We start from the raw sequence: 72,089 nt of genomic DNA on the forward strand, positions 1-72,089 counted from the left end.
CTTCTCTCTGTTTTGAGATAGGATCTCACTATGTAACTCAGGCTGGTCTTGAACTCACAGAGATTGGCCTGCCTCCTGAGCAATGAAATTAAAGGCCTACCCTCCCCCTTTCTCTTTGCTTTAGAGTGTGCCTTGTAGTGTAGGCTGCCTTTGAACTCAAGGCTTCCCTGCCTCAGTTTCTTTAGGGCTAGGTAGCAGGTTTGTAACACTTTCCCTAACTTTCAAAACTATTTGTTGATTTGTTCTAGAAGATGATTGGGATTTGGGCAGTACACTGTGTACTTCCAAGAAAAGATTGCTATTTAGAAAATCTCTCCTTCACACTCCTCCTTCTTAAGACTATTAAACTGCCAAACAAATTCATTTATAGATTGTATCAAAAAAATCCCTTCGCCATATAATAATCGAAACACAAAACATACAGAATAAAGAACAAATATTAAGAGCTGCAAGGGAAAAGGGTCAAGTAACATATAAAGGGAAACCTATCAGAATTACACCTGACTTCTCAATGGAAACCATAAAAACCAGAAGGTCTTGGATAGTTGTGCTGCAGAAACTAAGAGACCAAGGATGCAAGCCCAGACTACTATATCCAGCAAAGCTTGCATTCACCATCGATGGAGAAAACAAGATATTCCAGGACAAAAACAGATTTAAACAATACATAGCCACAAATCCAGCCCTACAGAAAATAATAGAAGGAAAATCACAAACCAAGGAAGCCAACAACACCCATAATAACACAAGCATTTGACAACCCTCCACCAGCCCAACTCAAAGAAGGGAAACACACAAACACTACCACTAGCAAATATAACCTGAGTCAACAACTACTGATCCTTAATAACACTTAATATCAATGGACTCAACTCCCCTATAAAAAGGCACAGGTTAAGAGAATGGATACGAAATCAGGATCCAACATTCTGCTGCATAGAAGAAACACACCTCAAACACAAAGACAGACACTACCTCAGATTAAAGGGTTGGGAAAAGGTTTTCCAATCAAATGGACCAAAGAAACAAGTGGATGTGGCTATACTAATATCTAACAAAATTGATTTCAAACTAAAATCAATCAGAAGAGATGGAGATGGACATTTTATTCTCATAACAGGAACAATTCATCAGGAAGAAGTCTCAATCCTGAATATCTAAGCCCCTAATATAAAAGCACCCACATATGTAAAAGAAATATTACTAGAACTCAAAGCATACATCAAACCCCACACACTAATAGTGGGTGATTTCGACACTACTCTCTCACCAATGGATAGGTCAACCAGACAGAAAATTAATAGAGAAATAAGGGAACTAACAGATGTAATGAACCAAATGGATTTAACACATCTATAGAACATTCCACCCAAACAGAAAAGAATATACCTTTTTCTCAGCATCTCATGGAACCTTCTCAAAAATTGATCACATAATTGGTAACAAAGTAAACATCCATGGATATAAAGAAATTGTAGTAATCACCTGTGTAGTATCAGATCACCATGGAATAAAGTTAGAATTCAACAACAATTCTACCCCCAGAAAATCTACAAACTCATGGAAACTGAACAGTCAACTACTGAACCATCCCTGGGTCAAGGAAGAAATAAAGAGAGAAATTAAAGTCTTCCTTGAATTCAACGAAAATAAAGACACAACATACACAAACCTATGGGACACTATGAAAGCAGTGCTAAGAGGAAAGTTCATAGCACTAAATGCCCACATAAAGGAAATGGAGAAAGCACACATTAGAGACTTAACAGAACACCTGAAAGCTCTAGAAAAAAAAAGAAGCAGACTCACCCAGGAGGAGTAGAAGACTGGAAATAATCAAACTGAGGGCTGAAATCAACAAAATTGAAACACAGAAAACAATCCAAAGAATCAATGAAACAAAAAGCTGGTTCCTGGAGAAAATCAACAAGATTGATAAACCCCTATTCAAACTAATCAAATGGCAGAGAGAGAACACGCAAATTAACAAGACCAGAAATGAAAAGGGGGACATAACCACAGACACAGAGGAAATTCAGAGAATCATTAGATCTTACTACAAAAGCCTGTATGCCACAAAATTGGAAAATGTAAAAGAAATGGACACTTTTTTAGATAAAAACCATATACCAAAATTATATCAATGCCCGGTGAGCAGCTTAAATAGACCTGTAAGTTGTGAGGAAATAGAAGCTGTCATCAGAAACCTCCCTATCAAAAAAAAAAGCCCTGGCCCAGATGGTTTCAATGCAGAATTCTATCAGATCTTCCAAGTAGAGTTAATACCTATACTCCTTAATGTGTTTCACAAAATAGAAACAGAGGAGTCATTGTCTAACTCCTCTTATGAAGGTACAGTCACCCTGATACCAAAACCACACAAAGACTTAACCAAGAAGAGAATTACAGACCAATCTCACTCATGAACATCGATGCAAAAATTATCAATAAAATACCGGCAAACAGAATCCAAGATTACATCTAATAAATTATACATTATGATCAAGTAGACTTCATCCCAGAGAGGCAGGGCTGGTTCAACATACGAAAATCTATCAGCGTAATCCATCATATAAATAAACTGAATGAAAAAAAAACCATATGATCATTTTATTGGATGCTGAAAAAGCATTTGACAAAAATCAACACCCCTTTATGATAAAGGTCTTGGAGAGATTAGGGATACAAGGTTCATTCCTAAATATAATAAAAGCAATATACAGCAAGCCGACAGCTAACATCAAACTGAATGGAGAGAAACTCAAAGCCATCCCACTAAAATCAGGAACAAGACAAGGTTGTCCACTCTCTCCATACCTCTTCAATATAGTGCTTGAAATTCTAGCAATAGCAATAAGACAGCATAAAGAGATCAAGGGGATTCGAATTGGAAAGGAAGGAGTCAAACTTTCAGTATTTGCAGATGATATGATAGTGTACATAAGCGACCCCAAAAACTCTACCAGCCAACTCCTACAGCTGATAAACACCTTTAGTACTGTGGCAGGATACAAGATCAACTCCAAAAAACCAGTTGTCCTCCTATAAACAAAGAACAAAGATACAGAGAGGGAAATCAGAGAAACATCACCTTTCACGATAGCCACAAATAGCTTAAAATATCTTGGGGTAACTCTAACCAAAGAAGTGAAAGATCTATTTGACAAGAACTTTAAGGTTTTAAAGAAAGAAATTGAAGAGGATACCAGAAAATGGAAAAATCTCCCCTGCTTTTGGATTGGGAGGATCAACATAGTAAAAATGGCAATTCTACCAAAAGCAATCTATAGATTCAATGCAATCCCCATCAAAATCCCCCAAAAATTCGTTACAGACTTTGAGAGAACAATAATCAAGTTTATATGGCAAAACAAAAAAACCCAGGATAGCCAAAACAATCCTATATAGTAAAAGTACTTCTGGAGGCATTACCATCCCTGGCTGACCCTCTGGGTGAATAGCCTCAGTGCATGAACAGGAACTGTTCCTGGGCCAAGGACCTCGCAGAAATAGGGCAGGCTTGGGGGAGGCAGGGATGTGTGGGGTCATGTAAAGAGTAAAACATGTTTACATGTTTTAATCAAATATGTAGATAACTTGTAATATTAGAAGTGCATTTTGAAGGGAGTCAAGAGCGACCTACTTTATACGAGTGAAATTATCTAAATAAACCATAGAAAATGATGCTAAAATAGGTAAAGGAAGTTTCTTTTGTTGCCTTCTTACAATGTGGGATATTAACTTATTTATTGAAAATAGTCAAGGGACCATATTTTAAATTAGAATACTGCTTTAAATGAGTTAAGGCCTATTTCTAATTTTATCATTTGTGATACTTTCATTGTATGGAACCCCAAGACCTTTTTCAGGTTTTATGATTACATTAAGGCTATGGATGGGATTTTGTCTTAATTCTGGCAGTGGTTTTATGTTTGATGTGTCAAATTTGAAGAATGGTGTCTGGACTGGGTGTGGTGCTACACACCTTTAATCCTAGTACTTGGGTGACAGAGCCAGGCATGATCTACATAGTGAATTCTAAAACTGCCAAGGTTACCCTGTGAAACCCTTAAAAAAGATTTGCTTTACGGAAAATAGTATTTTGTGAACTCTGCAGGTGATAAGCAGTCCAAAACCACATTGGATTTGAATAAATTAAAGAAGAATATCAATTTACATGCATTTTAGGTCTTGTAGTATACTAGTAATTTGTTTGTTTGAGATAGGGTCTCTATTATGTAGCTATACCTGTCATAGAGCTCACTATATAGACAAGGAGCCTGGGTTTGAACTCACAGAGAACCACTTGCCTCTACCTCCTTAGTGCTGTGGCTGAAGACAAATGCCAGCACACCCTGCTAAATTAGTGATTCTTGAAATTAAACCTAAAAAATAGTCATCAGCTTATCTGTCCATGTGATGTTATGGAGCAGCTGGAATGGGTCTCAGATCTCTTACCCATCCCAGCTGAACAGATGTTCCTTTACATTGTCCACATGAATGGAATGTGTTCACTAACTTGTGGTTGTGAAAGTAGCTTAGATTGTCCTAGATACTGAAATGGATGGCAGAATATTTTATATGAAAGTAGTTATGAAAGTATTTTAGAGTATCACAGAACCAGGAATAAATGGTAGAACATTTGATAATTTTTAATGCAAAAACAGAAATTGAGTTAAAAAGTTGAAAGTGGTTGCAAATGTTTTGATGGAAGTATGCATTCTTATATAATTTTTGTCTGTTGCCTCTCTCATCTCCAGTGTGGTTTTAACACTCACCTAGACTTCTATAAGGTAATGGAGGGACAGTGGCCTTTTATCATTTTGAAATTCAGGTCCCGAAAGGATAGGAAGGAGGAATTTTACTTTATAAACTTATTCTTATTTTCAGTTTCTTTCTTCTTAAATCTTCTGTCTGCCCACCCACTCATCCATCGATCCATCAATCCATCGATCCATCGATCCATCCATCCATCCATCCATCCATCCATCCATCCATCCATCTGTCCATCTATCATATCTATCTCTGTGTTTGTTTATCTGTGGGGTATGTTGTATGTTCTGGAGCATATGTGGACTCTAATGGATAACCTGTAGGAACTGGTGGGGCCTGATTGAACTCAAGTGGTAGGCTTGGTGGAAATAACCCCAATAAATTCGCTGAGTAAAAATCTGTCTTCCAGTTTTTATGTGTTGCTAAACATTTGGCATAGCAATGTCACCTTCCCTGTGTTCCATGACGGAACTCTCTGCCTACCTCCCATATTTCCAAGTTCTGAAAGAACTAAAGTAATAGGTCCTCTAATACAGGTCTTTTTATCCTTTTCTCACTTGTACTCATATTTACCTGAGAAGTTTTATATTATACTGAGTATATAGATATATGAAATAGCTGTACAAATTAAAGATTTAATGGTATACAATATTAAATAAATTTATCTTAAAATAAAAGCATTTGTTTTATCTTTTCAATATTGAAGCATGTTTGCATACTAATGAGATGGATGGAGAATTTATTTGATAATACACAACTTAAAATCTTGAGTATTTTATTAATGTTGCTCATTAACTCGATTTTATAATCGGTGCTGAGAATACTACTTAGTATAAATATTTAATGCAGAAATATCAGAGGTATATGTAAATTGGTAAGAAAATATTTAAAGTTTTGGTACTCCATTATTAAGCAGTTATGCTCTTTTAAAATTTGTTATTGTGTCTACATGGTGTGTGTGTGTGTGTGTGTGTGTGTGTGTGTGTGTTTATGTGTGTGTGTGCATGTGTGTTGTGCATTGTGCACGTGATGGAGTGCATGTGGAGGTCAGAGTAAAATTCCTTGTAGTCTTTTCTGTCCTTCCATCTTAATGTGTAGTTCAGTGACTGAACTTAAGTCACTGTGCTTTTCTGACTGCAAGCAGAGACTGTTCGTTTCACAGCCACTCAGAACCAAATAGTCACACAGAACCTATATTAATTATAAAACTGTTCAGCCAATGACTCTGACATATTTATAGCTAGCTCTTACATTTTGATATAACCAATTTCTATTAATCTGTATATTACCACCAGGCTGTGGTTTACTGGAAAGATTCCTGGTCATTCTCCTTTGGCAGCTATATGGTGTCTCTTTGACTCTGCCTTCTCTCTCTATCTCTGTTCTGATTTCCTGCCTGGCTTTGCTCTGCTAAGCCATTGGTCCAAGCAGCTTTATTCAGCAACCAATAAAAGCCACAAATATACAGAAGAACATCCCACGTCATCTCCCTTTTTCTGTCTAAATAAAAAAGGTTTTAATTTAACATTATAAAATTGCATATACAAAACAGTTATCAAGCAAGAATTATAGTCATAATAGTTAGTCCTTTTACATTTGGCAAATTAAGTGAAATACTCTATCATCTATCCTATCCTTGTTAATCTGAAGTTTTATATGTAATTTATCTTTTATGATAACTAAAAAAAACTGTTACTATATGTCTTCAGCTCTTCAAAGACCTCAGAAGGATATAATATTACCTAAGTAAACAGGAAGTGCATTATAAGAAACTGCCAAAGTTCTAGATTTGACAGAGACATCTTGCTGCCTGGACAGTCACCCAACGTTCTTCCATATCATTGCGATATCCATCTTCAGCCTACAGTCCCATAGTATCTTCATTGTCCTGCAAAATGTCTGACAGCAGACGCTTTCATGAAGGAGGAGCCCTGAGGGACTGTCTCACTTTCTTTAGGCAAGTTTACCAGTCATTTTTTGTGCACCCTGCAAGTCTAGTTCATACAGCATACTATCAAATTGTCCAGGCAAAAGCAGTTTCTTGCCCAAATGGCTAGCCTTGCCACATTGAAGGCAAATTCCATAATGAGTTTCTTCAATACCCCTCAATCTCTGTGAAGGAGATTGGTGCTGCCAGAAAAAGACCTGTCTTGCTGTCAAGAAAACTCTAAGTTCTTAAAATCTTTAAAATGCCATAGTCTGTAGGTCTTTGAAAGGGTTGAAGACTACCTATCCCTTTGAATTATCTCTGTACATCTAGAAAACCTAACTAACATATGTACAAGTTTGACTGTTATGTCTATTAATTTGTAATTTTAATTATAAATTAGCTGTATAAATTTTAATACCTTAAACAAGAATAGATATATACATACAATAAAATTGATCTTAAATTTGTATCAATAAACCAAAGTTCATACCAATGTAAATTATTCATCTCTTTGTCATATCCCTCTTATTTTTCTTCTTAGAAATTAACTGTGACCATCAAACACTTATAATTGTCTCTCCTTAAATGAAAACAAACATTTATAACCAATCATTTTGGGAATTTGGGCATAGTTCTAGAGACTACTTCCTGCTGATTATTGGGTGAAATATTCTTAGGATTCATTGAGAACTTTTGGACATACTTCCTGCTGATTGTTGAATTATGTATTCTTAGGATTCGTGGAGACCTTTCAGGAGGCTCTGTTCCATCAAACCACATTAGCCTGGAAGGAATCTATAGTTTCTCATCTTCTGTGGAAACAAAATTAGAAACTCTTTTCCAAAGTAACATATCCTTAGACTCAAATTTTGAAGTCAAGATACTTTTATGTTGGTTTAACTTAGCAGCCCCCAGAATCAAATCTCTCTCTGCAGTCAAAAATTCAAAAAAAAAAACACAAAAATATACATAATCCAGATTCTCTGTATATAGTCCATCTTTACATGACTTATTTTTCTTTAACCCTTTAATCTATAAGTGTCTTTACTCTTTGACATCACTTTTACTGTTTTTTTGAAAAAAAATTGTTTTTTAAAACTCTTTTTAATTTATTCATTTATTATTTTTAAAAAAACAATCTTTTTTTCATTGTACATACCAATCGAAGTTCCCACTCCCTCCCCTCCTCCCATTGCCTCCATACACCCTTCCACCCCACCCCCTCCACTCCTCAGAGAAGGTAAGGCACATTGCTTTGGGGAATTTCCAAGGTCCTCCCTGCTATATCTAGGCTGAGCAAGGTATCCATCCAAAGAGAATAGGTTCCAAGAAAGCCAATACATGCAGCAGGGATAAATCCTGGTGCCACTGCCAGTGGCCCCTCAGTCTGCCCCAGCTATGCAACTGTCAACTACATTCAGAGGGACTAGTTTGATCCTATGCTTATTCCTTCCCAATATGGCTGGAGTTGGTGAGCTCCCATTAGCTCAGGTAGACTGTTTCAGTGGGTATCCATCATAGTCTTGACCTCTTTGCTCACATTTTCATTCCTCTTTTTCTTCTCTCTCCAAAGCTTGCATACATTTTTTTTAAAAAAAAACTGTGACCCCTTTAGAGGTCTTTTATGTCTGAATCTATTCAATTGTGGATCTGAAATCCTTTTCTGACCAGGAGTACTTTTTGTTTAATGCAAAGAAAGCATGGCTATAACCAGCTCTGCAGCCCTGAGTGTTTGCTCCACCCATTCCAACATGGTGGAGGCATGCTCACTGCCTCTGCGAGCCATGTTCATCACCCCCAGCTAAAGGGCCCAACAGATGTATGTCACCATTAAGCAATTTGTAGCAAGCTGCTCACAGACCCCATTTACATGCAGGACCTCCTGAAATAGCAAGAGCTCATTCTGCCAGCACAAACCAGGAAGCTGGATCTTAAAGAGTCTGTGCAATTTTTTGCTGCTAACAATGGGTTAGGAAAACTTCTCTTAATGGTGCTGTGCCTCTGCTTGTGGCCAGCGAACAGAGTCTATCTGGGGAAAAAAAGGTGGCTACCAAGAAGCTGTGCTTAACTCTGTTCTTTTGTGTTTAGAATTCCTTCCCAAGCTTTCTTAGTTTTAATGTTGATATAGTTGCCCCACATTGGTTTCCCAATTTGTAACAAGAGAGTGCTCATTTGTTTCCTGGCTACCCAGACCTGAATAATCACACAGAAACTACATTAATTACAACAATGTTTGGGCAATAACTCAGGCATATTTCTAGCTACTTCTTATATCTTGAAGAATGGATAAAGAAAATGTGGTACATTAACACAGAGGTAAAAAACAATGACATCTTGAAATTTGCAGGCAAATGGATGGAACTAGAAAAAACATCTTGAATGATATTCCCAAGAGCCAAAGAAAAAACAGAAAAAACAAAGAAAGACAAAATGGTATGGACACCACAGTACTATAATTAAGTGAGTGCATGAGATGGAGAGATTCAGTGGTTAGTGAGGAGTGCATAGTCAGGTGTCTTAGCTTCTGTGGACCATGGGTGGCACCCACACCCACATGAAATAAGAGGAGAATTTGTCTGAGTTTTGTTCTACCCTTCATCATGTGAATCCCAGGGAAGGAACTCAGGCCTGTAGGTTGTCAACAGGTATCTGTAGTCTCTGATCACGTTGTCCATGGACTTGAATGAGCTATATATCTATATTGGTGTTCTGAATACAAATGTCCTTCATTCATATAGAGTGGATTCTTTTCCCCCTGGTTTGACAGCACCAGTTGTGGACCCACAAGATTACTTCCTCGACACATTAACTGTGACTCAGTGTCAGTCTCAGAAGTCAGATCTGTTTCTGGGGAGCATCACAAGAATAAAGCAGTCATCTGGAAGAAACTCTTTCTCAATATACAGTGAGCTCTGCTATAGTAAAACAGCAGAATAAACCATCCCACTCCCTTCTTAGCCTTATACAGATGTGCTCTCCAGCAGAGGCAAGTGGCTTTTGCTTCAGGCTCCATCCACTTTGGCTAGTTTGAAGCTTCCTTCCAACACTTAGTTGGAGCACCAAGAGAGACTCCTAACCACAGCTTTAGCTCCAGGAGGATCTTCTCAATTCTGCATTTCATCAGATCTCCCTAATCTGCACTGTCACTCCAGGATGAGATGTGAGAGATCTGCTCAAGCCATGACAACAAGTGATGCTGGAGCAGGATCTTGAACCTGTGAAAGCCTTGCATGGATGTCTGATATTCTAAGACAGTTCACATTCCTACATCATCAATTTGTCCCTTCTGGTCTCCTTAAATTTCTCTTATTGCTTGAGGGTGATTCAGTCTAACTAATACATCACACATGGCTAGATGCATATAAGTCAATTGTAGGGGCTGGAGAGATGGTGCCATAATTTTCAGTATTTCTTTCTGTCCCAAAGGAGCAACAGTGCAGATAAAAAGCCTCCAGGTTCAGGTGGAATCTGATGCTCTCTTCTGGCCGCTGGTGGAATTGAGTGCATGTGATGCACCGCCCTTCAGCAGGTAAAACATACATACATATATATCTACTAAATAATCTGAAAAATTAAACCAAAGCATAGTTAATACACAGCACCAAAACAGAAAAAAAAAAGCCCAATATATCTTAGAAATCATTCTGGCTGTTGTGTGGTTATCCCTGATACTGTATTTCAAAGAAACCAGAGACAAATACTTCCAGTTAATGTAATTTCTTTTTAAAAATATTTTATTGATTCTGATTTGGTTTCACATCATGCATCCAATCCCACTCTTCCCCATACCCATTCCCTCACATCTGTGCTCTGCTCTTGCTGCCTCCTCACCAAACAGAACAAAGTTTAAAAGAAAAACCCAAAACTCAAAATTAAAAACAAATATAATCTTGGTGAGGATTCTGTAGTGTGGCCGAGTGAGTCACACAGTGTACCCTTTAGTCCATACTTTTAAGTTTTCCAGACCTTTGGCTTCTACTACACTATAAATAATGTATCCTCACTGGGACTCATCTTGGATATCCTATTGAAGCTTGTGTCATGGAGATCCTGCAGCTTTGGGTCTGCAGATCCGGGCCCTCATTGCTCCAGCAGTTCCTAGATGAAGAGGATGTTGGGGTGGGATAAGTCGTAGACCTGGCTCTGGGTCTGCGTTGTAGCTGGGTTAGCTAACCTGCCAGGCTTCCCTCATCTTCACCACCCACGCAAGCTTTCCAGCACTGCCTCAGTTAGGTCTCCCAATAGAGCAAGCAGAATGCAGAGAGGCCAGGTATCCTGCTCTCACGCCCTCCCATCGAGCTCTCACACACTCAGACCACAAAGCGCCAGCTCCCCTGCACTGCTGCTAACAGGGTCAGCTCTACTGTGCTGCTCAGTCCAGGTGCAGGACCCTGCATCCCGATTATTATAGTTGGGGAGAGGCAGGTCCAGTTCGCTCTAGTGTTGCAACCTGTGAAGAGTGGGCTTAATCTGTGCATCCGTGTCCTGTCTTCAGTGGTCACAGGGGCCACTGACATCAACACGGACAGAGGCACTGGCAGGGCAATAGATGCAGACATGGCCTTTACAGCAACCCAGGCCCAGAGGACACATATGGCCACTGGTGACAGCATAGGCCACTCAGATCTGTGTGACCCCAGCAGAAGTGTAGCCCTCAGAGACTAACATGGTCCTAGGTGGTGGCTTAGATCTTTACTTCTGTGTGTCTCTTGATTGGAAACATAAGCCATGGATATCAACACAGACGCTGGCTGCATTTGTAATATGGACCCAGACATAGTCCTAGGCTTCATCTTAGGCATAGATGTTACCATGGCCATGGTTGTCAATACACATCACTCAGATCAGCATGGACCTAGCAGCAGACCCCAGGTGGGCCTAGGTGATGGCTTACATTCCAGGCTTCTGCACTGTCTTTGATGGCAGCATGAGCCTGGGATATAAATGCTCAGACCCTGGCTTCAGCAGAGCCATAGACTGAGATTTGGTTCTCAGCAACAGTCCTGGCACAAATGTCATTATGGTCCTGAGTGGCAGCTCAGCACTCAAGGCACACATGGCCCCTGTGGGAGTATATTCTTGTGACAGTAACATAGTGGCCTAGACTGAAGGTAGCTGCAGAGCCCTCAGTGGTAACTGAGGTCACAGATGCCAGCATTGCTGCCCACAACTCTATCAGGGCCATAGCCTTTGACAGCAGCCCAGGCAGAGACAGCACCATGGCCCAGGCAGCAAGTGGGATACAAAGTTTTTGCACATGACCTTAGTAGATGTTTGTGTATCCTGAGAGGCATTAGAACAGTACTGTGGTGTTTCTCATCAATTTGTTCCACATGTTCATTTCGTGAAACAGAATACTATAGTTTGGTGATAGCTAAATATATGACAATAAGGATGCAGTGTTTTGTGTGTGTGTGTGTGTGTGTGTGTGTGTGTACACACACACACATATATCCATCATGAAATGGGTATACACGAAGTTGGCAACACCATCTACAAACAAACACAGTCCACCTGTGTAGCCCTGGCTTTCTGAGAATTAATTATATAGCCTAAGCTTGGCACCCAAGAGTTCTGGGGTCACAGGACATTCTGGGGCTACAGGAATGAAACACTACACATGACCAAAGAAACTGGTCTTCAGAGTAAAAAAAATTGGAAATCTGTCTGTCTGGAATAACTGGACATCAACACAATCTTTCATGACAGGAGAATCTCCACCACATAGGGAGAGCTGAGGACTCAGTCAGCTTGCCGAGGCAGTGACATTAAACTGTCAGAAAAAGTCCTCACCAACATCTCTACCCTCCATGTTGCTGTGCCCCTCAGAGGGGACACTAGATGTTGAATGTCAGGGTTCTCGGTAATTCTTGTCTCAGAATTTCTGTATCTCAAGCTTATTTTTGATTCTTTCTTTTCTGCAGAGTACTGAGTCAACAGACCCACGGATCTGTTTGGGGCGAGATCACCTGGAGGGGAGTTGGTATTTGCCTCACTGGTGAGTTCACAGCTGGAAAGGAATGTCTTCTGAGAAGGAGGCCATGATCCTAGGGTGGAGCATGTCATGTGGTCATGTGTGGCTTCTTCGGCCTCCTCAGTTTTCCCACAAGAGCGACTGTCAGAAAAGGAAAGGCAACCAGACCCAGAGCAGCCTGGCTGGACCACAGGCTAGACAAAATCAGGGCCTAGAGCAATACTGACCAAAAAAATTGGTCTGAAGAGCGAAGAGTGGGAAATAACTTTTTTATTAATAAAAATATATTTATTTTACTCAATAATGTAAACACTAAATAACCTAACAAAATACCAAAACAACAGGAACAAAAGGAAGATAAAATGAATTCAAAACATCAAACCATAGCAAAGAAAACCCAGAGCAAAAAAAACCCACCAAAAAAACAAACAAAAAAATTAAGCTTAGCAGCTTGCTTAATTAAACTATTAGCTTAGTCTTGCTGCAGATTTTGTAGTGCAGTCCTACAGCCTGTGGCTGGCCTTGGAAACATGGTAGGAAGGCAGGTACCAATTGTGCAAGGCCTTTTCAAAGCTAGAATAGCCACGCCTTCTCAGGGCCTTGCAGGGTGTCCTCTGAGGAGGAGGAGGCCTTGATGCCAGGGTGGAGAACGCCATGGACACAAGTTGTCTGTGGCTTCTTTGACCTCCTCACTTCTCTCAAGAGCAGCTGTGTAAGAAGGAAAGACAGTCAGTCCCAGAAGCAGCCTGGCACACCACAGGCTAGAAAAAATCAGAGCCTATTCACAGAGAGGAGCCAAAGTCAAAAGCCTCCCACCCCCCTATGAATGCCATTGCATGGGTTGGGAAGCAAAGGTGGCTCACTTGCCTGTGAGACTTAGTGCTCCTGCTGCTGCAGCTCTGTCTGCAGGAAGCTCTCATCCTGGGCTGTGACCTGTTCCAGCTCTGACTGGAGATTTTCTGACCTAGAGAAGGAAGGCAGTTAGGGAGCAGGCCTGGTGGAGACCTGCTAAGGTAGCTACTGAGCCGAAACCAGCTCTATTCAGCGGGACAATCCATCATTACTTTCCAGCTGAGGTTGTTCCCTGCATTCCCCAAGGGAGAAGGGTCAGAGTGCACCTGGGCCTGGAATTTTTTTTCCTCAGCTTTTAAAATCTGCTAGAAGATAAACTGAGAACTTCACTGTTCTGGGTAAGAAAATATAGCACATTTCTCCTGTTGTCTAGATACATTATTTTAGAAAAAAATAACAGTTCCGCAATGCCTGAGTAACAGATCAGGACAGATCTGCATGGCCTTGATTAGATACCAGGTGAGAGGGCACAACCTGGGAAACTCAACGTAGACCCTCTAGGGGAGCCTACACAGCACTCCAGTTTAGGCTCTGATTATTCACACAGCAAGAAACCTTCCTGCACTCAACTCCCCAACTCTTAAATCTTCTCTTATAACCAATGCACACGGCAGAGAGCCTGTAATGAGCAGGAGTGTGCTGCATGCAGATCTGCCCAGAGGCAGGAACTTCTGTCTAAAGGTGATGTTCTGGAAGGAAAATAGAGTAGCAGGAGCACACAGTGTCCTCCACAACTAACTCCCCTGCTTCTCGGGTTCGGACTACATAGGGAGATTTGTGGGGAGACACAGGGGACAAGGAACTGAGAAGATACCAGAGAGCTCAGAAGGGAGTAAGGGTACACAATTCCCAGAAATACGAACGATCAGACATAGTGTTTTCTGGAGAAGCTCTTTATTGGTCTAGCACAATCAATACCCTGAGGTGATCTTTCCCTGACTGCAGCTGAGAGACATCCAGCTTGCAAGAGTCCCCAAAAGGACAGAATCCAGGTACAGGTGAGCTACCTGGTTCTAACTGCTCCTCCCAGCTGGGCTCCTACCTCATCTCAGGGACACTGACATGAGGCTGCAGCTTTTCTGCCAAGTCCCCGTGCTGGGTCACCAGCTCCTTCTGCTTCAGGACATTCTTCAGTCCTTCATCCAGGCTTTCTTGCTCCTGTTCATTAGAAGATTGTGTTCTCATTGGAGGGTTAGCCACTCCCATGTACACACATACACTCATGAATATACACATGAATGTGAATGTACACATACAAACACAGTGTAATACAATAACTTGTATAGTTACCCAGTTAATGCTAATATAAGGAACAATCAATCACCAGGATATTATTGAGGAGTTAACTTTTGTCAGAAGAAGGAAGAAAACGGTGCGATTTCTTTGAGTAACAAATGTCTAAGTCAGTGCCAAGTGATTACATGTATTATCTCAAGCTGAACAATATTCCATAGAAGGGCTCAACCACATTGTACTTTTTCGCTCTTTGAATGATGGACATCTGGGTAGTTTCTACTTTGAGGCTACTCTAAGGAATGCTGCTAAGACCTGGATGTCCCCTCGCTTCTCTGTGGACACCTACTTCATGTTCTGGATTGACTGAGTCACCTGGGGATTGCAGTTCAAATTTCTGAAGACTTGTGTGTGGCTTCTCACTGCACTGTATGATTTTACAGCACCAGCAATGTCTGAGGGTCCTCATTTCTCTCAGTCCTCCATGAGGCTGATTTTAACTCAGAGTGAACAACTCTGAATAAGAGCAGTTACTGAGTGCTGCAGACACAGCACATGGTGAGTGCTTTAGACCGTAGGGAGCCTAAGTGGGTGTGGGTGCACTGAGACAGCCCCATTCTGACGTCACGGCATGGCTGTGGGACTCTGCTGGACTGAGTTATGCTGGAAGCACACTGCACATCAGAATCTCTCATGAAATAAAATCCAGGCCAAGCTCCAAGGCCAAGGATAACTGAGCCAATGTTGGGCAAAGGTGGAAAGAAAATGGTAACAGACAATATGTATGATGACAAAAAGGGACAGAGAAGACATAGTGAGCCACCTGACCATTAAGGATGCAGTCGCCTCTCACCCAGAGCAGAGAAGGGACACAAACCTCATCCCGCCAATCCTGCCTCTCAGACACCTTGATTTGCCACAGTCGCCTCCTCCTAAACTTTATGTACCACATTTCTTTGGTTTGCTCCAAGGATTTCTTGCAGATAAATATTTTTGCCTCTGCTAATACCTAACAGCCACTGAGTCACAGAAGTTTTCTGTCCACTTGTTCTAGACAGCTAGGTGGACACGAAACATGGACAGAAAATTTGAGGTACAGTGAAATGCCTGGGCTCAAGAGAATAAGGGAGTCAACAACAGAGGACAGCACCGGATTTCATTATGTAACCTGCAAACATACTCACCATTGCACCCATTTATACAAGTCCTGCATAGATACACACAGACCCCAGAAATCAGAAGTGAGCAGAAAAAATGAAGAGGACATCACGGTGAATGAACAGTTGAATTTAGAGTATGCTCAACTGAGAGCCTCAGCATTGCTAGCCATCCCTTGGGGTCTAACAATGCCTAGGGGAGCATACAGCATAGTCAGCCTATGTTGAGATGATTGGAGAAAATGTTCTCTTGAAGCCTCAAATCACCCCAACCCCCAGGCTGTCAGTCATCCCACATTCATGGTCATCCAGTCAGCACCAGACTGGAAGCTCCAGGATGGGAGAAATGTCAAGCACCACCCTCAGAAAACAGGAGTGAAAAGGTGCTACTCGGGCTTCTGTTGTTGTGAACCAAGAGCTTTGCAAAAGGAAGAGAACACATTGGGGTGCAGGAAGAAAGAAGAACATACGCAGCTCAAAAAGTTGACAATGAGAACCACTCACTTGGCTCGAGTCCTTGCAAGCTGCTTCCCGCCTGTGATTTCACATGACCCTTGAACAGGAAAAGAGCCAGGTGTGCTGACCTCATCAAAGAAAGCTCTGTGCTCTTCCCTAAGTAGCTCCCTGCATAGCAGCCCTCTGAACGTAATGTCATGGAGGTGTGATACGTGACTGACGCATCTCTGAATGTTCTCTGGCTTCTAACAGAACAGGAGGTTTTGCTGGCCAAACATCTGGTTTCTTGTAGGAGGATAGCTCTACAGAGAACCTTGTGCATGACCACAGAAAGCACAACTGGATGGGATGTAGGTGGGAGTCTAGATGGGTGGATGGATCTTTACATGGGTGTCTGTATGTTTATGTTTGGACAGGTGGGCAGAATGCCCCCCTGCCACAGCCTACCTGCTGCTGCTCAGCACAGGGGCCACAGATCTTCTCATGGACCTCCTTCAAGAGCCTCTTCACCTCCTCACAGGACTCTTGCAGTTCAGTCTTCTCCTTCCGCAGCAACCTGTTCTTCAGTCTCAACACATGTACTTGTTTTTTCAACTGAGTCCAATCTCGTAGGACCTGGCCGTGGCGGTAACTGGACCAACACCAAAAAATGGTGAGCCCCAGCCAGCCTCCATTTGCCATGCCTACGTCCATATGCTACCAGCACTGAAAAGTTGAAAAGCCCCACACAGCCCAAGACTGGAACACTCAGGAGCCAAGCCAGCATCACTCAGAGGCAGGCCAAACCCAGAGAATAAGCAAATTCCAGGAAGATTCAAACTACTTCTGAAAGCCCTGGTAACCAAAAGGTATCCTGTGCCTCTGAGAAGAGAACAGGGTGCAGCCCCACCTGTGCTTAACTGTTCATGGTGTTAGGAAAGCCTCAACAGGAAGAGGACAAACATTCTCTGAAGGAGCGCAGAACTCGCAACAGGAGTAAACTTTGTCTATGGAACCCATGGAAACCAGCTCTATGAAGCCCCTGCCAGAGCTCCATAGGCCTTGGGCTGCCAAGTATCTTCTTCATGATGTGAACCATTTTTCTAAGGGCTCCTGGAAGGCTGGCAGGACAAGAATGGGAGGGCCTCAGTGTCTTTTCACACTTAGCAAACCCAAGTCTAGGAGAGACAAATCTGACGACCACAGGCTAGGCTGCTTGCTAAGAGGCAGACAGTTTGGAACCAGAGCCTTCACTTTGGGTCAAGACAAGTGAGGGCAGAAGCGGCCCCTCTCAAGCTAATCAGGCACTTACCCGACCAATTCGGTCTCTTCCATCAGCTGATTGCACTTGTCCACGGCCTTACTGATCTCCCTGGGCAGTTTCAGCTGGTCATTCACCACCTGGTTATGCTCCATTTTGAGCATCTCAAACTCAAAATTCAGCCTGTGGTAGAGCATGGCCCCAGGAGAAAAGAATACCATGAACACATCAGCTAGGATCACATGAATGAGGCTTGTGTTACACATTGCCCTAGCCTAGTGCATGTCACAGCCTGGCACTTATACACTGGGACCTTCTGGTGCTTATTATACTTCCTATCCTGCCCCCAGAACAGAAGAGTCAGGAGTCTAAAGAGAGGGAGCATGAGCACCCTCAGTGGGCTTAGATTGGCTCTCTAAGAAGATCCCAGGAATCTGTGCCACCTAATTAGGTCCACCAGAAGCCTATGATCACATTTCTCCTGTCTTCAGAACCGGGTGCCTAATTCCTGAATTCTAATTCCTGGGTGTCTATTGCTGCACAAAGGACCAGAGGACATAATCAGTATTTCCAGGGAGGAGTCCCAACTTTAGAATGACTTTCTAAACTCCACAGGGGATTTCAGTGTTCCACCAAGGGCAGCACAGTGGCTAAGAGGTGTGCTGCTCAACACGGGCTTCCCTGGCCTCAGAAGTGCCATCACCTCAAAACTTGGAGAATTCAAAATCCTCAAGCCATGCCACAGACCCAGACTCCCAGGAGAACACATACACACGTATACACACACACATGCACACACACATTCACACATACATATACACACACATACACCACATGCAATCAGGATGCCCAAGAAATGCAGGGAGGTGGCATTGTCTGAGAGCATAAAGATCAAGAGCAGAGAGGACCAGCAATGGGCTCCAGGCCTTTCAGCATCACACTCAGATGGATGAATGGGACCAGGTCTCTCCAGCTGCTTCCAGGAGCCTTTAGCTCACAGTTGTCTGCTGGTCAAGTACAAAGACTCACCACAAACTCACAGTGCCTAGCATCTCCAACAAGCCAACACCTATCAAGGCCTCTTGAAATGCATGTGGAGAGCTCACATACTACAGTCTTTAGCCACAGAGAATGATTCAGGCCATAGGCTCTGCTTTTCATTTGGAGGAAGCAAAACAGCCTCTGTTCCTATCTTACTCGGACCGAGGCTCCAAGTTCTGCATCTCAAATGTACTTAGGAAAATTAGGCACCAGAACAACCTGGAGTTTCAGTCTCCTGTTATTCAGAAAACCTGTGATTGCTTCTGCAGTGTCAAGATGGTCAGCAGAGAACTGGGCATGGTGACTACCTGGTGTTCAAATCTTTGTCGGTATAATTGGCCAAGAATTCACGCAGCTCATCTGCCTCACATGTCATTTGATGTAACTGATTGGTGAGTTCCTCCAACTTTTTCATCTGCTGCTCCTTCTCAGTGAAGGTGGAGAGTTTGAATGGTGCCTCCCCAGTAGTCCCTGCAGGCAGATAAAGACAAATAAACTTGTATTCTTGAATGGCATAGGGCCAGGAGAGTCCATGTTGAATTCAAAGAAGCTTAAGGATGAGAAAATGCTAAAAACCCAGAGAAACTTCCAAAGAACAGGGCAACTTTCATCAGTCAGGGACCCCTGAGCTCTGTATCATCAACCTCTGGATAATCATGCTCATCACTCCCTATTGCTGTCCCCTGGCCCTGGAAGGCATAAGCTAGCCCAGCCAAGTAGAATTGGAGGACAGTGTCAGCTCACATCTGATGTGATGCAGGTAAGTTCTGTTGTCCCTAGTGATTAGCAGCACTGAATCCTGATCACATGTGTCCAGGACCAGAGCATCTAATGGCTGAAGCCTTGGTGTATAGCCAGGGGAGTTTCCCTCCCTTCCTATTGGCATCAGATTCCCATGGAAACTGAAGGAATCCACTGAGGATGAAGTGTACAGCAACACCCCAGCTAGAGAGAGACTCTCATTAGTCAATCTCTTCCTCCTGTCCTCTTTTCCACTCATAATGAAATGAACGATCTCTCAGAAAAGAATCTGCAGCCTGGACAATTCATTATTCTCCCAAATAACCATCAGAAACTCTAGACTCTGGGTCTGCTCTTTGGAATCTCAGAGAAGCAGTATAGGTCCATTGCTTCCCAGAAGCTCCCAGCTGCTGAGTCCCACTACCAGAAGGCCCAGCTCATGTTCACCTCCTCCAGGAAGCCCTCTGTTCTCTGTTTAGCACATACCATGCCTTCCCCAGATCCACTTTTTTCTCATGTTATACTCTGGGAGCTTCAGATTTGCATGTTAATAGGGAAGTCAGGCAGGGGCAGAACATAGTCACCAGATCCACAAAGCCATCCTCACTGGCAGCCCAGGACAACTAGAGCTGGCAGGATGGGAATGATCCCTGCCCAGGTTAGCTAGCTCTAATTTCTCAGGATGAACTGGAGACCTGTGTGCCACCCACTGGGGGTAAGTTGGAAACCTTAGAGCTAACTGAAAGACAGCCCCACTTGGTGGCTCCTGCCCTGCTGGTGGCGGTGATGTAAAGTATGAGAATCTCAAGCTTCACCAGGGCACTCTCCTTTCCCTAATATTAGTGACATGCAACCTAAAGGACCGCAGAAGAAGTGAAGTGAGGTGATGAACCTGAAATCTCGTTAAGTCCTCTGGGCCTCCTTCCCCACTCAGAATGAAAACAGAGGGTACCCAACAAAGCAGTTATAGCCTTGTCAATTCCTGACTCAGCCAAACTAATCATCATGAATCCTTGATAGGGGTTTGCTCCCACCACATCCAGAAAGTGCCCCATCTCCCTTCCCTGAACTCACTGCGTCTTCCCCAGAACAATTTACTTCTCCCTGTTTTCCACTGAGACCTAGGGCCTGCTTCCTTCTGTCTCACTGTGGTCTCTCCATGCGGTCCATTCTCTCTCCCAAATAGATGCCTCAGTCTAGACAACATGTCTATAAGCGAATCTTATAGCCACTGATCGAATGTCCTGAGGGCAGTTGGTGTTGCTACAACACAAGTGACATCACAGGATTCCAAGAGCTCTCCAGGATACAATAGAATTTCCAGAGAAGGGTTGCTGATGTCACTGGCATAGACTTTGCCTTTTTGCTAATTATTTCTCCCTGAACTGAGCAGAAGCTGAGTTTTAATTCCATGAGTATCTCCTGTGACACAGGGGAAGCCATTCAGCACTTCTTTTTTCCAACACTAGAGATTTCTCTGCTTCATTAGTATCTTTTCACTGCTTCACCCACAGAGGGTTGAATTAAGCACTGACCAAGAATGGTCCTTCCCCTCCTGAACATCCATACCCAATAATATGAGAAATAAAACATGCCAAAAAATTAAGTCAGAATGATGTGGAGGAGGAGGGTTGAGTCCTCTGAAGTGAAAAAGCACCTAGGGAAGGCTGAGGTTAAGGGAAGGGGACCATTGATAATTTGTAAGTGAGCTGAGACTGTTATGAGACCCAAACTGCTCTAGACTGCCCTCTCTCCATGCCTGTGTATTAGTCAGGGCTCTCTAGAGTAACAGAAGTTATAAAATGGATCTCTCTATATATTGAAAGGGGATTTGAGCACAGCACCCCCAGCTTCTGCGGCAGGGTCCTTGGTGTTACACAGGACTCTTCCTTACCCCCACTGTCGCCCTTTTGTCTCCTGTGTCCTTGGAATACCAGCTGTCCCTATTTCGGGGCTGAGGAGTTCCAACCAGAGGGGTGAGTCTGGGCTATCTGGGGCGGACTGTCCCAGAAGACAGCACAGCCCCCCCCAGCTTCTGCAGCAGGGTCTTCGGTGTTCCACGGGACTCTTCCCTGCCCCCACTGTCGCCCTTTTGTCGCCTGTGTCCTTGGAATACCAACTGTCCCTATTTCAGTGCTGAGGAGTTCTATCCAGAGAGCTGTCCCTAATTCAGTGGTGAGGAGTTCTATCCAGAGAGCTGAGTCTGGGCTATGGGGTAGACTGTCCCGGAAGAGAGCACAGCCTCCCCCATCAGCTTATGCTGCAGGATCTTCTGAGTTCCACTCGACGCTACCCTGCCACCAAGGTTGCCCTTCTGACTCCTGTGTCCTTGGAATACCAACAATCCCTACTTCAGCGCTGAGGAGTTCCATCCAGAGAGGAAGAGATGGACAAGCGCCAATGCAAGAATTCCTCCAACAACCTGAAAGGCAACATGACATCACCAGAATCCAGGGATCACGAAACTAGAAGAATTGAACACCCTACTCCAGAAGAAATCGACTCTAAGGAGAACGTTATGAAAATAATAAAGGAACTTAAACAGGAGGTGAAAATCTGTCGTACAGAAATGGAAGAGAAGTATACCAAAAAGATTGAAGAAATGAGTAAAGAAATGGAAGAGAAGTATAACAAAAAGTTTGAAGAAATGAGTAAATCCATAAATGAAACCCTGGGAAACCAAGAGAAAACAATCAAACAGGTAATGGAAACAGTTCAAGAATTGAAAACTGAAATGGAACTAGTGAACAAAACACAAACCGAGGGCTGACTGGCTATGGAAAATCTAGGTAAACGAACAGAGACTTCAGAAACAAGCATAAATAATAGAATACAAGAGATAGAAGAACGAATCTCAAACTCTGAAGACACCATAGAGAAAATAAATGCTCTGACTACAGAAAGCAGCAAATCCAACAAATTCTCATCTCAAAACATTCAGGAACACAACAACAACAACAAAAAAACAAATCTAAGAATAATAGGGGTAGAAGAAGGAGAATTGCAGATCAAAGGCACAGAAAATATATTCAACAAAATTATAGAAGAAAACTTCCCCAACCTAAAGAACAATATCCTATGAAAGTTCAAGAAGCATACAGAACACTGAATAGACTGGATCAAAAAAAATCCCCTCGCCATACAATAATCAAAACACAAAACATTCAAGTTAAAGAAAGAATATTAAGAGCTGCTAAGGAAAAAGGTCAAGTAACTTATAAAGGTAAACCTATCAGACTTACACCAGACTTCTCTATGGAAACCATGAAAGCCAGAAGGTCCTGGATAGAGGTACTGCAGAAACTAAGAGACCATGGATGCAAGCCCAGACTACTATACCCAGCCAAGATATCATTCAATATCAATGGAGAAAACAAAATATTCCAGAATAAAAAAAAATTTTAAACACTACGTAGCCACAAATCCAGCCTTACAGAAAGTATTAGAAGGAAAATCACAATCCAAGGAATCCAACATTGCCAATACTGCGTACAATAAATAAGATATCTAGCGACCCTACACAAGCACAACTCAAAGAAGGGAAACACACACAACTACCCACCCCCCCAAAAAAGAGAATATCCGGAGTCAACAACCACTGGTCATTAATATCACTTAATATCAATGGATTCAATTCACTTATAAAACGGCACAGACTTAGTGATTGGATACGAAAAAAGGATCCAACATTCTGCTGTTTACAAGAAACACACCTCAACCACAAAGACAGACACCTACTCAGAGTAAAGGGTTGGGAAAAGGTTTTCCAAGCAAACGAACCTAAGAAACAAGTGGGTGTGGCCATTCTAATATCTAATAAAATTGACTTCAAACTAAAGTCAATCAGAAGAGATGGAGATGGACATTTCATACTCATAACAGGAACTCCTTCATAAGGAGGAAGTCTCAATCCTGAATATCTATGCCCCTAATATACAGGCACCCACTTATGTAAAAGAAACACTTCTAGAACTCAAGGAAGTCATCAAAACACACACACTAATAGTAGGAGACTTCAACACACCTCTCTCACCAATTGACAGGTCAATCAGACAGAAACCTAACAGAGAAATAAGAAAATTATTGGAGGTATTGAATCAAAAGTACTTAACAGACACCTATAGAACATTCCACCCAAATAGGAAAGAATATACCTTCTTCTCTGCAGCTCATGGAACCTTCTCGAAAATTGACCACATACTCGGTAACAAAGCAAACTTCCAAAGGTACAAAAAAATATTAGTAACCAGCTGTGTCTTGTCAGATCACCATGGATTAAAGTTAGAATTCAACAACAATGCTACCCCCAGGAAGCCAACAAACTCATGGAAGCTAAACACTCAACTACTGAATCACCCCTGGGTCAAGGAAGAAATAAGAAAGAAATTAAAGTCTTCCTTGAATTTAATGAAAATAAAGACACAAAATACTCAAACCTATGGGACACTATGAAAGCAGTGCTAAGAGGAAAGTTCATAGCACTAGGTGCCCAATTAAAGAAAATTGAGAAAGCACACATTGGAGACTTAACAGCACAATGGAAAGCTCTAGAAAAAAAGAAGCAGATTAACCCAGGAGGAGTATAAGACTGAAAATACTCAAACTGAGGGCTGAAATCAACAAAATAGTAACACAGAAAACAATCCAAAGAATCAATGAAACAAAAAGCTGGTTCTTGGAGAAAATCAACAAGATTGACAAACCCCTATCCAAACTAATCAAACAGCAGAGAAAGAACATGCAAATTAATAAGATCAGAAATGAAAAGGGGGACATAACCACAGACACAGAGGAAATTCAGCGAATCATTAGATCTTACTACAAAAGCCTGTATGCCACAAAATTGGAAAATGTAAAAGAAGTGGACATATTTTTAGATAAGTACCATATACCAAAGTTGAACCAAGAACAGGTGAACAATCTAAATAGACCTGTTAGTCGCGAAGAATTAGAAGCTGTTATCAAAAATGTCCCTACCAAAAAAAGGCCAGGACCAGATGGTTTCAATGCAGAATTCTACCAGAACTTCCAGGAAGAGCTAAGACCTATATTCCTTAATGTATTTCACAATATAGAAGATGAAGAGGCATTGCCAAACTCTCTTTATGAAGCTATGGTTACTCTGTTACCAAAACAACACAAAGACACAACCAAGAAAGAGAATTACAGGCCGATCTCACTCATGAACATCGACGCGAAAATTCTCAATAAAATCTTGGCAAACCGAATCCAAGAACACATTAGAAAAATTATCCATTACGATCAAGTAGGCTTCATCCCAGAGATGCAGGAATGGTTCAACATATGCAAATCTATCAATGTAATCCATCATATAAATAAACTGGAAGAAAAAACCATATCATCATTTCATTGGATGCTGAAGAAGCATTTGACAAAATTAAACACCCCTCTATGATAAAGGTGTTGGAGCGATTGGGGATACAAGGATCATACCTAAATATAATAAAAGCTATCTACAGCAAGCCGACAGCTAACATCAAATTGAATGGAAAGAAACTCAAAGTCATTCCACTAAAATCAGGAACACGACAAGGCTGTCCACTTTCTCCATACTTCTTCAATATAGTGCTTGAAGTTCTAGCAATAGCAATAAGACAACATAAGGGGATCAAGGGGATTCAAATTGGAAAGGATGAAGTTAAACTCTCGTTATTTGCAGATGATATGATAGTGTACATAAGTGACCCCAAAAACTCTACCAAAGAACTTCTACATCTGATAAACACCTTTAGAAATGTGGCAGGGTACAAGATCAACTCCAAAAAATCGGTTGCCCTCCTATACACAAAGGATAAAGAAGCAGAGAGGGAAATCAGAGAAACATCACCTTTCACGATAGCCACAAATAGCATAAAGTATCTGGAAGTAACTCTAAGCAAGGAAGTGAAAGACCTATTTGACAAGAACTTTAAGTCTTTGAAGAAAGAAATTGAGGAGGATACCAGAAAATGGAAAGATCTCCCTTACTCTCGGATTGGGAGGATCAATATAGTAAAAATGGCAATTCTACCAAAAGCAATCTATAGATTCAATGCAATTCCCATCAAAAGCCCATCAAAATTCTTCACAGACCTTGAGAGAACAATAATAAACTTTATATGGTAAAATAAAAAACCCAGGATAGCCGAAACAATCTTATTCAATAAAGGAACTTCTGGAGGCATTACCATCCCTGACTTCAAACCCTCTTACAGAGCTACAGTATTGAAAACATGTTGGTATTGGCATAAGAACAGAGAAGTCAACCTATGGAATCAAATAGAAGACCCGGATATTAACCCACAAACCAATGAACTCCTGATTTTCAACAAGAGAGCTAAAGGTATACAAGGGAAGAAGGAAAGCATCTTTAACAAATGGTGCTGGCATAACTGGATGTCAACCTGTAGAAGAATGAAAGTAGATCCATATCTATCACCATGCACAAAACTCAAGTCCAAATGGATTAAAGACCTCAACATTAATCTGACCGCTTTGAACCTGATAGAAGAGAAATTGGGAAGTAGTCTACAAGACATAGGCACAGGAGACCACTTCCTAAGTAGAACCCCAGTAGCACAGACAATAAGAGAATCAATGAATAAATGGGACCTCCTGAAACTGAGAAGCTTCTGTAAAGCAAAGGACACTGTCAGTAAGACCAAAAGGCTACCTTCCGACTGGGAGAAGATCTTCACAAATCCCTCATCAGACAAAGGTCTGATCTCCAAAATATACAAAGAACTCAAGAAACTAAACACTAAAACTCTAATTAACCCAATTAAAAAATGGGGTACTGAACTGAACAGAGAATTCACAACAGATGAACTTCGAATGGCCAAAAGGCACTTAAGGTCATGCTCAACCTCCTTAGGGATCAGGGAAATGCAAATCAATACAACTTTGAGATATCATCTTACACCTGTCAGAATAGCCAAACTCAAAAACACCTATGCTGGAGAGGATGTGGAATGAGGGGAACACTCATCCATTGTTGGTGGGAATGCAAACTTGTGCAGCCACTGTGGAAATCAGTGTGGCTGTTTCTCAGGAAATTGGGAGTCAACCACTCTCAGGACCCAGCAATTCCACTCTTGGGAATATACCCAAGAGATGTACTATCATAATACAAAAGCATTTGTTCAAGTATGTTCATAGCAGCACTATTTGTAATAGCCAGAACCTGGAAACAACCTAGGTGCCCCTCAATAGAAGAATGGTTAATAAAGGTGTGGAACATATACACATTAGAGTTCTACTCAGCAGTAAAAAATAATGACATCTTGAGTTTTGCATGCAAATTGATGGAAATAGAAAACGCTTTACTGAGTGACGTAAGCCAGACCCAAAAAGAGGAATATGGTATGTATTCACTCATATGTGGATTCTAACCATAATTAAAGGTCTTTGAGCCTATTATTTGTGATCCTAGAGAAGCTAAATAAGAAGGTGAACCTGAAGAAAATCATGTAGCTATCTGTCTGGAGATTGGAAATAGACAGGAGTCCCAGGTAACCTCGGGTGCATGGGGGGGGGTGGAATGGTTATTGGAAGGGGAGAGGGTTAGATAGAAGGGAGTAGGGGAGGAATGGGAAAAGCTAGATGGACTGGGATGGGGGGAGGGAGGAAGGATGGATATGAGATCAGGGAAGAATATATTTCAACTAAGGGAGTCATCTTAGGGTTTACAGGAGACTTGATTATAAATGGGATCACAGGTCCAAGGAGATCCCCAGACTGTTCTCTGGACAGAAGAGAGGGTGCCTGAAATGGCCTAGGCCCATAACCATACTGATGAATATTTTGCTTATCACCATAGAACCTTCATCTGGCGATGGATGGAGATAGAGACAGAGACCCACATCGTAACACTGAACTTAACTCCCTAGGTCCAAACGAGAAGCAGAAGGAAAGAGAACGTGAGCAAAGACGGCAAGATCAGAGAGAACCTTCATTCCACGATGGATGGCGATACAGATGGAGACCCACATTGGAGCACCGGACTGAGCCCCTAAGGTCCAAATGAGGAACAGAAGGAGGAAGAAAATGAAAAAGGAAATAAGGACTGCGAAGAATGTGATCACCCACTGATACAAGGGGACGGATCTAATGAGAGTTTACCAAGGCCAGTTGGACTGTGACTGAACGAGGACGCAATCCAACCAGATTCTCTGAATGTGGCTGGCTGGAGTCTTTCTGAAAAGCCATTGACAATGGCACTGGGACTTGTTTCCTCTGCATATACTGGATTTTGTGGATCCAGTCCGTCTGGACACTCACCTTCCTGGACCTGGAGGGAGGGGGGAGGAACTTGAGCTTCCCACTGAGAAGGAAACCCTGACTGCTCTTAGGGATGGAGAGGGAGGAGGAGAGGGAGTGGGGGGAGTGGGAGGGTGGTGGGAGGAGGGGCGGAAATGGAAACTTTTATAATTTAATAAAATTACAAAAAAAAGAATAATATCTCCTCTGGGAATGGCAAGAATAGGAGGAGTCAGACTTCAGGTATATGTAGAAGATGTGACAAAGGCTGACATTGGACAAATGAATGCAGATCAGCAAAAGAGAGACAAGGCAAGCCAATACTATTGGGAAACTCCTTGAGGGGCCTCTCACAGGCACCCAAGCCAAAAGTGGCCCAGTCATCCCAGTCACTATGGAGGACATGTCGTACCAGGAAAACTAAAGAATCCAGAGCCTTCTTCATGGGACCATACTGTTGTAGATGATGGCATAAACATGGAGTCAAAAATTCCAATAGGAAATAGGAAGCATATATTCTGGCAAACTTTTATAAACAATCAAAGACCAAATTTAAGAGTGCATATAAATGGCATTGTAATTGTTGGTTTGTTAGACACAAGTGGGGGTATGAGTTTTCATTACTCCAGAATCTTGGCATCCAAATTAGTCTCTTCAAGAGGCATATGTTCCATTACTATGAATTGGAACCATATCTCAAGTTAAGCAAAGCTCAAAGTTGGTTGACTGTATTGGGCCAGAAGGTCAAAGAGGGAAACTGGGGCCATATGTCGCTAATATTACAGTAATTTTGGGGTATCGTGACCTGTGGCAGCAATGGAATACCCAAATTAACATTCCTGTAGTCCCAGGATCTCATAATTTTGGGAAGGGTATTATAAGGTGTGGCGAACCCCTTGACAAGCAAGGAAGAATGACCACGAAGTCAAGGATTCTTCTCAAATCACACTTTATTGGAGCCTCTTGGTTGAAGGGAGAGTGGGAAGCCAGAGAGAGTAAGAAATGAAAGAGAACAAGAAGAGAGAGAGAGAGAAAGAGAGAGAGAGAGAAGGAGAGAGAGAGAGCAGGAAGAGAGAGAAAAGGCGAGAGAGAAAGAAAGCCAAGCGGCAGCTGCTTCTATAGGGAGGAGGGACTGGGATACTGTCCTGATTGGTGAATACCATTCTGCTGGTGTCCGGGGCCTCGGGATTGGCTAGGGACAAGGCTCAATTATGCAAATGTGGGCAAAGGGTGTTCAGCCCCACACGGCAACATCAAAGGGATTTGTTTACCTCCAAGCTGTAGGACCACCTGCGCCATCTTATAATGGCGATTTGTCCAGGTGGCTCCCTACAATAAGGTACTAAACACAAAAGTCACCAGCCACTTAGGCTGTACAAAAACATAAAGGATCTAGCAAACCTTTAGAGGTACCAACAGTCCTACCTTTCAGATGGTTAACTGAGAGGCCAATATGAGTTAAGCAGTGGCCTCTAGCTGAAGATAAGCTGCAGGCTTTAGCACAGCTGGTACAAGAGCAACTAGACACTCACCATATTGAAGAATCATCAAGCCCTTGGAAATTTCCTATATTTGTTGTAAAAAGGAAATCTGGTAAATGGAGAATGGTAACAGATCTAAGAGCTGTCAATAAGTTAATTCAACCAATTGGCCCTCTACAATCTAGAATTTCTCAGCTGTCTCTATTATCAAAAGAATGGCTTCTTATAGTTATTGATTTGAAAGATTTTTTTTCTTCACTATACCTTTGCAAGAAAAGGATAGGGAAAAATTTGCCTTCACAGTGTCTACTTTTTATTATTATTATTATTATTATTATTATTATTATTATTATTATTATTCTCAGCCTCCTAGAAGATATCAAAGGAATATCCTCCCACAAGGAATGCTCAATAGTCTCACTCTGTCCCAATACTTTGCAAGTCAGCCATAGGAAACAATATGTAAGCAATTTCCTAAGTCTGTAATTTACCATTATATGGATGACATTTTGCTATCTGGTTCAAGCATAGATACTTTAGGAAGAATGTTTGAAGAAGTAAAAAATGTTTTGCCAAAATGGGTATTACAAATTGCTCCTGAAAAAATACAGAGAGGAGATTTTTCAATTACCTGTGTTATAAAACAGGTTGCAGAAAATTATACTAAAAGGTACAAATTAGAAGAGACTGGTTTCAGACTCTTATGGACTTTCAAAGATTGTTAGGAGACATTTCAAGTCTATGACCAGCTGTTGGGATAACACCTGATCTAATAATTCACTTAAACAAAACCTTAGATGGTGATAAAGACTTGAATAGTCCCGGAGAATTAACACCTGAAGCAGACAAGGAATTGACAATTGTTGAGAACAAATTACAGGAGGCACATGTGGATAGGGTGAATCCCAGTCTTAAATTTATTCTAGTCATACTGCCTTCCAGATCTCTCCTACAGGAAGTTTAATGCAGGGGACAATATTATCTTAGAATGGATCTTTTTACCACATAAACCAAGTAGGAGCTGATGAACAGGCCATGGAAAAATGTTGTTCACTGGGTTGTTTCACATGCCTTTCTCAGAGTGCTTTCTTATAGAACCTAAGACCACCTGCCCAGGGATGGTAGTATTCATCATGGATTAAACCTCAATTGACCACTAATTGAGAAAATGCCTTACACTTAGGTCTCATGAAGACATTTCCTCCACTAAGGTTTCTTCCTCTCTCATGACTCCAGCTATGTCAAGTTGAACACAAAACTATCCAATACAGAATCTGTCTCAAAAGGATAGAGATGATCGATCAATAGATAGATAGATAGATAAAATAATTTGAATTTTGAAATAAAAAATGTGACTATCGAATGTCTTTCATTGGAATGTTGCATCTTTCAGCATTACCTAATTCTATTAGACTAATGAATATTTTATTACTTTCAAGCTATTTCACAGCTCTTTCCTCTGTAGATGGCTAATAGAAACAGATCACTCTCTAATTCAAACTTTAGTGGTCGGATAACCCTTGTCCTTTGAAAAAAGTTTACCTTGCATCCTTCATTCATTTCATTAGTTCCTCACTCCAGATAAATCCACGGTTCTTTGATTTCTACAATAAGACAGTGATAGCCCCTGAGTCCTTTATGAATTAATGAGTTAGAGAAAATTTTTGGCATATGACAGCCATGATTATTTTTTCTTTTAAAGTATAACTTTTATTAATATTAATACTGATAGGCCCTCAAAAATTCATTCAACCACAGAAATCCCAAAGTTTCAGTCCTGTAGGGAGGTACAGAATCTATTCATCTTGTGATAAAGGGATCCATGTGATAGTGTCCCATGTGCATTTCGGTAACTGCACATCAAACCTTGTATACCAAGAAGCTTCTGTAATTGTTGTGGACACTTACTGCTAAGAATTCATTATAAAAAAAAAAACCATCCCGTTTCAGACAGTTGCTACCTTCACTCACGGGCAACTTGAAAATTCAAGTACCCTAATGCAAAATGATTTTCATTTTTACAGAGGAACTCAGATGTGGAAGGTATTAAAGCAAGATCTCTATAGTGGTTAATGTACCTTCATTTTTATTTCCTTCCCTAGGTCTTTATAAACTGTATGTTTATAAATGACTGCAGACAATCTTCATATGAGCTGAATTGGAAGGCCAATTATGTAATTGCTCTGATTTCTACTGTGTAAGTGAAGCGCCTGAGAAATAGTCTTAGTGAATGAAAGGCCTTCTGGGCAAGCTCGAAGAGTTGTCCCTGATCCACAGAGGCAGTATGCACCAATAACTCAGCACTGGGGTGGTAGAGATGAGAAAATCTCTGGGACTTGTTAATCATATTGGTTAGCTCTAGGTTCACCATGAAGTCCCATGTGGTAGTTTGAATAAAAATGGCTTTCACAGGCACATAGGAAATGGCACTATTGGAAAGTGTGGCCTTATTCAAGTAAGTGTGGCCTTGTTGGAGGAAGTATGTCACTGGGGGTGGGCTTTGAGGTTTCAAAAGCTCAAGCAAGGCCCAGTGTCTCTCTCATCCTGCCATCTGCCTTTCCAGATGTAGAACTCTTTGCATCTGGACTGGGACTGATGGAGCATGTGATCAAACTGGACTCTCTGAATGTGGCTGACAATTAGGGCTGACTGAGAAACCAAGGACAATGGCACTGGGTTTTTATTCTACTGCATGGACTGACTTTGTGGGAGCCTGGTTTGTTTGGATGCTCACCTTTATAGACCTGGATGGAGGGGGGAGGACTTTGGACTTTCCACGGAGCAGGGAACCCTGACTGCTCTTAGGTCTAGAGACGGAGGGGGAGGGGGAGGGGGAAAGGGAGGCTGGGAGGAGGTGGAAATTTTAAATAAATAAACAAATAAATAAGTAAATAAATAAATAAAGCATGTTCTAGTACACACAGACTATTTGGAAGCTTGTAATTGACCGTCACTGTGAGAATGAAATATCTAATTTTCATATGAACCATATTCTGCAATAGTAAAGGTAACTGACTCTTTCTTTTCAAGGTAAGAACCTTCCTACAGCAGCTCACTTCTAAAAAAAACAAAAAAAAACCAAAAAAGCTAAAGGTTGAGAAAAAGTTCAGATACAGAGTGGCAGCTAGCTCAAAATTAGTCTTCAAGCAATCAATAATAGTCAGTGCTGGAGGCTAGGGTCTGTGCACTTGGTTAAGTCAAGAGTGTGACCCCAGACCCTGGCATTTATCCAAGCCTCCTGGCCTGGGAGTTACATTGGTCTAGACTCCAAATCCCAGCATACCAGGGTCAGGACCACTCCCACAGGGTCTTTAAGTGGGCTCCCAGAGGAGGAACATGCGGTTCCGGGTTTGTATGCGCTTCCCACTTCCTGACTCCCCGCCATGCACTCAGCCACTGGAGAGCACTGTATTTAATAAAGCAATCGGCATTTTAATTTGGTTTAATCTGACTTAATTGGATTTCTTTGTGCCGGCAGAGCCACCCATTTTAGGATTTTTCCTAACACACTCCATAAATGATTTCAGATGAGTTGAGTTCCCAAGAAAGTCTTCAGTCAGATCCGAGTGTAGACAAATGAAAGTGAGGCAGATGATTCCCAGACAGAAGAATGTGGGGGTATAAACAATTCCTCGGGAATGTTCCATGCATGTCTCAGTGATTCGGACTAGGACTGGACCATGGTGGAGGCCTCTGTAGAGCAACTAAAGGAAGCATGGCTGGGGGTTATGACATGGAAATCTTGCACACATCACAAGTGCAGAAAAGAGATAACCACATTTTAAGAGATTATCTGATCCTTGATCTGCTGAACCCCAAGTTGCTTGATCTGTTTGAACATCTAATTTCCCCCTTGACTTATGCTATGTTGTGCTTTGACTTTGTACCATTGGTCTTTGAATTCCAAACACAGCTTTGGCATCCCCATGCAGCTTAACTATTCTTTTAGAGGATCACACAGCATTCAATGCAAAGAGATGTCATTGTGAGCCCTGTGCATTGGGACCCAAATACTCTAAAGACTACCCTGTGAACCCAAAGGTTTCATTTCCTGTCAAGGGAATAGCTGGGAGAATGGTCAAAGCACTCGGGTACACGGTTAATTGTGAGCACATGTAGCCTTAGCTGCCACGTCCCCTCCAGCAACACTCCGTGCAGTGTATGGATTCCACTCATTGACATTTGAAATGTAGGGCTGGAGGTGTAGCCCAGAGGGTAGAGATACATACATGCTCTGTACATTGCCCATCATGCATGAAGTCATAGCTTTGATTCCCAGCACTGCATGGTGTTGACAGCCTGTAAAGTCAGCACTCAAGATATTGAGGCAGGATCAGAAGTTCAAGTACATCATCGGTCACATAGGCAATGTGAGGCCAGCCTGCAATATGTGAGCTTGTCTTAAAAAAAAAATGCCTTCGAGACCACATTGTACTGATGTTTCTCAAATAAGACTTAGAAAGAACGGTATTTATGGTGTTCCATAGTTGTGGTAGGCAAAGTGAATGGTGTCTTATTAATGACACAGTTCTCTCTATTCTTCTTGAATGAATGAATTTTATCAATTCTCTCAGCCTGCAATCCTGGGTGAGAGAGTTCTTTACATGTTTATACTGCATGCAAGCCTAAGGAAGCCGCACACACAACATAGCAGGACCCACAAAACTACACCTGATATCAATTCAGCTGGAAGGTAAAGGGTGAGACAAGGTCTCACTCCATAGTCCCCATTGACTAGAAATATATACATCTGGTATATATATATATATATATATATATATATATATATATATATATATATACCAGATGTGCTTCTAATTTATTGCAAAATTGCAAAATCCCTCTGCTTGGCCCTGAGATTACAACTGTGAACCACCAAGCCCAGCACATGCTATCAATTCCTTCCTCTTTCCAGATACCTTCCCACACCCTTGTGCAAGGAAAACAGGAACGTAGGAATAGCATCATCCAGAGTGGCTCATCAGAAGTCTCGTGAAGCATAAAGCAAAAGGAAATCCATGAATGTCCAATTCCCACCTGGCAGCACCTCATTCTCTTCCAGCTCCCAAGAATTCCCCTTGACTGCTGGTGCTAATGACTTTCTGGGTTTGCAGCCTTCTGGACATCTGGGGCCCAGTGGGGACGAGCTGCAGGAAGTCCAGCATGTTGGTGTAGTTCCCCTATTTATAATCTACCTCCTGCTACATATTGAACTGAGAATGCCTCACAAAAACCGTACCAAAACCATGAGATAAAAATAAATACATAGAAAATTCACACAGAGTGTTCAAAACTGTACTTGCTGAATATTCGGATACAGGCAGACAAAAATCTCCAACTACTACTTATCTAGAAATAGCCCCCACATAAATAGAAAGATCTATGAAGACACAGTACCTTGGTTTCTAAGGCAATATGACTTACTTGAGAAAGTGTTCATGCTGTGGAGGCAGAGAGATGCTGGGATTTCTTTTTAATTTTTATTTAAAATGTTTTTTTTCCTATTTTCTGTACTAACCACAGTTCTCCACCTTCCCCTCCTCCCACAATCCCCTCAACTTTCTCTCACCCTCATCCAATCCCCCATTCACTCCTCAGAAAGGATAAGGCCTCCCATGGATGATCAGCAAAGTCTTGTAATCAAATTAAGGCAAGAGGAAGCCCCTCCCCTATGTATCTAGGCTAGGTTAAGCCAGATATCCCTACAAAGGGAATGGGTTCCAAAATGGCAGTTCATGTACTGGAGATAAAACCTGGTCTCATTGCCAATGGCCCCTGTAGACTGCCTAAGTCACAGAAATGTACTCACATCCAGAGGGCCTGGTTGGTCCAGTGCAGGTTCCCCAGTCATCAGTCTAGTGTCAGTGAGTTCCCACAAACTCAGGTCAGCTGTATCTGTGGGTTTTCCCACCATGCTCTTGACCCCTTTGCTCATATAATCCCTCCTCCCTCTCTTCTATTGGACTCTGGGAGCTTGACCCAGTGCTTAGCGGTGGATCTTCTTCCATCAGTTGCTAGATGAAGGTTCTATGATGACAATTAGGGTGGTCATCAATCTGATTGTATGGCAAGACCAATTCAGGCACCCTCTCCACTATTGCTAAAAGTCTTAACTGGTGTCATCCTTGTAAATTCCTGGGAGTTTCCCTGGCACCAGATTTCTCCCTAATCCCTTAATAGCTCCCTCCATCAAGACTTCTCTTTCCTTAATGTGGGGATCTTTGTCTCTACTTTAAATACAGACACCAGTGGGTCTGACCTAATACAAAAAGCGAGGCCTGCATCCAAGTTGTATGTTTTGCCTGTCTGGGAAAAATAGTTCAATTCTCTAAAAAAAAGAGAGTGACTCTAAGCTATTGTCCAGAAACTTACCATCATCTGCACAGAAAGCACTCAAGCATGTAGTAGCTATCTCACCAACCCCAGACACAGGGGTCTACATAAACACCTCTCCAGTCTACATTTTGGAGTTTGTAAAGGGACCATGAAGTTTCTTAGGAAATCAAAATTTGAACATTGAATTTAAGTCTGATCTCTCTGTGACTCGTAAATGCTGTAAGATTTCTTTTAGGGAATACCATAAGTCTTTGGAAGGAAGATGACCATATAGCTTACTTGGTAGACTGTTTGCCTATTACACAGGAAACACCAGATTTGATACCTAACTTTGCCCATATCTGGGCATGGTGGTGCAGTTTATAATCCCAGCACTTGGGAAGTAGAAGCAGGGGAATCGGAAGGCTATTATTCTTGGCTACACAACAAGTTTGAGAGTTTGAGACCAGTCTGAGCTCACAAGATTCCATTTGGGGGGGTGGAAACCCAAATCAAAAGTATTACTACATAAAATACCACTGGAAGCAAAGAGAATTTTTCTCTTGAAGATTCTATTCATAGTAGGAATAAGAACTTTCAAATTCTCCTTTTCACACCTTTACATACACCGCCGTTATATCCCCAAGGCAGGGCTATTACTGGTTTCCATCTAGGACACCTATTCTGTAGGTATAGCATTCAGCTATCTTTCATAGATCTCTAAGTGAGCACACAGTAGGCAGCCAAGATTGAAGACCCTAGTCTGCCAGACTCGGCCAATCTACTGACTCTCTTTGTGATTCTCAAATAGGACTACGTTTTCTTTCTTCTTATTCCAAACACACATTTCATTACAATCATCCATTTTATTGTCTCTTGAACACTGTTTTAAGCCATAGCTTTCTGTATCCCTCATCAAAATGCGCCGACACTTGCGGTAATGCTCATACTTCTCACTGTCTCTTAGAAAGGAACTCTTCCTTGCTGCCATAGTGAATGTTACAGAATATTTGAGTATTCAGTCTTAGTTCAACAAAGCAAATTTACAGAAAAAATGGGTGAATTTCCTTCTATCCTGTCAGCACTGAATCAGGACAGCTCCTAGAGTCTGGGGTGACAGCTTGTATCCCCAGACAAAAACCTGAGAAGTATCAGCATCCAAAGAATTTTAGGGGAAAATATTTGAGAAGAAAATGAGATTTCCAGGTATGATTACATCTGTCCCATACATGACTGACAAAGTGACACTAACAACCACCAAGAATACGATCAATATTACGAGAGAGAAGAAAGTGTGCCAGTTATGTGGTCCAGCAGTATTCTGTTGTGTCCGGAAGTCCACTAGTCCTTGCTGAGTGAGCCTATCCCTGTGGCCTTGTTCTCATCAGGTGACCCACTGAAAAGCACTCATATACTGGTTAAAAACCAGGCCATACCACTCCCAACAAATGATAACATGAGTTCAACCCTAGAACATACATGGTTGAAGGACAGCAGCAATTTATACATGTCTTCCTACTGACCCTCAACATTTGGGTCAAAGTGCACACACACACACACACACACACACACACACACACACAAGATAACAAACCACTAAATGAGTATCACTAATTTATGAAACAATCAGGCCACTGTGGAGATCACTTGTACTTCTGTAAGTAGCTCCTCTCCTACACTGTGAGGAAGCCAGTGGAACTCTGTGATTCAAGGAGGACCACTCCATTAGCCTGTTGTCAGTCCCCATATAGAATATATGCTTGTTCACTTTCCTGCAGGAAAAGTTTATGAAGCAATACCATGACGCATTCACATAAAATGCTTAAAACTGTAATCTTTGCTATACAGAAAACGTAGATCAGTGTGGGCCAGAAAGATGGTTCATCCGGTAAAGCTGCTTGCCAAGCAAGACCTGAGTTCAATCCCCAGAACCCACATAAAGATGGAAGGACAAAACAAAATCCACAAAATTGTTCACTGAGCATCATGCATGCATCATGGCATGCTCCCTCTCACACAAATCATGCACATAATATAAATAAAAAAGTTTAAAGGGGCTACAGATATAGCTCAACATTAAAAACACTTTCCTGGTCTTTCAGAAGACCAGGTTTCAATTCTCAGCACCCAGATCACATGGCTCATAACTGCCTGTAGCTGCAGCTCCTACACATACATGGCATATGCACACACAGACACACACACATAAGAATAAATGAAATAACATACTGAAAGTAAATAAAAGTTTAAAAGGAGATCAGTGGTTCCTTGGAGCAAAGGGCACTGGGTGGGTGATGGAAATGTTCTACATGTTGGCTGTGGAGGAAGAGCACGGGTGACAGCTTGTAAACCCACTGAACTGACTGGGTGCAGTGGAACACACCTGTGATCCCAGCACTTGGGAAACAGGCAGAAGAACTATGAGTCTGAGGCCAGCCTGAATTACCTACAGAGACCTTGTAAAAGTTAAATAAATAAACAAACAAACAAACAAATAAATAAATAATTCATTTCATTGAATTACACATTGAAGTGGATAACGTTTGCATCTATAACATGTAAATCAATAAAATTGGTTTCTTAAAAAAATAACTCTCATGATGAATTTGTATTTATGGACATGGTTAGAATGCAGCCTGAATAATCATTGCAGCATTGAGCTGAAGCCTGTCCACCTCTTGTGAGTTTCACAGTCCTTTCCAGATGCGTATACTAACTCGTACATGGCAAACCCACTTCCTACGTGAAGAAATTCATTTCCTTGACCACAACCCATGAGCAGATGCCTACCTAGTGCTTCTTGTCTGTTAAATTCTTCTGTTGAGTTATGATTTGGGATAAGAGTTTTAGCTATGGAGCCCACATACGTTTCAAACTGGCTATATCATCCAGTTTTGCCTCACACTTGCAACCTCTCTGCCTCTGCCTTCTGAGTGTTGGGATTACAGGGGCACACCACCATTCCTGAACAGCCTCCTTACTTTTATAGGAAGGGAATCTTCCTCTCATCTCTCTATCACAATAGCAAAGTCTCAAATATTCATCTCATCATACTGTATGGTCACACTCCTAAGACTTGTGTTTGTTGGTTTTCTCACTGCCAGGACAGAGTATGTGATAGAAACAATTTAAGGGAGGCAGGGGATACAGTCATTGTGTTAGAAAAGCATGGTAGAGCAGCTCACATCAAGGCAGACAGGAAACAGAGTAAAGGAAGGGACTTCTGACCACATATAACCCACAAGGCACACCATTACCCGGACATTGAGGGTTCATGCATTGGCCTGTGGGACACATTTCATGCACAAGTCATTAACAGCTATTGAACTGTATATGATACTGCTATATGACAATGTTTTGATATGAGGATTTACTTCATGTAGAGAGTGTTGTATTTGTCTTTAGTATATTTGGTAACAAATTCTCTTTATATTTTCATATTCTATTTTATTTATTTCAAATATTTTTGTCAGAAGCATTTCTAAATATTTGTTCAAAAATCAATGTTTGGGGGCTGGAAAGATGGCTCAGTAGTTAAGAGCATTTCCTGCTCTTCCAAAGGTCCTGAGTTCAATTCCCAGCAACCATATGGTGACTCACAACCAACTGTAGTGAGGTCTGTTGCCCTCTACTGACCTGCAGGCATACACACAGACAGAATACTGTATACATAATAAATAAATAAATAAATAAATAAATAAATAAACAAAATGTTTGTGCTATTTTGTGCTTACTCTACATTTTGATTTTATATTTTATACATTTATAAAACACATACATATATAACACATACAAACACACATATGTAGGAGGGAGGGAGAGAGAAAGAGAGAGAGAGAGGGAGAGAGAGATCCTTACGATATAGCCTGGCTACCCTGAAACTCACTATGTACACTGGGTTGGCCTGGAACTCGTCTGCCTCTATCTCTTGAGTGTTGTGACTAAAGGTATGTGCCACCATATCTGGTCCTTATATAATATAGCTTCAGTAAGTATTGTCCAATACCTGATGCATTTGTTCAGCAGTAATTCAGTAATCACAGTATGCAAAGTCATGAGCTTTGCCTACTACCTGAGAGCCATTCTCCATTATGACCTCTATTAACTATTCACATCATCAGTGGGAGATCTCAGCTACACTTTAATTACAATTGTGATGCCAACCTATAGGGTGAGAAGCCCAGAACTGTATACAGAGAAATGCCCCAAACCAACCATCAAGTTTTTGAAAGAAATATTTCCAAAGGTAGCTTCATGACTATTATACTCATTGTCTGCATTTGCTGTTAAAGACGCTGTATTTTAGATTAAGTCACTTACCACATATCAAGAGAATGAGTCTCTTACTCAGGGCTCAGTGGCATCTTTATGCAATCAGAGGAAAACAAGGCTTAGAGGATTCTCTATAGCAGGAAAGAGGGTGTAGACACGGGATCCAGCACACACCCTCAGAGCCTATTATAGCAACCTGGACCACTCACAAAGAAGCATGTGACTGGACATGTGACTGCTGAGTAGATTGTGTTTACAAGGAAGAGAAAAGTCCCGAACTTCCCAAATGACTCACCCAGTTGTAGGGCAAAAATTTCTAGGAAACAAATTCTGACAAGACACAGGGTGATAAAATCCATTCACTTCCTGGCTCCAGTCCATGTGAGCTGCTTGTTTAGGACTCTGGATACGTATCCCTCCTCCCTTTCAGAAGGCTTCCTGCTAGGAAGGAAAAATGAAGATCTCTCCAAAACATCAAGTAACCAGACTGGTGATGGGCAGTAGGAAACCAGCGTCAGTTATGTAAAAGCACAGATCCAAAATTCTGGCGGAAATAACTGATAATTTTCCCACAAATAAACACCCATAACCATAGGCATACCATAATGTCAGAAAGAGTCAACCCTGGTTGTTCAGTGTCACCATCGAAATTCTTATGCAAGGAGTCTCTTGACTTTCTCCATCTTCCTCTTCTTCATCTTCATCCTTCTCATCCTCATCTTCTTTCACCTCTGAACAAACAAAATTCAAGGGAAAATGTGAAGGCATGCAATGAGTATACAACCAAGCACAGTAATCTTTTGAAGTGATACAAACACTACAAAATAGTCACGCTTGTCTTGAAAACCAATTGTTAAACTCAACAGTGAGCAGTATGAACTTTGTGAGATTTTGTGTTTTCTGTAAAATCTGTTTTAAATTTCTAGCACCACAGTTATACTCATATAGCCTCCATGTTTATTTAGAATTAAAGTTGAGGAATTGTGGTTAATAGATTTTTGGAAATGTGACACAAACTAGAATCATCTAGGGAGATGGGACCTCAATGAAGTTGATTCCTCAATCAGATTGGCCTGTAGGTAGGTCTGTGAGATTTTCTTGATAAATGATTGGTGTGAGATGGTAAACACATAGTTCTGTGCCATCCATGGACATGAAATTTTGAGTTGTATAAAAAGCAGCCTGACAAGCTATGAGAAGAAAGACAATAAGCATCAATTCACCATGGCTTCTGCTTCTGTTCCTATCTCTAGCATCCTTGAGTTCCAGCTTTGATTTCCTTCATTATGAACTAAACTATGAATGAACTCAGTCCCCCCAAATCTTTTGGTCAGTTGTCAGAAAGCAAATAGGACAGATACTATGAATTTTGAAACTAATTTATATTTTCAAAGTTAGGAAACTTCCTCACTTCTATTTCTAGAGGTCATAAAATGTTTATCTGTTAGACATTTCATTGATATAAAAACAGAACAGAAAGAAATTGATTACATATTTTTACATCATAATATTAAAAATGAAAACTCATTTTGATATTCTTTACTTTCTATCTTCTATATCACTGAGTAAAACACAGCACTGTCACCTGAGAGGCAGATGAATTTGGATCTCAGTCTCCCAGTGGGAAAGTAACCGAAGACCTAGAAATAGTTGTACCAGATTCTTCATCCAGGGCTACAGGGAGAAACCACATGGAAGACTCGGGAAGAGCGACCATCACCTGTGAGAATACAGCGCCAGCACTCTTAGAAGTTAACATTTACAACTGAGTCTCCTCAGTGCTTCATGTGGGGTGTGCTGAGTGAGCTAAGGGTCCTAAAATAATTGGCTTCACTGACTTTAATTTACCAGAAATATTCAAGTTCCCTTCTCACTGTGGATAAACTTAATAGAGCCTCTGACTGATGACAGGTTTTTTTTTTCTCTTGTGATTCTACTGAGAGGGAAACATAGCAGTCACTTCAATAAGGAATTCTCCTCAGAGGACAGAGAAGACAAGAAAACAGAAAACAGAAAACATCCACAGTTCTTCATTGTCCTCTTTCCTTTTTAAGGACCCCTAGATAGCTGTCCTTCTATTTTATCATTTAAAGCCTTTATAATTTGTAAAACATATTGCTTTTTCATTGGTATTCAGCTCAGTGGAAGATCACATGCCTAGTGTGTGCAAGGTCCTGAACTTATGTCCTAGAACCACGAAAGATAAAAATTTTCCTCTGTTCTTACATGAGCCTTAAGTTTGTAAAGTTCAGTACATGTAACAGTCCTCAAATTTTAACAAATTCTTGTTGAGCATCTGATGGATGCTGATTCTGGCACCAGAGATACAGGCTCTGGTTCCTAGGAACCAACTTCCCCCTCAAGAAGACGTAGAGCAAACACGGATACAACAGTGGGTACAGAGACTACATTCTGATGAACATTCTCAAGAAGCTAGAAATTGCCAGTCGCTGGTACTTCAGATGGTGAAATTGAGAAAAGGATTTTTCATAATATAAAGTTTGAGTACCAAGATAAGAAACTCTCTTGTATTACTGAGACCAATATTGACAGGAAGAGCAGCATAGAAGAGGGACTAGAAACACGAAGATCATTACTGCGGGTATGCACAGGCTGTGTTCAGAAACTATCAAAGAGGTCACTGAGGACTGGGGAGGGGGTGAGGGGACACTACGGATATTGGAAAAGATAGGGGTTAATCAGACTTGCAAATGTGATTTGTGACAGATCACAGCATGGTGGCCATGGTAATGACAGCCACTTGCAAAGGCCACAAGTCCATAAAAGGTCAACATATGGAAATTTTTGACAGACAGCATCACGGACTCAGTCCTTGCTCCTTTTAGTTTGATATGACTGAAAGAAACCATAAGAGTTGACAGTGCAAACTGTCAAGTCGGGATGTATCTCAGTCCAGAGTGTTGTTACCTAGCATGCATGAAGTTCTGGTTTGATCTCCAGCACCACATAACACTCGTGTGGCAGCACATGCTTGTAATACAGCACTTGGGAGACGAAAGCAGGAATTTCAGAAGTTCAAGGTCATCCTTAGTGACATAGGGAGTTGGAAGTTACTATGGGCGACGTGGAACCCTGTTTCTTAAGGAAGAAAGGATAGAAAGAAAGTGAACTATAATATTGAACAACTGTATTAAATAAATATGCAAGAAGATTGAACAATACTTGGTGATATTACTCACCATCATATACTCAGAGATGAAATAAATATCTTGTTACACATGGCCAGGAAAGATAAAAATGTGTCTAGACAATATGCTCTCTAATCCAATTTCATCCGTCTGGCCTCTCTGTGATAGAACATCTATCTTAGCAGCAGCTTCATAACCCACACTGACGCTTTGTTATTCTAAGGGTTAAAGCTTCTCAGGAACTCAAAAGTCTTTCTGAAATCATCCCATAAACACATGTTGCTAGCTGAACAAAGAGAGAATAACACGCTCTGATTTACCCACAAGTTGTTGATCAAATAACCACAGTGGGTGCTCAGATAATATGAGAGCAGAGCTTAATCTTAGTTTGTCAAAGCCAAAATTATTGCCCTCTAGGTTACATCTTGTTTTCACTATTAATTAAAAATATATCTGCAGTCTGTGGTCACCAAAACTCAAGATTTAATTTTGTTCAGAACTAGACAGGTACACATTTCACTGGCCTTCTTATAGGCAGACCTCAGCAAAGGCTGACTCAGGTTCTCTAATGTAGACACTTTTTTGTCATGTCCAAAAGACCAACACACAGTGAGCACTTCCAGGCTGTCATTAACACATCACAGGAGTGAAGACCGTTTGCACGCGTGTCATCCCAGCACCAGGACAGGAGAATATCTCATCTGCATGACTCGGGACAGCTCCTCGCCTGCTCCATCTGCCTTCTTAGAACAGTCATTTTTCACATGAATCCTCACCTTTGGCTGATTTGTTCATTAGTTTATGAGTTTTCAGCGACTTTCCTTCTCCTCCCTAGGCTGCAAACGGAATCTACGGATGGTTGCTATGAAGAAGGGAACTTCCTGAGCTGAGCTCTATTAGTCTCTGCCATGTCTCTCTGAATGGGGACAGCTTTCAAATGAAGGAATGATTTTTAGTATCTGGGAGGATCATGTCAATAGATTTTTTAAAATCTAAAATTAAGGGACCAATGAAAAAGTCTCAGTGAATAAAAGTCATTGCCATACAAACCTGATGTTCAATCCCCAAAACCCATGATGGAAAGAAAACCAGCTCCCATAAGTTGTTTTTTGATCATACACACACACAACACACACACAGAGACACACACACACAGCATTCATACCCTTCACTCATATATATCATATGTGTGAACATGTACACACAGCTAACCATAATAATAAATTGAATTTTTAAAATTAAAAGTAATGTTGGTTAAAAATGTTTTTGCATGTGAGAATAGCTAAAACCCTCTGAATGATACTTTTATATCTAGATTGTTCTTAGGTTTAGCATAAAATTTAGCATAAAAAATCCAGACAAGGCAAGTTTAAATTTGCTCTAAGGATAGGAAACAATTCTCCAGCAGATGGCTCTCTAAGAGCAGAGAAAGCCAAGGAACCTCAGACATTCTGAACTACCACAAAATCCAGCTACTCAAGACTGGTATACTGGTCCTGATCCTAAGCCAGATGTGAAGATGCCAATGGAGACATCGTATGCTGACTGTTGTTGTCTAGGAGAGCAGATTCATTTGGAGTGTGCAGAGTATAAATATAAAATTAAGGTCAGACCTGGTGTCACTGGAATCTCAGCTCTAAGCAAGTGGAGGCAGAAGTATCATGAGTCTGAGTCCAATCTGGACTACATTGCAGAATTCTGCCTCCAAAAATTAGATAGTTACTTACAACAGATACCCATCTGAATTGATCCCTAACACAGAAATGAGAATGTCCCCATGACAGGAAAAAAACTGGGCTATTTTTAGGTCTGGCACCACGAAGCTCAGATTTTCCTCCTGACAAAACAAAGCGACTGTCTGGACCAGAGGCGGTGCACTCTCCCTGCAGCAGCTCCACTTCCTCCTGTCCTCCTGGCTTGACCATTGCTATCATGTCGTCTACCTGCTGCCCAGTGTGACTGCGTAGTGAGATGGACTTGTTACAAGGATGAGGACCCAGCAGTACAAGATAAACAATATGGAATTTTAGGACATGAGGTCATCAATCATGAAACTAAGTCATATCACATATTACTCCACAAGTAATATTGCATGCAATATCACATTAACTCCTCACAACCCAGGTGGAAATATCAAAGTCTTTGTTTTACATATGGGAAACTGAAGTCTAAAGATGGCAAAAAACTTTGGTAAAAATTCAGGACAGTTTCATGGTGAAGCCAGGAATTACAGTCAAGTGAATCCACTGGAAACCGGAAACAGGGGAGTTTTCCCAGGACACTCTGTCACTCAGTGTTGGAGCTGTTTGGTCTGAGAGGCTCCACAGAGAGGGGTTTTAGCAGAACTAATTTTGTCTCTTTCTCCACTCTTAATTTTAATTTCATTTCTCTATTTTTGGAATAATGCAGTTTCAGTGGTTATTTCCCTACAATACAATAATATTAGTATTCTGTAGATGAGGATAGTGTTAAAATGTATAGAAATGAATTGGGCTTTGTCTTGACTAGCTCCAATGACTGTCATCTTGACACACAGCCTAGAATCATGGAGGGAAACTGCATAGACAGTATGATCTGTGGGAGACTATCTTGATTATTAATTGATGTACTAGGTCCCAGACCACTGTGGGGCAGCATCATTTCCTTGGCAATATAAAGAAGCTAATTTAGCACAATCCTGCCTGGGAGCCATTAAGCAGCATTCCATCCTGGTTTCTGTTGCTGTTCCTTAGCTGTGAGTTCCCTGATTAGAGACGTGCCTGCTTTCCAGCTCCTGCCTTGAGTTCTTGTCCTGATTTCCCACAATAATAAAATGTAACCTGTAGTAAAAAACAAACTCTTCCAAAAACTGCTTTAGGTCAGAAGTGTTTCATCACAACAGGCATGATGGCACTAGAACAGGATTCCACTGGGGATGGGATTATCTCTGATAGTTCCAAGGTGAACTGTTGCTTTTTCATCATTATTCTAGAAAATGATAGGAAATATATTCATATATGTGGGAGATGGGGTCACTATTTGACTTCAATTAGCTTATCATGCTGAAGCCAATGAGACTCTTCATTTTAGTAGGGGATATTTCCACATGATACTATTTTCTGGAATTATCATCACTGTAGAAAGAGGCAGCTTGGCTATACAAGGAAACACTAGTAAACATGGGCAGAACCTACCCAAATTGAACAAATATGATGATTTGAAAAAATCTTATATTGGCATTTAGATAGATCTATCCCATCTTTTCTGATCTTTTCCTGGATGGGAGTAATATATAAATTTAAACATTAATAGATAATATAAACCAAATGTGATTGCTCATGCTTGTAATCTCAACACTTGGAAGGCCCACACAGAAAAACTACCACAAATTTAATGCCTGCCAGGTTATATAGTATGCTTCTGGGTAGTCTCAGCTACTGAGTGAGACCTTGTCTTAAAAAATAAAATGAAGTAAAATAAACAGTGGTATTGTGATATCCACTAGCAACATCGTGATGAACTCAGCCAGGCAGAGTATAAATAAATCTTTTTTCTTTTGAAAAAAGAAAAAGAACTTCCTACACACCAAGCTGTACCATCTTTCCTGTCATAAAGAAAGCACAATTTCAGGGCATCCTCTGTCCTTGTTTGCCTGAGAGCTTCCCTGTACTCTGAATTAGCATGCCTGTAGCTCTAAACATTTGCACCTCCAACTCCTCGCTCATCAGGGTGTTCACTGAAGCAGTCACGTGACTGTGGGCACTGTCTCAATTCTGAATGCTGTTTTTGGATGTGCAGCTATGCCTCCGTCACAGTTTTCATGGCTAAGGTTGAAGGCAGAGATATTGGGCGCTTAAAAAATATCTCACGCTGGCTCAGAACCGAGAGATAGATATTTATTTAGGGGGAAAATTTACAAATCAGGATTATCTGCTTGAATGGTGGATGTTGGATCCCAAACAAGCTGAACGAGCAAACAAGGGGGTTGAGAGAAGAAGAGAGTGGACACACTTAGGCATCCAGGTAAATAGTCTATGAGGACACACCCCAGTAGGCGGCTAAACCTTCCTGCAGCACCTCCCCTTTTTGTTTAAATAAGAGAGTTCTAAACCTAATACAAGGTTATATATAATAAGAACAAATATCCTATTCTAACTCGCTTGAGTCTTGTATAATAAATAACTTGGCCAAGTCATGAGGGAAAAGTAACTACACTAATCTAGTCTTCAACCCCATCGAAGATCCAAGAAGGGAAATAATGTTACTTGAGTGAGTAGGAAGTGCAATCAAGCAACTTCCAAAACATGCAACAAATGACAGAGACAACTGGCTACCTGGACAACCACCCAAAGTCTCATTTGCAACACTGAGGCAACCAACTTTGGCTAAGGCCTAGAATAACTGACAGACTATTTTCAAAGGCAAGAAATTTTTTAAAATTGTCAGATCCTGTCTTGGCAAGATTTGGCAGTCCTGCTTATCCATTTCCAAATACAATTTGGCATGAACGTCTCTGCATTAATTAGCAAAGAGACTGTTTATATCTAGACAGTAACTCAAAGTTTTTCCTAAGAGAACAACCCAACACAGACAGAGTAGCTCTACAAAAACACAGTACACTTTTAAACATTCATCAAAAAAAAAAATACATTTCCTCCATTTAAGCCTACTGTTCTCATCTAACCTACACAATGAAACCAACTAAGACACCCATTTTAATGTTAATGTTGTATCCTGTCCATGTAAATTTAATTAGAATCAATGGGAGACACACCAGGTAGAGGGAGTCATGAAAAATCTCTCCAGGATGAATCTAATATTCACCTGTGGTTAAGGATCACATATATGTGTGTGTGTGTGTGTGTGTGTGTGTGTATACATACATATGTATGTATGAGCGTATTTATGTATGTGATCAATATATACATATATATGTATGTGTGTATGTATGTACGTATACATGTATATACAGGTATGTATATGCTTGCATGCCAGGGGCAGTAAACTTGTTCTTTAAAGGACAGTACTATAAACGCTTTGACCCTTGGTGTCATTTAGTATTGATTATAGTTTCTCTGTTTTGAGCTATGATCCCAAAGTAGTCATATACAACATGTAAACGCTACCTGTAGCTGGACTCCAATAAAGCTTCACTCATGAAGCTTTTAAACTTTTTAAAGCTTAAAGTTTACACAGCATATCCTTGTCAAAAATATTATTCTTGCATTTTTGTTCAGCCATTTAAAAATGTAGAAACCATTCTTAGACCACAGGCCTTGGGAAAACAGTGTGGTAGGCCACATTTTTCTAGGCCAGTTTACCTAATGAATTAAACTCACATCTTCTTTGTCGTTTCTGAAATATGCGGTCAGAGACAAGGATGTCTTTACAGTGAATTCACCACTTGGTTCAGCTCCTCTTGTCATGTCAGTCCAGCTACACAGAAAGCATTTCATCACCTGCGGAGAGACACAACCTCAAACCACAAATTTGATTTCAAAAATTAATACCCCAAATTTAATGATATGTACTTGTAGTAATAAATATAGATACATGGAACTTGGAGGAGGTATGGGATGAAGGAGATTAGGAGAACAAAATTGAAGATGTTGGGGACCAGTCACATTTCTACAAGCAAAGAGAGTTGACCATCTCTCCAGGTAGGGACACGTGCATGCTGGTAAAAGGGCCAGGTGCCTCACTCATCCTGGTAATTCACAGTAAAGGTCCACACTCCTCCTCCAAAGCTGAACCCACACTCGTGTACTGACCTTCCATAGAAGAGGTAACTTCCAGAGACAAAGGGACAACAGCTGTGGAGGCCGGAGTGGCCAGAGACTCCCGTCTTCTGGAGAGCTCGGGGGCACCCACATCAGCAGACACAGGAGAGGGGGATGGCATACCGTCTTCAGGCTCACCACTGCCTCTGGGGACCTCAACATGCTCTTGTGTCACCAAGGGTAATGTGGGGTCTGGCTCTTGTGTGGCCATTGTCATCTCTTGTGTGATGTCTGCAAAGGAGGGAAACATGTTTAAACAAACCAACTTACTATACATTAAAGCCACTTGGATGTTATAAATTGAAAATCAGCAAATACTGATATCAAAGTACCACCTTGTTAGCCTCTGTGGAAGTGGGGCTCCCCTCAGTCCCTTCAAAGCTCTCATATGCTCCATGTGCTGGCTCTGTTCTCACCCGAGTCTCTGCACGGTCTCCTGAATCTGTGGTCCTTGCCTGACTTACACTCTCAAATTTGGTGTCATCACTGTATAGTGAAGTTAAGATCCTATCTCAAATACTTTAAAAAAAAATCCAAACAGAAAGTTTTCAAGTTAAACAACATCTGGGATATTTTCATTGTTGTTTTCATTCTTTACATTTTCCCTCTTACCTTTTAACATATCTCCTACTCCCTGATGTGTCGGAGACTCATATTGAGAGGTAGAAACTTCAGTCTTTGAGAAAAGCATGGTCCTGTCCTCTAGGGTGGAGGCTGTGAAGCCTTCAGCACTTGGTAACAGTTTCACAGTGGAAACCTCAGGGTCTTCTGTCAGACTCGTGGGACTAAAAGGAATCTGATGGGCAAAGACTGGTGATCTCTCTTGCTCCAGTGCAATTACCAGAGCTGTCCCCAAAGGTGCCACCTTGTTAACCTCTGTGGAAGTGGGGCTCCCCTCAGTCCCTTCAAAGCTCTCATGTGCTCCATGTGCTGGCTCTGTTCTCATCCGAGTCTCTGCACGGTCTCCTGAATCTGTGGTCCTTGCCTGACTTACACTCTCAAATTTGGTGTCATCCCATTCATCTCTTGGGACAGAAGAAACCGGAACAGCTGTGCTGACACTCACTGTGACCTTGAGGTCCCCCAGAAGACTGTCAGCTGTTGGATCAATATTCAGAACATCCTCAGGGGTTGTCTCCAGGTATGTACCGGCAGTGGTCTGCACATTGTCATCTGATTCCTCCGAGGGCCTCTCCTCATCATGCTCTGTGTCTGCTGTGGAATCGACACCAGGAAAGGCAGTCGTCCTCTTGGCTGCATCTCTTTCAGCTTTCTCTGTTCTTGGACTGGCAGTTAGCATTTCTTTGGTATTTACATAGGATGAAGGTGTATTTCCCAAGCTAACTGCTTCTTGACTTTCAGTTGCAAACAACTGATTATCCACATACTTCGGGAAGTCACGTGTTACAACTGTGATCTTTTCTACAATGGGCTGGGTGCTAGAGCTGCTCTGGGGCCCCTCCTGGTGAGGATTAAGAGAAGTAGGTGGAGAGACAGCGATGATTGACAAGGCCTTGGACAGTCTCTGTTCAGAAGACATTCCTTCAAGCTGACTGGGACCATGCCTTTGTTCACTGGCTGAGACCGCTGGCTCAGTGGAAGAGTGAAGATCAGGGACGTTAGGATTCAAAAGTCCAGCTCCAGGGAGGTGGTGTTCTTTGTTGACGGAGAAGACTTTATCTAAAGGTATCACAGATGGTCCCAGAGATAGTGCCATAGGAGCTTCAGAGGATGTCTGCTGGGGCATGTGCTCTGGAGCAGAGGAGATGTTTTCTCTGTCACCTGTGTCCATCTTCTGGGACTGCTCTGCCTGTGCATACGCATGTGCCATCTCCCTCTTTTCCACTTTTGGGAAAGATAGACATTGTGTGGCTAAGGTGAGGAAGAGAACGCTACAGAAAGGCACAGAGCTGGGTAACAGAGTCAGTCTGCTCATAGTGGAAGAGAAATACAGGTTGCAGGAGTTGACAGTTCCAGCAATCGAATCCTGTAGAAAAGTAAAGCACAGCACACTGTCTTGTGGATATATTTTGTATGTAAGCTCCTTTAACTTAAGTCAGAAGTACAATATCTCCTTGACTTCCTCCCAGCGAAGGGAGATAGGAGGCGGCTGTTCTACTTCTTTGTCCTCTTGAGACACGGATAACCCAGTTCACTTTTCCCCTGTGAATTCTGCAGACAATTTAATTTAAAGTTCCCTAGAAAATGGTACACAAAATGACTGTAGAAATAGCACCATGTCTACAAGATGGAAAGTAAATGTTACAAATACATAAAGAACTCTTGTGTTTCTGTGGTCTGTGTGTTTGTGGCCCTAAAATTCATTTGAGATCTAATAAGGACGGTGTTGGGAGATGAGGCTTTTAGAGAATTTGGTCGTCAAGGCAGAGCACTGATTAATGAGACCAGGTTCCCTGTGAAAGAGCCCTCAGATATCCCCTTCCCCTCTTGCCTATCATGAGGGCACATAAATACTTGGCTTCTATGAACTAAGACCTAAGCAGATACCACATCTACTCTTGTCCTTAGCTTGGACTTCACAGCACCCAGAAATACAAAAGTTCAATTTGAAGAGTTTTGTTGTTCTTATACTGTAACTGGAGTTGTGTACAATTCCCTTCTTCTCCACATGCCCCAGTTATGGTATCTTGCTACAGTGGTCACAGTAGAAAGTTTGTTTTAAAATTTGATAAATATCAAGGCATATTAAAAATCAGCTATTTTCATGAGTTTAAAAGTTCATGTGAATGATTTTTCAGTCAAAATATAATGCACAGAGCCTCGAGTCTGGAGTCGCGGCCTTTCCCGCTCTCGTCCCCTCTCCTGCCGCGTCCCATCATGTTTGGCCTGCGGAGAAACGCGGTCATCGGTCTGAACCTGTACTGCGGCAGCGCGCGCGGCCGGCGGTTCTCCGGCGGGGGCGCGCCTGACGGCCGAGGAGGCCAAGACGCGGCGCGAGGGGGGAGGGGAGGCCGCCCTGCTGCCGGCGCTCGACCGCCGCCCATGGGCGCAGAGGACCCCGACGTCAGCGCGTCGGCCGAGAGGCGGCTGCTGCGGGCGCCCGGCCTCCTGGCCGTACCGCCGGAGGAACTGGCCGCGCTGGCCGCCGCCATCATGCCCGGCGAGGAGGAGCTGGAGGGCTGCGAGCCGGAGGCGCTCGGCAAGCGGCCGGCCGTGCTGCCCCTATGGGAGCGCGGGAGCGAGGCGGCCGCCGACGGCTCGCTGCCCTCCACGCCGCCGCCGGCCGAGGAGGAAGAGGAGGACGAGCTGTACCGCCAGTCGCTGGAGATCATCTCGCGCTACCTGAGGGAGCAAGCGGCCGGCGCCAAGGACGCAAGCCGCTGGGCGAGGCGGGCGCCTCGGGCTGGAGGGCGCTGGAGACCCTGCGGCGCGTGGGTGACGGAGTGCAGCGCAACCACGAGACGGCCTTCCAGGGCATGCTTCGGAAACTGGACATTAAGAACGAAGACGATGTCAAATATTTTTCTCGAGTGATGGTCCATGTTTTCAAAGATGGCGTAACAAACTGGGGCAGGATTGTGACTCTTATTTCTTTTGGTGCCTATGTGACCAAACATTTGAAGAGGATAAACCAGGAAAACTGCATCGAACCGTTAGCAGAAAGTATCACAGATGTTCTTGTCCGATCAAAACGGGACTGGCTTGTCAAACAAAGAGGCTGGGATGGGTTTGTGGAGTTCTTCCACGTACAGGACCTAGAAGGCAGCATCAGAAATGTGCTGCTGGCCTTTGCGGGTGTTGCTGGAGTGGGAGCTGGTCTGGCATATCTGATAAGATAGCCTTGTGAGTGCAATAGGTGTCTCTAAACTCCAGCCACCAAACCACGTGCTTCTGTGAAAACCAATGTATTTATGAAGTTGGACTTGCAGCTACCCTGGCTTTAACAATCCAGGAGTTCTACTCTAGCAACATAGCCAGAAATAAAGCAGGATTGTGGCCAACAAGAATAAATACATGGGAAAAGTGCTCCCTCTTGAAGAGTTACTATCTGAAAGAAGCGAAGTTTTCACTCAGCAGACTTTGGGAGGCCATGGAGGAGGACTTGTAGATTGGACAAAAGTGGTTAGATGGACAGACTTGATTTCCTTGTCCTGAATGGAGTGGTCAAGCTAGTCATAGAGCTCAATAAATATGCAGAATCCACCACTCTCCTGTAGTGTCGCAAGAAGCACTAACAATGACGGTCACCTGTGCAAGTGGATGTAAGCTGCAAGTAAGAAACTGACTAGAAGCCACAGGAGTGTACGAGAATGTGAAGGGAGGCGCGTGCGCCCCGCGAGCTCTCCCAGGTGTGCTTGTTGACAAAGCCCACGTGCTCGGGATGTGTAGGCCTTTCTACTTTGGCTTGGTTTGGATGATTCTGAAGTTTATTAGCCTAGTAATGGCCAAAAGTACTTGACTAAGGTTCACTAATTAGTTACAAAACTGAAAAGCCTCAATTTTTAAGAGAAACAACATATAAAATGTATGTATTTGTCTGTAAAAATTGTATATATTTTTACAGAAAGTCTATTTCTTTGAATATAAAAGAGGGAAGGCTCTGATTTAGTTTTTCTATACCCTTTTGAAAAGATTTGCAACTTGTAGTTAAAATCTATTTCTTACAGCTTTTTAGAACTTTGTCATGACCAGTACTAGAGTATACACAGAACCAGCTGCACGTGCACTGGCCGTAGTGGGGCAAATCAGATTCACAACTATGCAGGCTTAATTTTCCAGTCTGATTTTGTATCGCAGGTAGATGTAAGACATTTGATCCCCTGGTGACTTACTAAATTGTAAAGTGGTTTGAGAATGCAGGCTAGACTCATAACCATGGTGCTATTCACAGGTTTACTTGTTTAATACAAGTTTAAGCCTGGTGTTGTCAATAAAACAAGTATGTATTTCTTTTCTACTAATGATTGCCAAGCTTTTGTTTTGAATTTCTGTGTTGGTTTCTCTAGGTGTCCCACTGTTGTATAGAATTAACCTTTCTTAAATCCTGGCTTGTGATGCTCCCTCTGGTCCCTCTTCAGATAGAATCGGGGTCCACATTTCCTCCTTGGAACCCCCACCCTCACCTCCCAACTAGGAACTGAAGTCATCTCCCTCCCGTCCTGTCGGCAGAGCTTTGTCTCCTTAGAGGCTGGTAATACTTAGCTTTGAGGCCTGTGACCACCAGGAGCAGGTATGGGGTGCATCAAAAGTCACAGCTCCGCCTGTCCTGTGTTCCTGGAGTGAGTGTGCTCACTTAAATTTAGAGAAAGGGGGGTTTCGTTAAGCCTCAGTTATCTGAACGCTAACTGGTAAACTAGAGGAGTTTGTTTAAGCTATGGTCATTTGAAAGCTTCAGTCTCAGAGTGTGACCTTTAGTCAGGACTGCAGAAGAAAAGAGGCATGAATCAGATGACTAAGAATGCGATGGGGAAGAAGTGCCCTGCCTGTCCATCCCAGCCAGAGGTCATCTTGTTGGAGCTGTTTGTACCTATGTATTTATCCTTAATGGTTATAAATTGCTTATTTATGTTTATCTCTTGGAATTAAAAGCACTTTATGTAGTTTGACCCTACAGGTTAAGGTGACTAGAAGGCAGGCTCCCGTGTCCAGTTGTGGAAGTTTGTGTTTGTACCGGTCTGCTCCTAGTGGGCTATTCTGGTTCCAGGGCCCTGCAGACTTGGAGAGCCCAAGTGGTTGAGAAAAGGGGTTTATTCTGAGGGAGAAGAGGCCCAGTCCAAGTGCTGACTAGCTGCATAGTTGAGACACCCTCCAGAGTGAAGAGGGAGGGAGGGGCTGCTGGAAAGATGGCTCGCAGCAAACTCTTGTCTTACACTTCTCAGGGAAAACCATACCATCTTCAAGCATCGTGCACATTCTAGCTGGGGTGAATACCCTCAATCTGGTAGAACCAGCATTTTTAACACCTGTTCCCAAAAGGGTTAGGACCAACTACAAGTTAATGTGGGTTATAAAAAATGTGTTTCCCTAACTTCTGTTTCTTCTCTTAAGGGAAAAAAAAATAAACCTTTTTTTTCTCTCCAAAAAAAAAAATATAATGCACAAAATCTTCATATTCCAAAATTTCAAAATCAGAAAAGATACTTACACAATGTGAATATATATTATTTTTAAATGTTAAATTTGCACTTCTTGCTGCTTAGGCATGATTTATAATAATTAAATTTGTTATATTCTTCAAACAACTCATTCACATTACAGCTAAAACTACAACTATATATTAAAACCTCTCATTTCTTCCCACTTTAAAGTTTTGTAGCACGCTTTCTCCTTTTTGTTGTGTGGACAGTTTGATTTTACATCATTACAAATTTCCCAAATTTCAATCCCTAGTATAATAAGCAAAAATATGTCTAAAATAATACATGCCAATGCATGTTACCATTTGAGAGGTCACTCTAGTTTTGACTTACCAGAAAATACCTTACTCACAGCCAAGTGACACGTGCCTGCACACGGTTGGTGCTGATGTCACACTTTTCCTCGATTAAAAGAAAGAAAATGAAAGCTGTGGATCAAAAGTATCCAAGGGCAATGAGTCCACACCTTCAGATTTCTGTGTAGACAAACTGAACTAGGGAACTGGAAGGATGCTGAAAACACTAAAACCCTGATAATAGCTACACGAGTTTCTGGTTTGTTTCAGATCTGTTCAGGAAGCTATCCAGTCTTCTTTCCTTTGTTGAAATCTTACTAAAGATGCTAAAGCATGAAAGGGGTGCCCTGGGGGCTGGACCTGCAGCTCAGTGACAGAGTGACTAATTACCTGAAGGCCCTGAGTTCAAAACACAGAAAGGGCCTAAGAGCTTAGTCTACATGACTCTATGCCTCTAGATAACATCAGAGTAGCAGGAAACATCAAGGATTGTAACAGGGTTTAGAGGGGCATGGACCAGAATCAGGAAATCTTGTTAAAAGCTGAACAAATAGCTTCATTTCCCCCTTGAATAAAACAGGGCATTAACAAAACACACTTTGAGAATCCTCTGCTTCGATGAGTATATATTCATGTACTGTTACCATGAAGGAAAACTAAGAATGTTTCTGCAATTTCAGTATGTCTCCTTCAAAAAGTAGAGGTACCTACACATGCGAGCGAGTATTGTGCATTTTATTATTTGTGGTCTAGTTGGTTGAATGAAGAGTTTTATGGACAAATTAGATTGAGTGGAAAGGAGAAAAATGCAAAGGCTTAACTAGCCTCAGCCACCTTTCCAAACAGAGTTCTCCTTCAGGGTCTTTTTTCAATCTACATCTAGAGTTCTAAGGGTCTGAGTGCAGGGAAATCTGCCTCCGCCCTAAAGGGTGGTGCTTCTGTGATTAAGTGCTGGGCACTTGTTCCCCAAATCCAATTACAGCAGAGAAAGTTGGGGTGAGCCACAAGCCTTTTTTGTGTCTGTGTACTGAGGCCATATGCTCCTTTTCTCCACTTTTGCAAGCAACTTCTGAACTTTAGGAGAAAGTAAAATAATGGCGGTACAAATGGCAGCAGCAAGCAGTCTGCTGCTCGGAAAGTAATAGATGAGTTCAAATCCATTCATCTTCCAGGCCCATTGCACATCCAATTCCCCTCTTAGGAGTTAGCATCAGACAATGGGAATGGCATGACATTGGAAAATATGAATGAAGGAGTGACCACAGTAAGGTTGATGGCAATATTCTTAACCCCACATAAACCATATTTTGTGGTCTCTGGCCGTTTTTTTCTTCCCTCTACAATCTACCCTCTATGAGGCTAAGTGCTCAGGAGAGAGGAAATGCTGGGCAAATAATTGTCTGAAAAGTCATGAATGTCCTTAGGCTACTCCACTGGGAGAAGAGAAAAGAGGGAATATATCACTGCTTATGAGCATCTGTGTCTCACACTAAATTTTCCCAGTCTTCAGAATACACAAGGAAGAAAAGGAAGGAATGCCTCTCTTACTGTTCATCTTGCATCTCTGGGTGCTGTCTTGCTGTGTTTCTCAATAGCTGTTAGTTCTTGACAAACTAACCAAATTCCTTCCAAGTAGTAGATGTTAGCTCCACCTAGCTTAAAAAGCATTTCTTAGAAAGCTAATCAGTATCACCTTGTCTGTCATTCCCTATCAAGCTTGCCTAATGGCTTGGCTGTCCTCTGAGCAATTTGCTGCATTTCTGCCACCGGTGTGTGGGCAGATAAGCTGTTCTGTCAAGCATTATCTTTCACAATCTTAAATAGACACAGTCCAGGATCTGTTTCTTTGTCAAGCCTGAGCATAGTCAAGCATCAAAGACCATTAAAAAAAAATAGTACTACTGTAGCCTTAGACTTAGCCATCAGGTTTTGCAAACGCTTGCTCACTGTGTTCTCAGCTGAGATAAAGACTGTTAATGCTTCACACAACTAAGTGGATATAAGAAAACCCCTACTCAGTCATTGTCACCAGCACCATCATTGCCACCACACCCATTATATTCTATTAAAGGGTAAAGGATAGAAAAAAATGACTGGGGATATGAGAGCAGTTTGAAAAACTTAAGTATCATGTAAAGTAGGACCTATCAGTACCACTCTGAAGTACAAGTTCCCAAACTACAAATATGGGCCAATCTAAAGTATTTACAGCACAACACAGTTAAATGTGGAATATTTGGTTTTCACCCAACCTCCCTTTTAAAATTTGCAATACTGAATCCTGGCTCTATTAATCCAGCTATGGTTCTTTGGATTAAGTCAGTACACTCCTGATTCAATGTGATATTGGCAACTGTCATTGTCTCTAATACAGAGTCTAAGAACAGGGCTAGATCCATCCTCTACTGTAAATTAAAGAGTTGAGATGACAGAGGATCCTTTCAGCAACCTGTCCCATCACAGTGGACCAAGAAAGAACAAAGCAGTTGCAGAAGTGTGTTCCCCAAGAGGTGCAGCAGTCCAGGCCAGTGCTGACTGAGAAGAGATGAGTGTGCAGGTCAATTACAAGCAAAGCGCCCTCTCCACTCCACAGATCATAACTGAGTTCCTCATATTGCTTCTTTCCTGAGCTACGGTTTATTTGATGATGCAAACAAACAAAATATCCATGCTTTCCCCTCTCAGAATATCATCCTATCCTTGGTAAGAGGAGCTGGCCTTGATGATTAGAGAATTACATTCAAGTTGTAGCTGAAGCTTGGGCAAATTACTACAAAAACAATATTAAATGGAGAAACAGAGGTAAGGAGACTCCTGCTGCTCCATCATCAGCACCACCTGTAAGATCATCATAAGCACGTTCTTTCTTCAAAGGCAGAAGACAGACAAAACCAAGTGACCGCAAACAAGATAGTAGTTTGAAGAAATATAAATATCATAAAATATAAAACATATCAGCACAGTTTCAATACACACGCCCCTAAAAGTGCAAAGATGGGACAATTTGGAGCATCTACAGAATGAGTCAACTCTGCAATATTTATTCTTCACCTAACTTCCGTTTTCAAATTTTCGGTGCGGAATCCTGTCCTGCGCAGTTTCCTTCAGCAAGCAGCTGCTTCCATGTCAGGCAGTTCTTATCAATGGCCAATATGACACTTTATTTCTCTCTTTTGTGATTCAAGAAACTCATTCACTTGGTGAGATCTCTAGGCACTAGTTGGCCTTTACAGAAAAGCCAAAAGAAGTTTCACAGTTTTCTCATTGGCAATAAATAAAGTCAATATGAAAAAAATAAAACTGACCACACATATCTTAACTGAAAAATATGCTTTTATCTTAGAGAATAAACCCAGACTACCTGTGAAGGGATTCTTTGCCTGTGCTAGAACAAACAAAATTCAGTCAACAAAAATGCAATGCACCAAGCATGGTGGCCCACACCTTTAGTCACAGCACTAGAGAGACAGAGGCAGGCAGATCTCTCTGAGTTCCAGGACAGCCTCATGTTTGCATCTGTGTCTAAATCAGCTGGGGCTACATAGTGAGACCTTATCTCAAAAAGAAAAAGAGAAAGAAAGGAAGGAAGGAAGAAGAAAAACGAAAGCCATATACAACTTGAAAAGTAATATTTGAGCTCCTGAATAGGATGGGGCACATCAGCAATTAACAGGTAAATTTTATCATAGAAGATGAATTCATCTTCCTCATTTTTATTCTATATATATAGAATTATATATATGTAATTATATAGTGTATATATATATATATATATATATATATATATATATATATATATATATACTCTTAGCACAAAAATGCTCCTATAGTGGTAACTTTTCCCAGTGCAACAGTTCAGAAGTAAGCACCAACAACTTTGCTGCTGTAGCTACCTTAGACTTGGTGAGCCTTGGGAATTTTGCAATCAATATTAGCACTGGTCATGCATGTGGTTCATTATTACAGTCAATGTAACAAATTCAACTTCATCTACACAGGCAAACCAGACAGCTTTAATCTTTCCTCTGCACAACAGAACCAGTGTTCTGTCACTGTGGAACCTCCCTCCCAGGACTCTGAATCTTTCTGAATGATGCTGCTAATGATTTGCTGGCTTCGGTGCTGTAGCTGCCAGCACAGAAGATGCTTAACTGAGGGAGATGCACACAGGAGCTCAATAGATGACTTGTGATCAAGGAAAAACACAGAAAGAAGGGGAGGCAGACAATATCTGACCACGTGCATTGGTCCTCAGTGAAGAGTTCTTTCAGAATTCCGTGGGTGGTTTGTGAACTTGCCTTAACTCTCCTTAAGTTTCAAAAGGAAAACATTGGAGGCACTTGAAGCAGCCTTCTTTGCGATCTTCCACAAGAGATCTGCATTTTAATTTGGTACCCAAATTTTCTTTCTAAGTAAAGAAAGGAATGTCTCATCTTGGAAAGCTCCAAATTCTCCAGCATCCCATTTTGGCTGACCACTTGCTTAGCTAGAGTTTTATCTTCTACATGATTATCATGTATGTTGCCTGGACTCTGTCAGTGACAGAGTCACAATGCAACATGCAACACAATGCAACATCTCTGGACCTCAGGACGGTGCCTCTGTGTTATACCTCAGTATTAAATAAGCAGAGCAGCAAACTGGGTACCAAATTCAAAAGATGGTGCAGGGATCTCTCCTGCTGAGCCCCCAACTGCCCCACTCCCAGGCTAAGGATTGAGCAGAGGGGAGGTATGCCCACCGTGGGACAATGACAGGAAAAGCCTTAGCACCACGCCGCTACAGCTTCTACTAAGGCAACTCCACTTCCATAAGCAGCTGGATCAAGGAGGGACCCTGTGGCTGTGACACCTCTGGAGATCCTGCCCCCCGCTGCTCCTATTCACATCCTGGGCTTCTAAGGCAGCTCTCTCTGTACCTTCAGAGAAGACACCAGAGTACTGTTCCTATCAGAGCAGGAATTTCTCTGGTGAGTGTTAAACAAGGGGCCTTCAGAACCCTGTTGCAGAGTGGTCCCTATGGGAACAGAGGACATCTTGATGGATCCCCTAAGGAGATTCTTAAAGGTACTCCAAAAGAAATGTGTTCCTTTCCTATCATTCAAGGAGAAAATAAGAGTTATTAATGAGTACTGGTTCCTGACTCTTGGCTTCTCACACAAAGCAAGGTACGACATAGACCACTGAGCAGCCCCACAAAAGCTCTGAAAAGTGCTGTGATCCCTTGAATCTGAAGATTCTAGAATAAAGTAAGTTTGGTGACTTAAGACAGGGATGCCCATGTCTACCATCCTTGATACTCTCAGGGACTCAATCTCCCCTTTTCATTCCCCTATTTGTGAAGACAGAGAAGTGTCTGGAATCTGAGCTTCAGAATGGGTCACATAACATTTTCCCTCACCTCTGAGTCTTATATGAACTCGCTTCTACAGGAAGGCCATTTAAGTCTCAGTGGTGTGCGCAAACATGCAAGTGTGTTGTGTACACTCCTCTATGTGGCTATTTGAAAACGCTTGCTCATCTTTGGCTCCCACAATTCCTACTGTGCAAGAGTAGACACTGCCATCTTATTAATCATACCCCTCTTCATAACAGAACAGTTCTGTATTTTTTGAAAGATAGCCAAAAATGGTTTTTGAGTAGAATATGATTAAATTTGATGGATGAAGGAAATCTGGATTCTATGTGTGTTTAAGTTAATACATAATGAATTGTGTGGTAACCAGATGTCCGGTCAGGTCAGCCGCATCCAACTTAGTTAGGTTTCAGCATTTTCTTTTAAAGTCAGTGTTTTGAAAATTAGGTCATGGCTTCTCATCAAATAACGTTCTATAGTATGGGAAGGTCTCAGCTCGCACACAAAAATGGGTCAAAATAACCTAAGTTCTGGTAACTAAGGGTACTGGTGGAAACCACCTGAATGGTGGATGTTGAATGAAAAGACAAGGCAATATTCGCAACCCCCTTACATTCAGGGCCTGACCCACACACACGTTTTATCTTTGGCATCTTTGGTTTTTGTGTATATATCACTTGCTATGGCACCCCCAAGCCAGAAAAGCATACTGTTGCTTGTTAGACCAGCTTAACACTGTCTCCATAATAGCTCTTTCCCACAGGAATGTTCTTCTCCCATTTACAGCAAATTACATCAGCAGTGTTTTAAAACTAAAACCATCTTTTTGGACCTCACTTATAATAGTCCTTTATCCTGTCCAAAGTGGTCGGCACTGCTTTAAAACAGTCTAGTGGATATGGTTCATCTCATCAGCTGCTGGTGGTTCATGGCTGTGTTAAAAATCTGTTCTCCCCCACCCCAACATACATAGATGTCTGTGTACTACGTACATGCATTGCCCGACATGGTCAGTGGGGGCCACTGGGCTCTGACTCTGACTTTCTGGAGTTACAGATGGCTGTCATCTGTCCTTTTTGGTTGTTGGGAATCAAGCCCAGGTCCTCTGGAAGAGCAGCCACTGTTGCTAACTGCTGAGTCATCTCTCCAGTCCCTTCCTGCTCATTTTAATAAAAGTCTCATTCTACATACCAAGCTTTTATTTTTATAGCTTCTTCCATGATTGACATTTGTATAATTACTGTTTGTTTTGCTTTTGAATTTGGGTAATCTAATTCCCTTCTGACTCAAAAGATTTTTTTTTTTTTTTTGGTTTTTCTAGACAGGGTTTCTCTGTGGCTTTGGAGCCTGTCCTGGAACTAACTCTTGTAGATCAGGCTGGCCTTGAACTAACTAGCAAGAACTAAGAACTCAGAACTGACAGATCTAATAAAATGCAAGATTCCTAGTGAAATTTCATTTCTGATAAACCTCTTGTAATTTCAGCATAGTTTGCCTTAAATGTTGAATCAGCTATACTGATGTTATTTATATTAATTTATAAAGCATTTTATTTCATGTGTTTGTATGTTTTACCTGCATGTATTTATGTGTACATTACTTGTATGCCTTGTGCAGAACCAAGAAACTAGGAGGCATTGGGTTTCCTAGAGTTACAACTGGTTGCGAGATATTTGTGGTTGATAGAATTGAACCATGGTCCTCTGGAGGTGCAGCAAGGGACCTGAGCTACTTAATCTTTTCTCCAGGTCATATAGTAAAACTGTTTTTAATTGTTTACCAGGGGATTATCTGTGCATACTAGTGTTAAAAATTAGATATAGTTCATCAAAAATTCAAGTTTAACCGAGAATTCTCAAAATAGTTATTTGCTGACTCTATCAAAACCTAAAATTCATGCCTGAGCTTCTTGCCTTATTTGATAATTCTCTGGCTTCTATAGCCAACCCCAAAAATTTCTTTATAAGTGAAGGAGCAAAATCTTGTGTGACTTACAACATTTGTTTTAAACACGTACTGTTTCACCTCTTGTTCAGTTTTGTCTTCAGGGTCTGAACTCCCTGATTCAACTGAAATAAATGAAGTTTTGACCTTGCCCTGACAAGATGAGAGTGTGGAGGGCCGAGGCAGGTACAGAGTGAAACAAATGTCTAAACCAGTGCAGTCCTTTGAAAGGAATCCTGTGAAGATAACGTCTGAGGCTGACACATTTTCATGCACAGATCTTCGTCTATTCGGCAGCCATGCCCTTGTGAGGTGAGTTCTAACAGTACCTTTTAGAAAGTGTGATCATCAAATGGTCATGTCTTTCAAGGAACAGATTCTTTCATACCAAAGTGATTTTGGAAACTGTTGAAAATGGTGTCTGTGACATATCTTTCATCTTATGCCCATTCTTGTCTTTTGTTTTTCAAACAAATCAATGAATCTCAGAGTTAATCTTTTAAACAATGGGTATGCCATATTTATTAGTGAAATTTGCTTCCCCCCAAAAAAAAAAAACTTTGATCCAATTGCAAACAAGAAGTTGTTTGCAAAGACAAACAAACTCAGGATCAATAAATTACTGCGTTTCTCATGTTTTCTGAGATAAAGTCTTTCTTTGTAGCCCAGATTTATTTGTCTGAAACTGAACGTACTCTTGTTTCAGCCTCTCAACTAGCATCACAGAGGTAGTTGATCCATTTGGAGATCCAGGCAGCGCTGAGTAGTGATGAAACATTCTCAGCTTCCTCCATAAAAGTTTTGAGAAGAGTTACAGATATGCAGAGACTCCCAAATAGATTTACTAGAGTGTTCCTTTTTATTATCTGCCTTCAAACAAACATGGCGATTTTGGTTGTCTAATTGACTACATCTGGAATTAAATTAAATCCAAAAATGTCTGGTCACACCTGTAAGAGAATATTTGCTCAATTGAATCACTTGAAGTAGAAAGATCCACTACTACTCTGGGTCTTTGGAGTGGGGAAGACATAGCATTAATCCAGGTCTTGTGAGGTGGGGACCAACCTGTAGTCTGGACCACACATTCTTTCAGGAGCCTATATAAAGTTCATGGAAGAAGGGAGCCTCTCTTTGCCTGCTTGCTCTTGCCCTTGCTAGAACCTCCACTCCTTTACTATAATTAGAGCCTGCTTCTTCAGGATTCCAACATATACTGAACACTGGCTGAGACATTCAGTCTTGTGTACATAAAACTACTTGATTCTTGGACCTAGCATTCATAGGCAGCCATCATTGGAATAACTAGACTACAGCCTAAAAGCATAATAAGAAATTCCTTCTCTATACACACAGAGAGATTCACTCTATAAATTCTGTTAATCTAGAAAATCCTGACTAATACAATTGCTCATCTTGCTTTTAAAGAATAAAAGTCAAATGTTAACACCAAGCTCAAGCTATCCAGATGTCTAAGAGCACATTCCACCCACAACAGGTAGACTGTGAAAGCTCAGTCTGAGCAATCCAGGTGTCTGTGAACATTCTCCTATTCCCATGCTGCTTTCAATCAGAATAATATCAAAATGTAAATATATGTTTATAAATATTTCAATGTAGAATGGAATTCTCACTTGGAGAACTGAGAAAGCAGGAATGGAGGCCAGCATGAGTTACAAATAAACAGAAGGTAGGAGTGGAGGAAGAGAGAAGGAAACAAGAAAGAAAGGAAGAAGATGGAAGGTGAGAAAAAGAGAAAATGGGTGCTATAAGAATTTTTCTTCTTCTATGCAGCATAAATTCTTTCAATTACTATCTGAATAAATCTTGGATAATTGCTTAGGTAAATAATTTTAAAATTTGCTGTCTTACCTAAGTATTAGCTAATATGCAAGGAATCATTCCACATGAGTTATGCTTCTTTTCATCACTGAATCTAACTCCATGATCAGTCAATCAGCAAGTGGTTTTTTTGATCTGCAGAAGTTATGGAGTATAATGCAAGAGTATGCTTAGAGAGCTTGAATTGATTAGAGAAGAAAAGGTCATCTATTAATAAACATTATTAATTCTACACAGTGTCAAATTTCCCATCTTCTTCATTTCATCTTCTCTCTTCATCCTAGCTCAGGGAAGAACCATCTGATGAAGTCCGGGTGGAACACTAATGTCTTATTACAGTTAAGTGTGTAAAGCTGCCTTCCCCTAGAAAGGAGCTCCTTGAAGTGAGGCCCTGTGCTCTAAATAGTCTCCCATCTCTCACAACACCTACAACAGCACCTGACAGCTGCTGTCCAAAAGGGCTCGATGACGAATTCCGCCCAGGAGATCACAGCAAAATAGGTGTGGACGGCTGTAGTGCTCGTGCTTTACAACGGGAATCTGAACTGAGTTCTATGGCAGGTGAAGGCCACTGTGGCCAATCTCAGCATGAAGACTCTTAATGCCTGACAAAGGAGATCGGTTCAGGTAGAAGTGGCTCTGACACATGGGTTTTAATTAGCTTTTTTTTTTCTTTCCATTTTATGAAAGGAGATTGGTTCATGCATATGTGTGTGGTGTCTGAAACCAGAGAACAAAGCCATCTGTTGTCTTAATTCCCTTTCTGACCATAAGTCTGTGATCTTTTTTTATTGATGTTTAAAGACTAGCTGTGCATGAACAAGAAGTACTCCATGTAGAAGACGTTAAAAGGGCTTGGGGAGAAAACAGAAGAAAGCCTTGCTTCAAGCTGAATCCAGGATTCAAACACTATGCAGGCTCAAATCCTTTGACACAGCCAAAGCAATACTTTGTTTTATTTGTTCTTTCTGAAGATCTGAAACATAAAGTAGACATAAAACGTTCACTTCACAGAATCAGATCAAAGCAATTCTTCTCTAATTTGTTTACAAAAAAATAATGCCAAGGGATGAAGGGGGAGACTTCCTTGGAATCAGAATGATTGAAAGCCTGTCTCATACCAAGATAATTATTTACTTTGGGAAGTGTCTAACACATGAGACATCCACACAAAGGGGCAGATAAACTTGTCCCCCAAGAGTCCCAGCAAAGGCAAATGGAGTGGTCACATGACAACCTTCCTTCCTCTCCCTCCTGCTTTTAGAAGCTTTCTGTGAGTGGGATTCAGGCAGTGACATATTTTCTTCCCTTCTCTTGTAAAAGGCACTTTAAGGCACTCACGGTTGTAGCTTCTGCTCAGCTTATGACACTCTTCCCACATCATGTTCTGCTGAGTTCAGGAAACAAAACAACAAACAAACAAAAATCTCAGCCAAAGTCTCTCTTGTTCCTCTCCATTTTCCGTTTTGATTCTATTTCACTGATTCCTTTTCTTGTGCTCCACTGACTTCCCAGATTCAAACTTTGCTAATTCTTACTTTTAATGTCTTCTCCAGTGTATGCAGAGGAATGGTTGAGCAAGTTGGTCCAATCCTGACTTTCAGAGTCTTTAATTCTGTAGTGGAATAGCTGACCCCTCACGTCTTTTCTGGTGTTAGCCAGGAGAGCTCTGCAGAGAGCATGCGCAGATGGGCGTGGATCAGAGAACAGGGTTTGGTCCTGGATGATGGACACCATTGCCACATGTCTCACTTCATCCTTTCCCTCCCCCTCTTACTTTGAAAAGGTCATGGTTTTAATGAGTGCCTAATTTCAATCTATCAGGCCAGTGTTCTCGAGAAACTAGAAATGGCGATATTTCTTTTCTTTTCCTTCCTTCCTTCCTTCCTTCCTTCCTTCCTTCCTTCCTTCCTTCCTTTCTTTCTTTCTTTCTTTCTTTCTTTCTTTCTTTCTTTCTTTCTTAATGTCAGCCCACAGAAATCACTCCTAACAAAACCAGCTTCAGCTTTGGCAGAGAGTATGCCATAATTAAGGTGAGGATGTGGGCTTTTGCTTAAATTGTCAAGGGAGTTTGCTTGACTTTCTTTTTCAATGGAGAGCTGAGCTGAGAGAACAATGTGGTAAGCTGTTTTAGTTCTCAATTTCTGGGGGAAAAAAGAAAAAAGCTTTTCAGGAATAATAGCGACTGGAAATTCAGGTTCACTGCAATGACAGTTTCTACCTTCTGTCTGCCATGTTTGAATTCACACACACACTGCCTGTGGACAGTGGATAAATGGATATAGAGTGCCTAGTTGTACAAAATAGTTAATATTAGCTGCACAATTTCACACTTCATAATGGCTAAAATGGTGTATTTTGTGTTATATATGTAGACATTCTCTCTCTCTCTCTTCCTCCTTCCCTCCCTCTTTCTCACTCCTCTCTCTCCAAGTATCTGATTCTGCCTCAAAGACATGGCCATTAGCAGCGAGTTATATCCTAAGGCAAGGGAGAGGGGACCTACTGACTACCAATCATAGCAGCCCCAAGTACTGTGAGTCAATGGAGAAGAGCTTGACACTGCACTCTGGGTTGCTAGTCTGAGTTTGCCTCATGCTCGACTGATACAGCTGATTTGTTCAACTTCTAGATTCTGACTTTTAAGATCCTAGGAGCGATAGAAAACTGGAATAAGTTCCTGGGTGGCTGAGACACAGCAACAAAGAAGTACTCTATTTGGTGTCTGTTATCAGACTCTGAAAACAGCGTTAAGAATTTGGCTTCTGCCACTGGCTGGAAAGCTCCTGGCTGAGATTACATAGAATCTTTGTCCTTTCTCCACAAGCTCAGACAACTGTGCTACAGTGTCCCCGTGGATTCCATCTGTGCAGTTAGCCCTGCCCCAGGCCTGGGGAACAATCAGAGAGCCTGTCTTCTGCTGACTTGGCGTTAGGTCACAGTGACTCAGCGCCACGCGCCAGCTGGTCCTCCAGAGCTGACCTTGCTCTTCTCTCTATCCTGTTTCAAATTGAGTCTTTTTGTCACCAAACTCCTATCTTCTCCTTGTTAGTTTACTTAGGGAATGTTCTCTTAAATCTCGGCCTTAGGACAAATGTTTCTCTGCCTCCAACTCAATGATTTTGATTGACAGTACTCAGTCACAGGGCATTTATAGGCCTCATTCTACTCCCCAGGCCTTCCCCATTCACAGGCTTCCTCCAAATAGTTAAGCTTCTACTATTACACACGCTTTCTTAGGATAAGGGTATAGCTTGGAAGTGCATGCATAGTGTGCTTGTCCACAACACAGTAATAATAGATAAGCACCCTTTTCTCTCTACTGGATCTCAGTGTTTGGTGCCTTCCTTGCAGACCGAACTCCTGAGGTTTTCCCCCCTTCCCATGAGCATTTCACTCCACAGATTCCTCCTGGAACCTGCAGCCAGCGGTGTAGGACCCTTGCTCAGACTTGAACCCCTCTACTGTTTTTGTTTTTGTTGATGTTGGCTTTTTTTTATTCCCTGGTCCTAGGCTCTGTCCAGATGTCTGAAAGAATGCTAGAACACCTCCTGCTTTTTGCTAAGCCCAAGAAGGAGCATGGGAAAGGCATTAACTGTTTCAAGTCTCCTTGGTGATCTGGAATTATCTGAGGCATTACAGAAAGCACTTGATGGAGGAGATTATTTTCATTATTTGTTTTTGGATGACTGTGACCCAGGGGGGCAAGGTGAATTGCCCAAGATAAATGCAGCCAATAGATGCAAGAACTGGTTTATATCATATTGACTCCAAAGTTTCTGCTGTTAATTTTTTGTCATGAAGGTCTAGACTGTTCCAATAAACAGATTTCAATATTCCTTCCATGCTCTGTCCTCACTTCATTCAGTCTGCTGTGCCAGGTGGGAATTGGAGAGCAGGTACCTCTCCTGGTTTGCATGGACTAGCATTTTCGTTGTGTATCAGTGTTGGTATAAAGTACATTTTCTTCCTCTTTCTCTCTCTCTCTTCCTCCCTCCCTCCCTCCCTCCCTCCCTCCCTCCCTCCCTCCTTCCCTTCCTTCCTTACTTCCTTCCTTCCTTTCTTCAGAGTCTCATTTTCTAATTAACACTCTCCTTGATCATCTTTTGATGTTCCTGACTCAGCCTCCTAAGTGTTGGGATTGCAGGCACGGGCTACTATGCCGAGCACTACTCATTTAATATTTTCATTTATTATAAATTCTCTCTGTGGAGGGCAAAGGTAAAAGTGAGTATTTTAGGTTGCATATTGATAGCAACTAAAATCATATCAGTACTTTAAAAAACAAGATTCCAGTGTACATTTAATCTCAGCACTTGAGAGGCAGAGGCACATGGAGCTCTGTGGGTTCAAGTCTATATGGTGAGTTCCAGGCCAGTCAGGTCTATATGGTGAGAAATTATGTCAGAATACATATCAGAACACAAGAAAGGAAAAACAAAGAAAATGAGACACAATGAAATGTCTGACAGACTAAAGAGAGTGAGGTGAAGAGCTACAATGCATAGCCATTGGCCAACAATGATTCCCATGCTTTCTGCAAATCAAACCTGTTTTGTCTTATCAGAAGAAGAAATTTAAACCAGGGTACAGTGTTAAACTCCAGCAAACACAGCACAGGAGGGTGGAGGCAGGAGGTCAGGAATTCAAGGCTATCTTCAACACGACAAATCTGAGACCTGTTTGAGATGGCCCTGCAGAGTTGCTGCTTCACAGAAGAAACTGCCAGACTTTCTGCAGGACATAGAAGAAAGTGACTGACAAACTGCCTAGATAGGTAAGAAAGCCTTTCCAATTTCCTGCTTCATAGGAAAGTCTGTCAGATACTATGAGCCTGCAGGCTGACGATGGATGCCCCAATGTTACAGAAGAATTTTGTGTGACTGTTCAGATAGCAAGATGGCTCTGTCAATTCTAAGTTTTGGAAGTTGCTTACAATGCACTTCATGCAATATTTACTAAGGTAATATTATATCCTTCTGGGGTCTTTAAAGAGTTGAAAACAGATAGTTATTATTTTCCTTAGTTATGATAAAAGATAATTAGATATGAAACTTTACACTCACAAAGATAAAATAGATATTATATTTTCTTTAATTTGACAGATACAAATAGACTAAATATTGTTACTATAATTCTTGTTTGAACCTGTTTTGTTATATGTAATTTTACTATGTTAAAGTTAAAACCTTCCTTTTTATTTAGACAGAAAAGGGGAGATGATGTGGGATCCTTTTTATTTAGACAGAAAAGGAGAGATGATGTGAATATGTTTTATTACCATTGGTTAATAAAGAAGCTACTTAGGCCTATGGCAGAGCAGAATATAACCAAGCTGGAAGAGACAAAGAGAGAGTAGGCAGAGGCAAAGAGGCACCATGTATCCACTAAAGAAGAAAGACGTTAGAACAGAAATTTACCCTGTAAGCCACAGTCTCGTGGTGATACACAGATCAATAGAAATGGGTTAATTTACGATGTAAGAGTTAGTTAATAAGAAACTAAGATAATAGGCCAAACAGTGTTATAATTAATATAGTTTCTGTGTGATTATTCAGGTCTGGGTGGCCAGAAAACGACAGAACAATCTCTTTGTTTGTGTGTGTGTGTGGTGTGTGTGTGTGTACATGCACATGCATGTACATGTGGATACATGTTTTTATGAGTATACACGTGTGTTGACTGAAGGTCAATGTTGTGTATCTTCCTCTATCACTTTTTAGTTTTTGAGCAGGGTTTGCCACCGAACACTCAACTCATCAGCTGGCTAGAACAGCCAGCCAGTAAAACACCAAGACCCAATTTTCTCTGCCTTCTGATGCTGGGTCTACTGGCAGGCATTGCAATACTCTGCTCCCTCACCCCCGTGGGAAGTCAGAAATCTGAACTCAGATCCTGTCTGTAGAACAAGCACTTCACCCACTGCACCATGTCTTCACTGCTTGCTTTATATGGTTAAAATAAAGAAATGGTCAAAGAACGATTTTACAAACTGCACTGCTTGTTTTTTGCCATGTGAAGACATATCAGTTTTCCCCACAATGCTGTAAAAGGTGCTGAATAATAACAGCAAGCTTCAAATGGAATGCACTTAACAAATGTGCCTCAGCTACTTAGTGGGTAGGTTCTAAAATTATTATTATTATTTTTGTTAAACAGCTTAACTTTTATTGACCTCCCAGTTTTTTAAAAAAAGTTAAATGTCACACCTCTAAGTTGATGTACTATATACAGATTGTGCAGAATGAATATGAAGAGATACAAATTAGTATCGATTAGATACCCAAAAGATCGATTAGAGTCATCTTCATAAATACATATGAATGTCTTATGAAGAAAGAGGGACTTCCAGGTTTTCTGAGACACTTTCCAAAGTTATAGAAGGCACAAAATATACATCATTGTGAATATACACATTCTAGACTTCGTGCTTTTGATACAGCCCAAAGATTTGGCTCCGTGACTATTATAAAGCTAAATATACTGAATGAGATTCTGTTTCTCAGGTGAAAAAGACAGACCTATAAACATCAAGTAGATAATTACCCCAAAATATAAAGAATACAAATACAAGCACTTTATTTTAAAAATCAAACACAAAAGATTGTGTAAATCCAAAAGTGTTAACTGCTTTCAAGATTCTATTTTGGATTATTTAGTACCCATACAAGTTTGTTACAGAAGCTTATGCATCACTAGTCTCTATTAAAGAAAATGATTCTAAAAAACTAATATGGTTTTCAGTATTTAAAACCTCATTATAAAAGCCTAGAGAGACCAATAATAACCAATAGTTTCAAAAGATAAACTAAAGACTCTTAGGTGTAATCAACTTTACCAATGTTTGTCCAGGTCTGTTTAATATATACATAAAGAAAATATATTCACTATAATTTCTCATAAAATAACAAGTAAGGAGTAGATGTAGGAGAGGTATAAGGGGAAAGAGAATTTAAAAAGTCCTTTCCTTCTGTAACTTTTACTTCAGTATCATCAAAAAGCAACCACTTACCCTTGTACTCCTTTAAGCGTTACAGTATGTATGAAATTTTGTTCTCAAATCCATTCATGTTAATGCCTGTTTGTCACTGGATTCCTTGTTTCTGTCAGATTTGTGGGTCCCATTAGTATCATTAGTTTCAGAACTTCTGTTTTCAGCAAATGCTGTCTGGGCAACATTACCAGGATCAGACTCTTTGTTGTACGGCTCATAACCTGCTTTGCTCTTTTGTCCTCCAAGAAGTCCAACTTCTACATTTTTTTTTGTTCAAAACCTTACTTGGCTGGATATTTCCGCAAACTCTAATTGATACTTCATCATCGTAATTTTCAGTCATTCCCCTTGCTTCCTCATTCAGTGGCTCTGACTTACCTATCTAGCACATCTGATCAACCACAAAATTCCCTTTATCTAGTTCCAGACTGTTAAGGTCAGTGACTTTAACATAAGCAGTATAGTGCCCACTGCTAACGGCAATGCCACTGAGTATCACAACAGCAAATAATCCATAGCTGTCATTAGTTGACTTTGTGCTCCATTCTTCTAGTGACAGTTTAAGAGGTGTCAATAAAGGAGTGTTGATCCGGCAAAGTCCACCACCATCACAATCAAACTCCAAGCCACTAGCAGCAAAGCACTTCAAATGGATAGTGATAACTTCAGGCATTTTATCAAATAAGAGACTTCACTCTGCTTCCGTATGATGATGGCAATTTTCACAGAAATATTTGTCTTCCCCTACAATTCTTTCCACTGAAGCAAATTGTGAAATTGCCCATCTCAAGGTCTTTATTTCTGTTTTTTGGCTCTGGAGAAATTTCAGAGCTCTCCTCAGCTTTAGAAAGCTCATCTTCTTGTACCGGGACACTGATATCCTGGAAATCATCTCTTCTTTCTGTTAAGCTTTCACATTACAAACAGC

The 72,089-nt window shown here is 41.4% G+C and overlaps 2 protein-coding genes and 2 pseudogenes across 2 annotated transcripts; 1 reads left to right on the forward strand and 3 right to left on the reverse strand.

Moving 5' to 3' along the window:
• Positions 1–13,553: 13,553 nt before the first annotated feature.
• On the reverse strand, positions 13,554–20,890 carry LOC148120105 (disks large homolog 5-like). The gene is made up of 6 exons (XM_087895866.1): positions 20,472–20,890; positions 18,965–19,127; positions 17,667–17,798; positions 16,823–17,006; positions 14,572–14,687; positions 13,554–13,641 (listed from the first exon to the last, which is right to left on the reverse strand). The coding sequence occupies exons 1-6, from the start codon at positions 20,602–20,604 to the stop codon at positions 13,554–13,556; spliced, it is 816 nt and encodes a 271-aa protein (XP_087751992.1). The 5' UTR covers positions 20,605–20,890.
• A 27,677-nt stretch (positions 20,891–48,567) lies between these two features.
• LOC148120106 (armadillo-like helical domain-containing protein 4) lies at positions 48,568–50,619 on the reverse strand. Its single transcript, XM_087912342.1, has 2 exons — positions 49,245–50,619; positions 48,568–48,863 (listed from the first exon to the last, which is right to left on the reverse strand). Exons 1-2 carry the CDS (start codon positions 50,566–50,568, stop codon positions 48,568–48,570), a joined length of 1,620 nt encoding a protein of 539 aa, XP_087768468.1. The 5' UTR covers positions 50,569–50,619.
• Positions 50,620–51,455: 836 nt separating this feature from the next.
• On the forward strand, positions 51,456–54,199 carry LOC146892231 (induced myeloid leukemia cell differentiation protein Mcl-1 homolog pseudogene; annotated as a pseudogene).
• Positions 54,200–71,054: 16,855 nt separating this feature from the next.
• Positions 71,055–72,089, reverse strand: part of LOC125397600 (ubiquitin carboxyl-terminal hydrolase 1 pseudogene) — a 2,306-nt pseudogene continuing 1,271 nt past the window's right edge.

Source organism: Myodes glareolus, chromosome 12, assembly GCF_982192425.1.
Source record: "Myodes glareolus chromosome 12, mMyoGla1.1, whole genome shotgun sequence".
NCBI lineage: Eukaryota > Metazoa > Chordata > Mammalia > Rodentia > Cricetidae > Myodes > Myodes glareolus.

Coding starts and splice junctions, on each gene's coding strand:
- LOC148120106 (XM_087912342.1), bottom strand. CDS start 50,568: ATGAGCAGACTGACTCTGTTACCCAGCTCTGTGCCTTTCTGTAGCGTT. Junction 48,864..49,244: donor AGTAGGAGATATGTTAAAAG/GTAAGAGGGAAA, acceptor CCTCCTTTGCAG/ACATCACACAAGAGATGACA.
- LOC148120105 (XM_087895866.1), bottom strand. CDS start 20,604: ATGTTGTCTAGACTGAGGCATCTATTTGGGAGAGAGAATGGACCGCAT. Junction 17,799..18,964: donor GACAAAGATTTGAACACCAG/GTAGTCACCATG, acceptor GCTCTACCACAG/GCTGAATTTTGAGTTTGAGA. Junction 17,007..17,666: donor GAAGAGACCGAATTGGTCGG/GTAAGTGCCTGA, acceptor GTGTTGGTCCAG/TTACCGCCACGGCCAGGTCC.